Source organism: Anarhichas minor, unplaced genomic scaffold, assembly GCF_050575085.1.
Source record: "Anarhichas minor isolate MPS153535 unplaced genomic scaffold, ASM5057508v1 ptg000045l, whole genome shotgun sequence".
In the NCBI taxonomy this organism is placed as follows: domain Eukaryota; kingdom Metazoa; phylum Chordata; class Actinopteri; order Perciformes; family Anarhichadidae; genus Anarhichas; species Anarhichas minor.
Genome location: NW_027466491.1, coordinates 6,853,980 through 6,914,927, shown reverse-complemented (window position 1 = coordinate 6,914,927; position 60,948 = coordinate 6,853,980). Strand labels below are relative to the sequence as shown.

The window sequence follows — 60,948 nt, the reverse complement described above, 5'->3', positions numbered from 1 at the left end:
CTTACAGGTGTGTGTTACCTGTCTATGTTTGCACTCTATGTCTAATGTGATGTCTTACATGCACATCCTTGTGTACATACAGTATATGTACGTAGGTCACTACAATGGGATGGGTTCCCGTTATGGACAGTGCTGAGGATCCAGAGTGACAGAGCCGGAACTTCATGGCTTCAGTTCCCCGGGGACGAGGCCTCGGTCCTGGGAAGCAGCGGCCGAGGATCCTCTTGACCATCGCAGCTTCAGGCCGCTGCAGCACTGTGAACCTCCTTCTTTCCCAGCGTGGGCTCGGCTGACATCTGAGCAACTACTACAATAAGTCCCGTTCCTCCCAGACTTTCGGTGGGAAGAATCAATGAGTTTGTCTTCGTTGACTCAAGGCAAAGAGGAAAAAGTTTCCTCCTGGGCAGTAACTATTATTAACAGGCCCGATGGACTGCTAAACAAGGCAGTCCTTGTGGGAATGTTTAGTTGGATCAAATACCATGTTTCCAGGAGTGTGAAATGATTTTGTGTGCGCAGGATTTCGTATCATGATCGGTCTGATCCACCTCTCATAGCTTGGGGGTCTCTTAGCTCGGTAACAAAGCCCTGGTATCTGGTTCTGGAAGCTTGTTATTTAATTAAGACTAATCTCCAGGTTTTGATTTCAACTGGTTTCGTCTCGGGTGGAAGTACTTTTGGATTTCTGTGTCTAAACTAAAGCTCAGCCTGTTCAACTGGATTTTGAGCTCTCTGAGCTCAAAAGGGCTGCACCCAGAGTAAAGTGTAAAAGACATGGGAAAATGCTGACTGAACTCTTTAGATTTAAGGATGTCAAATAACAGGAGGAGAATGACATTTATTAAATAAATAGTTTGACATTTTGGGGAAAACACTTTTTCTGCGAGCTGAATAAGAATCAATACCACTCTCATGTTTGTACAGTAAAGATGTAGCCGGAGCAGCCAGTTAGCTTAGCTTAATTTAGCTTAGTTTATCTTAGCTTTTGTACAGATTAAAACAAAGGTGATATAATGTGTTACCTGGTGAGCTTTAGAGGAGCTGATGGGTAGAATTTTGCTGCCTCTGCAGAGAGCCGGACTAGATGTTCCCCCCTGTTTCCAGTCTTTATGCTAAGCTAAGCTAATCGTCTCCTGGCTGTACCTAGATATTCAATGGACAGACATGAGTGATTGGTATCCGTTTTCTCACCTAATTCTCAGCAAGAAAGTGAATATTTCCCAAAATATCAAACTATTCCTTTAATTCTGTCATTTGTAGAAAGGAGCTGGGGATTAATTTAATCTTTATATCAGAAGATGGAGCAATTAGCGAGTTGTTTCTCATATTCCTGCACTTGAGTGAGAGATGAGATTATGTCTGTAAAGTTGCCAAGTATGTGAAATCCCCTGGCACGGCCAGAGACTGGAATGCCCTGGTGGATACAGATTCAAGCTAATGGTCTGGGGGGGTTGGGCCCTCTGCTCCTCTGGACCTCCCCTGGACCCCCCCTCCCCCCCCCCCCACCCATAACAGGATCAAAGCCAGGCTGGGTGTCAGGGGACGGAGAAGAATGAATGGTCATCCATCCACTGACCACGGCATCACTATGCTAACTCATATCATGGCATTTCCTGCAGATACGCAGCCCCTGTTTGTCTTTTTTAAATTTATTCTGGGACTTTCTGGAATGCTAAATTACGCAATATATAAGGGAAACACTGAATTTCCCCATCGCATGAAGTGTTTGTTTGCGTCGTTACTGTGGTTGTGAGCTCACCGCCAGCCTGAGATGGACCAAACAATTGCTTTGTGGTTGAAGTAAAGTGGTCGTTTCAGGATCTTATCATGCTACATGGGCTCTGCTTGCTGTATTTCACACACACTGCCTTTGTCTTCTATGCCTAATTGGATAAATGTAGTCTGTTTTGCAATGCCATAGTCGGCCAAGAATGCTAGAATGGTTTCAATTTGAAGACAAAGTAATTACAGCAAGAGTTACCTCACAGAAACAATATTTCCCACCCCCACTTAGATCTATTAAAGTGACCATACTTATCGATGTGTTTGGTCTGGCTACAGTTCATGGCCTGTTTCTCTTTCTGCACTAGAGGACCATTGTTGTGGCAGGCTCCAACTCTCATACTGATAACAAGTTGATTTCCACCCTTCTGTTTGATTGCATGAGAAGTTTTGGGGTAAATAGGGGCCTTCTGAGTCCTACTGTTGAATTTAATCAAGCAATGAGACCAATGAGGTGAATTAAGGCTGGAGCTGACTCAGCCTTACAGAGGCCTCTTTATGCGGCTGCTGAAGTCGAGGGGGCCCAGGGTTAGCATGCATCACACACAGGAAAACACCAGGCAGCTCCCAGACAGTCCAGGCCCCAGCAGTCCGCCCCTGAATTCCCCCCTGCTCCACGTTTATAAGGACCATATCGCCTCACTAGAGCCACTTTCAAAGAGCTTTCGTTCACATTGCGAGGCCCCCCATTTCCTCCTCTCTCTCAGGAGGGAAATGTAAGTGTGCAGGAGTGGAAATGTTGCAGAGTCGAAGGGAAGTGAATGGACGAAGAAAGCAATGTTATTTGTGGAACAGTGAGGCCCGTTGGCTTAAAATAAACTCACGCAAAATGACTTACTGGAAACTACTCAGTCCTCTGCTGCTGATTAATGCCTCATTTGTCTATGGGCAGAGAGAGTGTTTGAGAGAAGGACAGAGGGAGAAAGACTAACTTTTGTTTAAACCAAGGTCATTGCGTGGCCAGCTGCAAGGCCCTCTATCTACCCCTGGGATCTGTCTTTCCTATTGGACATCCTGTCCCTGATGAATTGTCACTCTTCTCATTTAAGAGAAGACAGAGGAAGCAGGACACTGCCAGGACACACCCACTCGTCCTCGCCGGCCAATCGCCTCGCTCCAGTTGTCGAGCATCCTTCGCACTCAGAAAACCGCAGCTGCCACGGGAGCTCCGCCGGCGGATTTTTTGTTTGTGTCCTTCCTTCCCTAATCTCTGACCACACACACTTGTTCACTTGTGACAGCCAGCCCGATGCCTCTTGGCCCTGGCCGAGGCCACCAGACCCCCCCCCCCCCCCCTTCTCCACAGTGTCTTCTGCACCGCCCTGAGACATCTGTGTGATGTGAGGCAAATAAGCAGGAAAGCTGGGGGAACTTCTGAATCGACTGCTAGAACAGAACAAGGGGGCCCCCACAGCAGAGTTATATAACAGTCAGACATCTAGCTTTTTACGCTCACACGAAGAACATCACTCTCTTTTGCAGACGCGTGCCGAGATCTCATACCGTGAACATGGACATTATTTTATATGAATGCATGTTTTGTTTTTACAGTCTGGCATCCAGGGAGAGATAGGACAGATGCAAAACTCATCTTATCCAGATATTGTGATTCCTTCTAGACATGAGGTTTGTTCACTGTGAAATGGAAGAGGATGTGATCTCACCCAATTAAAATCCAACCTATGTCGCTCGCCGCTTATGACTTATTGCAGGCTTCGCCTTTGTGCCAAGTGACCCTACCCAGCAAACATGTGTAGAAAAATTTGTAGATAGAGATTTATAGATTTATATATACCTGATTTGAAAATACGAAAATGAATAGCAAAAAGCAAATTCAAGGTATTTGTCACATTGTTAAATGAAAACATTGACATTTTGAGGAATACGGTTATTTTCTTTTTGGCGACGAGTTAGATAAGAACATCGATATATATTACCACTGTTGATAAGTCCGTTAAATATGAAGCTACAGCCAGCTTAGCTTAGCTTAGCAAACAGACCAGAAACAGCTAGCCTGTCCGACCATAACAAAATCCTTCCAAAACAAAATTAACAGGTTATATCTCATTTGTTTAATCACAAACAAAAAAACTAAGTTTAGTTCTGTTGGACAGAGGCATGCTTCCTACGTTTAGTCTTTATAATAAGCTAAGCTAATCGGCTGCTAGCTGTAGCGTCATATTTAACGTACACACATGAGAGTGGTATAAATCTTCTCATCTAACTCTCTGATAGAAAATATGTTTCTCAAAATGTTGAACTATACTGTGATTTTTTTTTTAAGCAGCAACGTAGAGCATTTTGCATAACAAGCCTATAGAACCCCTTTTGTTTAAAGTGAACCCTCTTTCTCTCCCCTCTGTCTGCTGTTACTCCTGAGTGCATGAAGGAGAATAGGGCAATGTTCTCAGAGGCTCTGGTAGGAGTGAGGGATGCAAGCTGCCGGACGTCAGTCTTGTATACAGACTTAATGGAAGAGAGGGGGGGATTCAGCAGTGACCGCGGCCCAAACTGTAGAAAAGAAACCCTCTTGTGTTCACGACCCAGACGACTAAAGACCAGGCCCGGATGTTGCTATCTGTCCCATCATTGTCTCCTCAAATGTTGGCATTTCAGTCTGAATGATGGCTTTCAGTTTAGCCAAAACATTCCTAAAACACAGTGTGGAAAACACCCTCTTTTTCCTGTGCTGATTTGACGACACTCCATTTGTTTTCTAATCTCGCTGCGTAGTCGAGTGCAAATTAGCTGGTTGCGCCACAGGGCCTCCAATCACAGTTCAAGGATTGATGGCGGGGGTTTACTCAAGCATTAAGGAAGTGGGATTTACACATCAAATACAATATAATTATGAGATGGTGGGTAGAGACAACCACAGCCACTGTTGGGAGCAGCGTTGCTCCAAACAGTAATTTCACAGGTCCTGCACATGATTTGTCGAACTTCTCCTGGAAAGCACCTTCTTTTCCCCTCCGCCACTCTGCAGTGAGTGGCTGTGAAAGGCTGGCTTTGATGTGTGACGTTTGCGATAGAGGCCTGCTCCACGCTGCTGATAGCCCGACCAGAATAGCATGTGAAAGAGCCAGAAGAAGGAACTATGCATGAACATTTATGTCGCCTACTTTTCATGTTTGGGAACGGGTGTTTAATCGACTTCCAGCGGGGTGTAATCAGTTGATCTGAATGCATATAGTATGCAACCACGTGACAGACAGAAGCCACTTTATCGACTCTACTGGCTGAGCTACACCAGCCATCACTCAGCGCTGGGAGGAGTGTTCGCCGCTGTTCACACCACAGCATTCCAGCCATAGCATCCTCTTCTCTACCGTCGGTTAAGTCAAACAGCCGGCTTGACTCAAAGCACATGGGCAACCTGTAATCAAGCCCGGCTCTGAAACTGGCATGTAAAAGTAAATCCTGTGTTTATATCTGAGAGAGGCCTCTCTCATTGAGCGGCTTGCACAGGAAACACATAAGATGATGTTAAGCTTCGAAACAATCTCTGGGATTAAAGATCTTGACAATTACCCTCCACCTCTTCTCTCTTTCTCTGTTTTTGTCTCTTTCTCTTCATCTGTGGCGGTCTGCCCATCTCCGGGCCCCAGTGCTCTGGTGGGTTGAGTGGACTGGTATGCAGCAGGAATCTTTGGATCAAGGTGATTTCACGCTCCTCCACGTTTTCCCAGGGCTTCGAGCGCTCCTACCTCTGTGCAGCTCGGAGTGTGTGATAGCGGCTGACATGTGTTATCATAGGACACATGCACAAACAGCAGCAACAGGGTAAGGCTGCTTTATCCGGCTAACACCTCTGTTTCCCTCAAGTGTCGGGCTTTGAATGTCTGGTATGGGAGGCTTCTTTGGCCTCTTGCGGAGAGACCCCTTTTGGACAAAAACAAGGACCCAGGGATTTGTCAGCCCCTCCATGAACCAACTAAGGGATAACCCTCCGACGTGAAATCTCAATTTTAAGAGGAATCTTCTCAAATATACACCCCCTCCTAGTAGAACTAATCTTGCTAACCTTGACATTCCCTCCGAGACAGTTCCCACTCTCACTTCACAGTCCGCTCTCATAATAGCTCCACAGTGCTTTTTTTCTCTCAATGAAACCCCATATCTCATTCAGCTCTTCGGTGGCGACTGTGAAAGGGGGAAGTTTGTGAAGTCGTTCCAACGAGAAGTGGTTCAGCTCAGCTCCTGTCATTCTGCTGAACTGACAGTAAATATGCTCGCACGAGATCGGAAGCAGCAAATTTAGACGTGTAAAAAGTTTACTTGTGCATGTTTTGATGCCTTTGATTGTGAATTTAGCACTTACAGCTGCACAGAGAAAACACACGGAAGTGAAATGGCTGTCAGAGATCAAACTTGATAAGGAGTTAACTACCTCATGTCGTCCTCTTCTATTATAAGATTACCTTTTTCATATTAGATCCTGAAGGATAAAATAACAACTTTTAGGCATCCTGTTAACCACAAGCACTCTCTGCAGATTTACATGTCCTTCATCATACTTTCATCCTTTGGCATTTAACCATGCCAAAGGACTTCCTTTATGGAAAATGTTTCCCTGGAAAGGGATCAACATGCCGTCCACACCCTTCGCTGTACGGATTTGTGTGCAACGTCACAATGTGTCCCATGGATCCCAGCTCATGTGGCAGGACTATGATCTCATTAGAAGCACCAGTGGTTTCATAGAGGTTGTGTACTGAATTAAATCAAAAGTTGAGTTCACTTTGCAGGTGACCGCCTGTATTTGGACCACTACAGCTAACTAGAATGAAGCTTAGCTAGCTAGGAGACATCTGACTAGTAATCTAGTTAACTTTCCACTCACTTTAAATATGATTTGTCTTCTGACATAATGTTCCTACTTCAAGTGTTCAAAATGACAATACAATCAATGAGAAAAAAGCCTGTACAACTAATAAATATACAGCACATTTGTAGCTGTAAAGAAATGACTTGGAAACCCTGTGTGAGTTGAATGAGAGTTACAGTATTTCATGATCAAATTAGGAGATAACTTGAATGCAGAGGACCTGCAAGCTAGCAGTGGTTACTGGTGTCTGCATGTATGGACTTCTCTGCAGACATTAACAAGGGGTTCTGTAATTTGTTTGCAGTCAGTCCCTGATTCCTCACATACAGTAGCTATGTCGGGCCATCTGGGTTGGAGATATACAGGGCTGTTGGCAGACAGTGCAAAGTGCTGATTTGTACCATAAACTGTATATGATAATGTAAACAGTCTATGATTTCCATACAGCAATGCTCTTGTTGATATTCATTCTTATGCTGCCTTTTTACAATAACCTAAACACAAGTTTTGCCATTAATATTGCATGATCTATATAGTGATTTAACCCACTAAATCTGGTACAATAGGCTCTTCTTTTTTTGTACATTCCCTGACAAATAAATGTCATCAACTAAACTAAGTTTTAATTGTCATTGTTTTTTCCATTGTTGGCAAGATGACAACAAACTGGGTTTTTAAATTTTACCGGCACAATCCCTTTTTTGGGGGGATTTATGTGTTATTTTTCTGTCACTTAAATATAAACACAACAAAATAAATTCGAAAGTAAATTAAAGTAATTAATCTAATCTAACATTAGTTGTTGTCATTTTAATTAGATATTTCACTTTTCTATTATGATGATAATGCTGCACAAACTTGCTTTTGCCTTTGATTTATATAATAAGCAACTACCTAATACTCTCTAACATCTTGGCTGTATTTATTTACTCTGTAGTTATACTATATTTCATGCAGCACATAAAGGCACCAAATAAGTAGGTTGTAGGAAGTAGGGAAGCAGATGAGACCTACGTCACAGTCCGCGTGTCTGCCTCGTTCAAAGTATTCTTAAAACACTAGAGCAAGACCGGAAACCATGCGAGCAGTTCCAAGAAGAGCAGCAGTTAGAAAGGAAGGGTTGGTGCCGCAGCTGCTTTTATTTTGAAAGCCGTCACCAGATGTTGTCTTCCTCGTTGCGTCCGGTTTGACTCCGAGCAGGCAGCCGCAGAAGAAGAAGCAAAACTGAGAGGCAGCAGGACTGGAGCAAACCCAGCAGTCTCAGCCTCATGCTTCACTCTGGGCACTTCTCCTCCTCCTCCTCCTCCTGCTGCTCGCTATCGTCAACATTGTGACAATATTTATTTTGTATTTGTATTATTTAGCCACAAAAAAAGCAACAAAAAAAGTGGAGGGGGGGGGAGAAGGGTCGCCGAGTCATGGAGCTTTATTGCCTGGAGTCGGACATAGTCGTGAGAGCCCAGCCTGACCCAAACATCCTCTATGATGACAGAGTGTTGCAAAGTTTATTAACAATTGAGGACAGGTTTTTACCTCAATGCTCTTACTTCCAGCGGGTCCAGAAGGATATTCAGCCTTATATGAGACGAATGGTTGCAGGTTGGATGCACGAGGTTTGTGGGCATTTTATGCATTGATGTGCTAACCTAACTGCTTCCGCTAATGTGTGCTTTTTATTTGTTTTGCATGTTGACACACATATTCTTGGAGTTTTAGTCTGTAGAGAGTTGTCAGGGGATGGTAACCTATTTGACAATTGAATGAGAATGACTCACCAAAGGCGTGGGAGAGTCGGAAATTCCACCACGAAGAAAGTTCAGCTTCAAAGAAGTATTTTAGCTAGATATTTACTTTGTTTAACAGCTACAAATATGGTGCTTTTTGCAAACTAGCTAGCTCAGGCGTGGGAGGGGAAATTAATCTTAATTTACATAGTCGAAAAACCGACAGTTCCCCTTTTTGAATAATTATTATTAATTTTTTGAAATGGCTCATGCTCTTTGGCTTTGGTCTGGCAACGTGCATGCAGAACCACTTTCACGTTTGAAGGTGAAATAACGAAATGTCCGCAAAATATATACGTTTTTTAACCGTCGGAAACTATTTTAACATCATTTCTTAACATTGTGCGCACGTTTTAAAGTACCTAGATGGTACATTTTTATTTTAAAATATTTTTTAAAGAAGGCGAGCCTCAACAAGGAAGAGGAGTTTAATGGCGACATTTTGCTGAACGACTTCCGATTGAACTAATTTGTTTCTGCCTTGTCCTGACTTTGCTAAAGTGCTATGGACATTTGTGATTTAACCTTTAACCTTAAGACAAGACTGGCATGGAAAAATCACATTCTTCAGCAAAAACAAACACCCCACCATTAAGTGCTCCTCTGCTGCAAAGCAAAAATACTCCTCCTCTATAGGCTACTTTTCTTTTATATTCTTTATTACTTTACTAACAACCTATTTTTTCTGTTGCATTTCTGTCTCGTTTTAGGTGTGTGAAGAGGAGAAGAGTAATGAAGATGTCTTCCCTTTAGCCATTAATTATTTGGACCGGTTTTTAGCGGTGATGCTCACAAGAAAGAGTTATTTGCAGCTTCTGGGAGCTGTGTGCATATTCCTGGCCTCCAAGTTAAAGGACTGCAGCCCGCTGTCAGCGGAAAAACTCTGCATGTACACAGACAACTCCATCACGCCACGGGAACTGCTGGTAAGAACCGGACATTTCAAAGGCCCCATTCATTCACGAGAACATGAAAAATGTAGTGTCATATTTTTTGAGATGGTTCTGTAAAGCTAATGGCTCTATTGGTTTCACAGGAAGTATCCCATTTGCCTTATAAGTGGAGCTGTGCACAATACAGCCACATCCTTTCTTTAGATCCACTGTGGACTGAAGAGACGAGTGATGCCATCTAGTGCTAGTTATGCAGTATAGAATTAAAATATCTTGCAATTCATGGACTTGCTTTGTATTTTAGGTAGATACTGTATGAGGGTTTATACTAAAGAATCAGCCAAAGTGCTCTTTAGTCTTACCTCCACACATCGATGGGAGTGTTAAACAAGAAGAGTATATTTCTTTCTGTTTACAGGAATACTTTTCATTCTTTCTTACCAACTTCAGGCTGATTTAATGAACTTTAGAACCAGAGTGTTCAACACAAGCTTGCTGAGCTGTTTGTACAGTAAAGTAGCCAGCACATTAGTGCTGAAACTATCATTTTCATTATCAATAGTTTTATTGATTCATCAATTGTTCTATAAAATGTAAGAACATTGTGTAAAATAGCCATCAGCGTTTTCAAACGCCCAGGTTGACGTCTTCAAATTGCTTGTTTTGCCCGATCAGCAGTTTATAAACCAAAGATATTAAGTTGACTAAATAATCTGCACTCAAGGTCCACGTACAACCTTGTTCTGGAGCTTTCTACCGTAACACACGGTCCTCATCAGCAGGTTAAGCAGCTTTATCGCCATTAACTGCGTTAAAACAGTTGAGAAAGTGATCATTAGTTGCAGCCTTAAAAGAAAAGGCAGCATATCCTCTCATTTGAGAAGCTTTGATCAGGTGATGTTTGGCATTTTACAGTTGGCTTCTTTAATTTAAACCAAACAGCCCCACATGCTGTCGATACGTCCGCCTGTGTCGCCTGCGGCTGTTGAGGGAAATGACATTCGTCCCATTTCATGCTCCATATTGTCGTTAGGCTCCAGATTCCTGGATATCCTGACAGGATGCGCAGAGAAGGCCTTTAGAGTCGGTCAAAGACGTTACAGCTCTTCCTTGTAATGAACAGTCTGCTACTGGGGCTTCAGCTGGAGGAGACAAGTTCAAGGGGGTGGAAGGGTGGTTGTGTCGGGGGGGGGGGGGGGGTGGTGGTGAAGTGTCCAGGAAGTGCACGCTCCGACAGCAAACCTCCGCCTCGTTCATCTCACAGTCAACAATCTCCATAAGGGCTAAGGTTCCATGCAAGCGTGTGTGTGGCAGGTTATGTGCAGGAAACCCACCTAAATGTGAATGATGGCTGACATTTCAGATGACAAATACGCGCTTGGTGACGGGGGGGGGACTGTCCCTGTCGGCTTTGGGGTTTCAGTGTTTACTACGTTGGCTTTTTCGGAGAAACTTCTCCGAAGAGCAAGTGAGCAGTTGACTTCATGAGTGTGAAAATGTCCCATTAGTAAAGTTAACCAGTTTAGCTTCTTTTAATGCACAGTTGCACTCTTTATGGATGTAATCATAACTTTTTATACACTTAGATTAATGAAATACACTTCATAAAACTAATGTAAAGTAATGTGATGAGCTGTCATGTTCTTATGGGTAACAGATAATCTGAAATCATAATGAATGACTGATAAAGTCCTCTGCATATGGCCGACATCATTGTCTTCAAACTGTGAAGTGACAATACATGACATCATGGCGAACCAAAGGAGGAACTAAACCTTTACAGGCCGACTCCGATGCTTCACTGCAGCAGGACTTTAAATTTGGAAATTGAGTAGGTTTAAAGAGAGATAGAATCAGGACTTTACATTTTATTTTTTTTTGTGAATGCATTACTTCACAATGCTGAGCAAGATTTAAGAGTGTGTCTCTCCAAGTCTCTCGTCTTTACTTGTGGAGGTTTGAAGAAAAATCTCATGAATAAATTGGCATAGCAAGACTTATGGAAACCCTGGAGAGGCCATTTGATTGGCTGGTGTCCCTGGGTTTTTGTTGCTCGGGTGCAAATATGTTCCTCATGTAGAGTTTCACTCATTCTGATATGATAGCTCATTCTGTCTGCGCTTTTCTAACCAACTTTTGTGCTTAATTTTCTTCAGGCCTGTGTGGTTTTTACATTATTACATCATAAAACGCAAACTGCATGTGTGCAGTTACGCCTTTTATTATAAATACTTAAGTTGCGTCCTCCTTCTAAATACAATACTGGAACAGGGAAACATTAAGACATTAGTAAATGCGGAATTGTGTTCAACACACAGGACATTAAATCACGAAACACCTTTCTTGCTGCTGCAAAAGCCGACTGTATGAAGAGTCTGTGCTGCTGCCTGTGCAGAGCGAACTCATTGTAGCTGTTTGAGGCTTGTGACAGGAAGGAAGGGGCTAGCTGTCTCATTGGCAGGGCAAAGCTTGTCACATGCCGGCTTTATGAACACAAAGGATGTGAGGAATGAGAAAGGCACGCAGATAATAAGATACAGCGAGGAGAGATAAAGTGAAGAAATGTTACTATTCTTACAGAGCCATTTCCTCTGGGAAAAGGGACAGGCTCTGATCTTTCTTCACGGTCAATGGAAGCATGGCAGCATGCCATTTAACCCTCGGACTGAGAAGATTCTGCCAAGAGACTGAATCTGAACTAACTGACACTTTTTGTTTAATTATCTTCTCTGTCTTTTAGGACTGGGAGCTGGTCGTGCTGGGGAAGTTGAAGTGGAACGTGGCCTCGGTCATCCCCAATGATTTTATAGAGCACATCATGCGCAGGCTCCCCCTCCCCAAAGACAAGCTGGTGATGGTCCGCAAACACACGCAGACATTCATCGCCCTCTGTGCCACAGGTAACGCAGCTGCAGATCATCTCATGAGCCTTTTTCCGATTTGTTTGCTCACTCTCACGCTCACTTTGCTGCCTTGTGATTCCCACATCCAGCAGAGTATTCCCACACACACAAACATTCTCCCACCGTGAGTCATCCGTGACCTCTTTTTCTTTTCTCGGCGTACTCTACTTGCTGCCTTATCCACGTTCTAGTCTCCGCCTGCAGTGGGGCTTTTACCTCACAGCTGCTAAAAGCTGCTTAAAGTGGTCATTTCCACATTTCTCTGCCAAGAGTTGGAGTGGCAAAAATCATATCAATGCACTGCTTGGATAAACCATGTACGTGATTAACAATAGCGATTGTATCATACTGTACTCTAGCGCTGTGTGTCTCGGGTGCAGCTGAACTCGGTGTTGTTTGTTGACACGGAAGCTTCCAGGTTTAAAAAGTCGTGACAGTGATCCTTTCTTCCTCCTCCCACCCCGGCCTCATGTCCAAAATAAGCTCTGGAGAGAAACTCGGATGTCCCCTTAGGCCTCTCCCTAGGGGAATTTTCACAGTATTTCTTTGCCTATATGAGGAATCCCTCTAATATTTTCATATCCTGGACAAAACCACTATTGCAGTGTGACAGAGCAGCTCTGTCACAAAGCTGCCTTTCATTTGCTACCTCCTTTTCATCTCATGCAATGAAGGAAATAAAAAAAAAAAAAAGGGAGGTCACATCAGTGCGGTACTTTAAGTGTGGTCAGATCTGGACAATAAGCACTTGTTTACTAGAAACTAGTTATTGGAACCATAAGCTCTTTCAATGAGTTTTATGCCTCGTTTAGCACATTTTTAGTGTCACACTTTTTTATATTTGGGTGTGTTTCAGTGGTTGCCTCTGCTATTCATAAGCAGCTGGTTATATCCAAGCACAAAGCAGCCACAGTGGAAAAAAGGAGAGAGGCCTGCTGTGGTTATGCAGTAATGTAAATGTTTGGAGTTTTATATGGAGTTGAGATGTTATTCTTATGATGGAGGAGCTCCTCCTATGGACAGCTGGCCCCTGGAGGAGAAGATGGGTGTAGTGGAGCAGGCTGCTCTCCAGGGTTTAATCAAAGCTATCGGGCCACCACGACTGGCTTGCAACCGGGCTAGGTCTATGTGCTGGGCTGGACTCGTGCAGCTCTTAACGATTGTGTGAGCCAAGCCTCTGCCTTCTTTAAGATCGTCGTCATGTCCGTGTGCTGAGACCAGAGGAAAGCTGTGCGTTGTAATAGCTCCTAACTGGCCGAGGACGGAGAAACTCCTGACAATGAGGGGCGTGTTATTCCTTTACCGACTCCACAAGTAAATGGACTTTTAAAAGCATATTTTGATGGTGTGCAAGGTAGTAAGCTTACCAACGAATAGAAACGATCCAGTAAGAGTTTGGTTACGCCGTGATGTTTTGTCTGTCTTGGTCGGGGACTGCTGCTCCGGAGAGCCACTTTCAAAGGCGAATGTAAAATAAGGGCGCACATTTGACAGTAATAATTGTCACAAGAATTTAAAAAAGAGAGCTAGAGAAAGGCGTGGAGGGAGGAGGTTTCCGAGGCTATTTGACGATCGAACTAACCGAAGCCGGAGTTCATTGCAACTCGTATTGTATGAACTTTGACTTCCTCCGTTGAGTTATCCATCAAACCATAAATGTGCTCCACTTTGCTCATGAAGTGTATGTAAAATTCTCACCAGCAGCTATAAATCAATAGATAAATAGATTAGGCCGGTTTGTTAGGTTAGGTTAGCTAGAAAAGGAAAAAAAATCACACTCGCAGCCTCTGTTCTATCTGTTTCTCACATTCCCATGTGGTTGACAGCGATTGGTCAAACATCAATCACATAGTGAATAAGTTCATTCATGAAACATGTTAGCCATAGAAACGGGGTCAGCCCCGCCCCTTCCCTAAACTCAGGACTTCTCTCAGTTCCTCTGGAAAACGTTTCTCTCAGCAGCTTTGTGAAAGCGTTTTAAGAGGAGCTTTTAGACTCCTTATGGTCCGATAAGATACTTACAGGTTTTCCCATGAAATGAAAATAACTGTTGAGGTGTTCCAAAGCAGCTTCAGCTCAGTATTTGCGTAGGTGTACTCTCCATGGCTGCCTCCGCTTCCGCCTCCTCCATCCAGGCCTGTTGTCGCTTAAGCCTTTAGACTCGGATACGCACCGGAGGGAGTCGTTCCTGAAACTCATTGCGCAGCGAGTGGGAGGATTCCGTCTCTGCTTTTCTAATCAGACCTGAAGTTTCTATGAAGGAAACCACACAGGTTACAGCTACGTCTGTTGAAATTCACACTGTGGGAAAGTCGGGTTCAGCTGAGGAGCGTGCAGACTGGGGGATGATTCAGACGTTTGCACCTCTCTAGCATCGCTCATACTTCCTCTGGATTGAATCATTTGCTGCAGCTCTTTGCGTCACGGTTACAAATGTGATTTCCGTACGTCACTGTAGCCCGAAGCTGCTGCTTGACTAATTGCACATTAATCCTCTTTCCTCGCCAGATGACCGCCTTGCCATGAACCCTCCTTCCATGATCGCCACTGGCAGCATGGGAGCGGCGGTCTGTGGCCTGCAGCTGGACCACAGTGACCAGAGGCTGAGTCGAGACAACCTGACAGACCTGCTGGCCAAGATCACCAACACAGAGGTGGTGAGTGCAACGGGGAAGGAAATGTATACCTGCCAGAAGCAATAACATTGTTTTAGTGCTGCATAATAATCATTGCAACATCGCACGACAGCAGCATAAAAGGCCCTTTAGTAAACAGAGATGACTTTAGTAGTGGCAGATTGGAGCTATTTACTCTTCATGGAGAGAGAGAGGGAGAGCCAGAGCTCTTGGCTGCGGAGCCAGACTGCTGCTATAAAGAGCAGCGGCAGAGGGAATGTCTTCTTAAAACTCAGAGCCTGCATTCTTGTGGTAGGACACATGCAATTTCTCTGCATGCCTCCCCCTTGAGCTGCGTGCCCCTCCTGGTGGAGGAAGATGTTTGCAAGTGAAGTCGAGAGCAAAATCCGGATGAAGAAATGGAAAGTTATCCAAGTCGTCCTCACAACAACACTTTAGAACATTTTTAGATTACTTTATTTATGTAATATATTAAGTCATAAACTGTACTTGCCATCTTAATGACCTTGTTGTACAGTTGATCAGTGTGCACTAATAAACGTAATGAAATTAGTGTGTACGCTGGCTGAGATTTAACCAATTTAAAGCATAATAAATATAAATCTAAGTATAAAATAATGCCCGATTTGACATATCGATCATTTTTGCTGCCGTACAACAATCGCTCGTTCTTACACCATAATACTTATACCATATGTATCCAAGTGTGTGCTTTCATTGTCACAGTGGGCCATTGTTACAGCAGAGGACCAGTTCAGAACCATAGAAATCCAGAAGGACCACAGCCAACGGGCCTCAGGAACAACACGGTTTGCCTCTTAGCTTGTGGTTACGTTGCCTCAGCGACGCGGGCCCCGCAAAAACCCAGCCGTCACAACAGGCGCCCCGACTGCAGCCCATCGGGTTCCAATTATCCGTACATTTCAAAGGAATGTTGGCCTCTTTGCGAGCCTCGGTTCATTCTTTTAAGAGTCCTGCAGCCGGCTCAGTGAGCCAGACCTCCCACATCTTCCACACAGACCTGCAGACGGACAGACCGAGGATCCCCTTTCACTTGAGAAGTTGTCCAAAAACATCCGGTCTCACTGTCCTATATTCTGTTTTACACCAAACTCAGAGGTTCAGGGTGCAGTAGGTCAAAGCCATTTCCTCTAGACCTCCACATGGGACTGACCGTGCTGTCAACCCAAAGGGGGGGGGGGGGGGGGGGGGTTGGAGGAAGGGAGTCCAGATCACAGAGGTCATTTAGAAACCGTGCCCCCACACATTCCCCTTGTATTCACACCTCAGACATGCACAGGTCTCGTGTCCGAGAGGATTCCTGTGCCCACCGTGTAGCTCGCTGCCCTGTGTTGTTGGTATTGGAGCCTGCTGGTACCTATTGTTCTGGTCATGATGCAGACAGGACCACCAACCTCAACGCACATAATTCCCCGCTGGTATGCCGTGCATGTGACCAAAGCTGTTTAACAACTTGCACATCAAACGTCATAAAATACCAGGTTTTTGCACGCTAATGTCTGCGTACAGGTGCACAGATTAAACACTCTATACAGCGAGCATGTTGCATTTTTAGTAACAACTTTATTTGTGAATAATGTAGAGAAAAATTGAGAAATTAAGTTGAAAGTGTTAAGTTTCTCATTTGTCTGGAGATCATAACAATGTTTTTGAGTTGGGCTAAAATTCTCTTAATTTCACATGTAAAAACGCTGGATTATAGTTTTATTTCTCATATTTGTTTGATTTATTTTTGTGTATAAATAGTAAAACTATATTTTTTACAGCCTTTTCACAATTTAGTTTTTATAGGAGCCTGTTTAAGCTTCATACTTTATAAAAATGTCAGACGTAAAGCTGTGTTTAGGCTGACAAATGCATGTAGATTAAGAACAGTTAAAAAAGACAAAAATGTATACAAAATAAGCCTGAACTCTAGGATTGTTCGGTTGGTGTGCAAAAGACTACCCGGTCCTAAAAGCATTTAAACAATAGCATGGGTGTAATGTGTGTGTGTGTGTAACAACGTCTGCCCCGCTTTGTTCCAGGATTGTTTGAGGGCGTGCCAGGAGCAGATCGAGCGCGTGCTGGCCACCAGCCTGCAGCAGGGCCAGCAGTACCGGCAGGAGACCGGCATCAGAGCTGGCAACAAGGCGAGGGAGCAGCAAGACCAGTCCAGCACCCCCACAGATGTACGCGACGTCAACTTATGAACTCGCACACATCACTCACGCCTGTTTACCAATGAACTTACTGGAGCGAGGGAGGCATGAGCTGCCAGTATCTGCGCCACATCGGCGAAGGTGTGACAATCTATGAACTTTTAGAAAATAAGAAATTTCTAGTTTTTTCTCCTTTTTGCCCCATTCATACCCGGTTGGGTGTACGGTCACCTTTTGTACGGGCCACATGTAATCAAACAACTATTTAAAAAAAACAAAAAAAACATCTTGAGAACTTGATAGTGCCTTAGGTTTCCCAGGATGTAAACCTGAATATATTTTCATACTTGAAAAACAAAATACATACAGCATAATTCTATGAAATATACATATTTCTTTTGATAAAACATAGTAAAAATAAATATGATAAATAATGTATATTTAGCTAGCATTTAGTTATGTTACTCTTTTATCATCTTTAGTGAGCAGTTATCAATTCACCTGTGCAGGAAAACTCCTATAGTAATAATGCTGATTGAATAGATGGCATCCAAACCAAGCTGATATCCAGTCAGAGCTAGCGAGCTAGCTGCTCTCTAGCGCTATCTATCAAACTGTGCACCTGTAGCACTGCTTACTATTTATGCTATCAAGTGCTGGCCAGGAGTGGGCTGGGCCTGCTCACAGAGGAAGGACATGAGGGGCTTTGAGTGGTTTGGAGCAGTGGCTTCTGTTAAAAGTCAACAGAGGACAAGGTCAGTTATTACGGTCTTGATTTCACTGCCAAATCCAGTACAGTATGCTAACTGAACGACATGTACATGTATTATAATTCAGCGAGGCGACATTATTATTCTGTTCTTGTTCTAGCTCCTACATGTTAGCGAGTGTTTGGGAGATGGTTTGCAGAAGATTTTATGCCTCAGCTAGGTAGATGTCATGTTACTAGAGGAAAAGGATATTTGGCAAGTTCGTGAGAGGAAATGGAAGCAGGTTGAAGGTTTTCTTGTGAGGTTTTTTTTTTTTTTTTTGTTGGAAAAGAAACGCATGTGGAAAGTGTGGGGGGGGGGTGCTAGAAGTGTAGATTGATGAATGACAGCGAATTGGCGAGGAAGTTAACTTAAGCTATGTAATGTTTCTGCAGTTGCACGTTACTTGAGTGACACACAGGAGGAGGAGGAATCCCTGGTGATGTCCGGAGGGGATCAGATTAGTTGTGCTGCAGTTTCTCCGGTTATCAATTTCCATTTCTCCGAACAATATTGATGCACTTTTAAAAACACACTCCTTAAGAATGGTAAGGGGATGGTGGTTGAGGAGAGTTCAGCGGGTTGTTGGGACCTTTTTTTTTTTTTCTGTAAGTTATTCGATTTTTTTATTTTTTTTTCTGGGCTGGATTCCCATGGGGTAACGAACATTGTCTTGAAAGCTAAGCCCCGACAGGTGAGAAGACATAGAATAATCGGTGTTATGGTATAATAGAATATAAACTAATGCTGTGTTCACGCCAAACGCAAAAGTTTGATTGCGGGATCGCAACTGCAGCTTCATTGGCTGGTTTACTACGGCTGTAGGAACAAAAAAAAAAAACAGCAGATTGAGCCGTAATTCAATGGCAGAAAGCATGCCGAGTTAACTACGTAATAATGCCCACATACGGCTTTTTACCACCATATCGGATCCAACAAAGTCTGAACGTCGGTGACCGCAGGAGGAGAATCTCGACTCTGACAGGTTCTCGTGAATTTCTCTATTCGTGTCTTTGCATTGACTTTACACGTTTGTGGCGTGAACACAGCAAATAGAAAACCAAGTCACTTGTAGACTTTTTTTTTTTTTTGAATTCAGTGCGTTTATTTAACCTTACTTGAATTTTTGTGAATCCATAACCAAAACCTTCCAACAGTTCTTTCAAAGAGTTACACACATACGTGTCCATGTTTTTGCTCTTTTTATGTAAACTGCTCTCTGAACTGAAGTTTTAAAATGAGTTTTCTCCATTGTAGACGTGGGTGAGTAGGGGTTTACATTGTGTCAACGTTTTTGACTGTATATAACCAAATTCCCTACGAGCACAAATGCTAAAACAAATATCGTAACTACATTTTAGAACAGAAATGTAGTTTCTAAATTGTATTCTTGCATGATCTGTTGTGCAAAAAGCCAAATGTTTTTTGTTTTTTTTTTCAAAAAAAGTGCTTCAAACAGAAAAAATGTTTAAGCTTTTAAAGGTTTTGTGTATAATTTGAAAGAGATAATTCCAAAGTGAGACAATTCGATCATACACATTCTTTTGCTGCTATGAAGCTTTTGTTTTTCCAGTCTTACACAAAGATGCCTTATATTGATTCACTTGTGTGCTGCTATATTATGAAATGTTGTATATGTAACAAGTCTTCTTTGCTTTTCTGTTTTGTGTGTACTGGAGGGAACGTAACAGTTTGGTGCGGGACTGGAAGTACTTTGTTTTTGCCGATCTTTTTGATTAGCATGTTTTATTGTTTCATTTGTATCTTTTATATTCTACCATATTCTTGCTGCTTCTTTGTAATGTTTGTGTACCTCAGGTTAATTTGGATGGATAGAGCGAGAGCTCATCTCGCATTACCTCATCAAACTTCACATCACTCGCACATTGTTTTCACTCTGAATTTGTTGGACGGGTTTCACTTTCTTTTTTTTTTTTTTTTTTTCCAGTCTGGATGAGAGGAAGAACAATGCTTCTTCTCTTTAAATCAAGAAATGTCTGCCGCCAAATTCCACTGAGCAGTTATAAGTGCCTATACATTAAAATAGGTTGTTTCATATATCTAGGTAAAAAAAAAAACAGCCCATACTGTATGTTACACATGTATTTGAAAGACAAAAAAAAATATTTGTAATTTCATTGGCATGTTTAGATCGGTTCATTGGAATAAAGTGGAATATTGTTGATTTTTGAGGTACCCATTTAGTCAAAGTTTAAACCACGAGGATGTTTTATCATTGTTCAGTGTGTTTGGTTTTCTAAACTCCTCTCCCACTATCCCCATGTGCAACCACACAGTGTACCTCAACAATTTCTCCTCAATAAATTGGCTAAAATCATGTGACTGGTTTGTTTGTCTTCCTGTGTACAGACTGAGGTCTGCCCACCTGGATTAATGTTATTTCTGTTGGATTGTGTTTATAGGGAGATCTTACCTTTATGATGCCACTAGAGGATGACTAAACAACCATAAACATAGACAAGTGGATGAAAGAGCAAGTGGTAATGCCCTCAAAATTATATATGAATCAGTGCACAGGCCGGCATCTGAAAAACTGCGAACACAAATTTAACACACGGTATTTGATTTTACGAATATTTCTGTTTACTAGAGTTTTTCCAAGCTTTAGATACCATTGAATATGAAGGGCTGTTGACAGTGAAACACTTTCACTCTAAATAATCTAAAACTAGCACAATTATTAACATTGGACGGACTAATTTGCACACGTGAACACAATGCCAACAAAGTTTAGGATTGCAGACTTTCTTTTGCAAATATTAATTTTACTTGCCCAATGAATAACGAAGAATTTTGTCTTTGTAATATGTACGATTTACTAAAAAGTTCAAATGTATACCAATTTTACTACATAGCTTTGTTTGTAATGTTACGTTTGATCTTTGCGCCGCTCTGCAATGCGATATGATTTGCGTCATGACGCAGGAGGCCACGTCACTTTATTGCGGCTGAACCAACCCGGAAGTACATGGCACAGGAGCAGCCGTGGACAATGTTTACATTCAGTTTAACGCTTGTCCGACAGTAAGTGATGATTTTTAAGGTGTCATTTCCCTTTTTATAATCCCAGATTACACGGACATGAATGAACAGATAATGTGACTGTATTCTACAGTAGTAGCGTTATGTCCTGACATGTTGGTATTAAAGCAATGGCGGCTGAAGTGTGCAGCTAGTTAACAGTAAAACGAGTTCAATAACTTAGCTAACGTGTGCGTTGTGTTTCAGTAGTTTAAACTAACCTCGCTTTATATTTAAACACATGATTACTATCTTGTCACCGTTTAATTAATACTCTAATTCAATGACATTGCTGTGTTTTCACACAGTGGGGAAACGCAGTACAACAGGGACAAGCTGCTGCAAGGTACGTCATCTAGGTCTGACTACACAGATCTGATCCCACGTGGGTGTTGGAGCATCAGCTGTTAGATGCATTCATACATGCAACAGAAAACTAACACGTTAATAGGCTTTATTAACACTAACTGAGGTGGTGTCTGTCTTCCAGGTCAAGGTGTGGACACACCCTTGTCAGAGACGGGTCTTGTGCAGGGTGACGCGGTAGGAAGATACCTCAGAGACATCGCATTCAACAATGTGTTTGCCAGTAACCTGCAACGAGCCGTACAGGTAAGTCAGACTTCACGCACAGATTAGGTGAGAGTGAGAGACAAATCACTGCTCCCCGCTGTCACCTGCATCGCGGCTAAATAGAGGCTATAATACACTGAGATGGGATCAGATCATTCCCACAACTATGTAGTGTTGTCGGCACGTTAAAAGGAGTGGTCTGGTGATATTGTATCGTCCTGTTAAACCACAAAAATGTCACTATTGTTTTCTCCTGATTGTGAAGGGAAAGGGAAAAACAGGATGCCTGTTAAGAACTTTGTAAAATAGTTGTGTGAACGCTCACGTCTCTGTGGTCTTTGACTCACGGATGCTGACGGTGTATTGATGAACATTCTGGTTTTTTTTGGCACTTATAAATGTGTTGAGTCAGTCATTTCCAGATTATGTTTCCCCCATCAGACAGCTGAAATAATGTTGAAGAACAACACTCACTGTTCTGGCACGGAGATGGTTTTGGAGCCGTTACTCAGAGAGAGGGTACGACCAGTTGTCTTTATACTCCGTCCAAATATTCAAGTTTTAAGTGTATGACTACAGCAGTTTCTTTACAGAGCTCTAAGTTGTGGTTTTGTTTTTAATGCAGGGTTTTGGCGTTGCCGAGGGACGTCACAAAGATGATCTGAAGAACATGGCCAACGCTGCTGGCCAGTCATGCCGTGACTACACCCCTCCAGGAGGAGAGACTTTAGACCAGGTGAGTCAGACACAGTCAGGAGTTATCATTTGGAAACTGATTGTTAAGAAGTTGAAAACAGCCACAGTTGAAACTCAAAGTCAAGAGAGTATTACTTGTGCAACAGTGCCATGTAGTGCCCATTTTGAATATTGCATTTACAACTCAGTCTGTGGACAGATAAGTGAAATAAAAGTTAATGTAGTTTACTTTTTAAAATATTGTGTTTAATATGTGGAAAACCCGAAGGCTAATTGATGCGAATGAGATGATCTGGGTAGCGTTGTGTGAGTAATGATATTTAGCTCTTCTTAAATACATGGACATTTAAAAAAATATCTTGTTTTTTCAAGCCAAACCCGAAAGATATTTAATTTTTAATGATAGAGAACATAAAAAAGGTAAATCCTCACACCGAGGAGCTGCAACCAGAAGATTTTGAGCACTTGTGCTCGAAAACCTTCTTAAAGCAATTATCAAAATAGGTTGCAGATTTTTCTTTTGTCGACGAAGTGACTGACTTCAGCTCTATTTATTTACAGTATATGCTGTATGTACAAGGACAAAATGATTTAAAGAAAACCGTAGCTGGCAAAAAGAGACTCTGTCGTTGGCTGACACGCTCTCAAACCTGCTCTGGCTCACTGTCACCTTGCTTGTAGGTGAAGCTGCGATTCAAAAAATTCCTCAAACTCCTTTTCAAGCAAATGTTGGACGAACACTGCTCGTCAGGACCGGATGCCTCTGCGGGAGCATCAGATGCCGGAGACGCGGCAAACGGGACTGAAGCTGCTGCCTCGGGCGTCGCCCCCGTTGGCTCGGCTGACGATGGTCTCCGGGGAGTGTCGGTCCACGCTCTGGTCGTGACCCACGGCGCTTACATCCGTGTAGCCGTCAAGCACCTTGTAGAGGACTTGAAGAGCTCCCTGCCTGCGGGGGTGAAGATGTCCCAGTTGTTTTCACCCTCTCCGAACACGGGCGTCAGTCGCTTCGTTTTCACCCTGAGCCAGTCCGAGTGCGGCCCGGTCCTCTCTGCTTGTCGCTGCGTCTTTACCAACAGGAAGGACCACCTGGCAAACCTCTCAGTGGCCGTATAGTGTGAAGGGAAGGAAAAAGGTTTTATGTACTGTTTGTGTGCACATGTACACAGTCTCTAATGGATATAATCATAAGGACTAAAGGGGAAATAAGAGGCAAAGACCTCAAAGTTGTCACAGGTAACTGAACAACCTGGTAAATTATGTTTGCTCAATAATCAAGTGTTTTACTGTGGACTAAGTCTAAATAAGTGCAGTACTGTATATTCAAACTGTTTCATCATCCTCCCAACTGTAGGCCAGTGAGGACTTGTGTTATTACCTCTTCTATCGTGTCATACCAAAGTCAGAACTATTTAATGTGTTGTTGAACGCGTCAATACGTCCGTGCGTGTGGCATTTCCTAGTTGATGCGTCTCCTGAGATGCTGCTCATTTTACTTGTGCAATACAACGTGTTTACACTGAATCTTTGAGTTTTATACACGGATATATATAACGGAAGATACTACAGGATGCTATTTACACAAGTGCTGTAAAACCGTCCCAACTCCTTGTTGTTCAATGTGTTTTTCTTCTTCCTATTTTTAGAGTCACTTTTTAATCTCCACTGAATGCCTGAGCCGCTCAGCCCGTCATGGCCTCAATATCTCAAGCACCATGTGATCTACTCAGTGGTGGAAATTAACCAAGTCAATTTACTCAATTCGTGTAGTCTAGTAAAAAAATGTAAGGTACTTGAGTATCTCAATTATTGTCTGCTACTCTACTGCAATTCAGAAACCATGTTGTACTCCACTACATTTGACAGCTTTAGTTACTTGTTACTTTATGGATTCTGAGTAATAATACAATAAACAAATAAATGATAACAAATGTGTTCAGATAAAGATAAGACTTTGCAGTATTGCTACTTTTACTTAAGTCAAAAATGTGAGTACTTTTTCCACCACTAGGGAGACAAAAAGAGGCTTAGTTTCTCCCGTCACATGTCTTCAACAACTGATAGAGATCAGTTTTCTCTCATCATGAATGAATGGAGAAAAAGGTTTGAGCACACTAGGGCTCTATAATGCAGCCACTACTGAACTGTGAAGGGAAGTAACAGCTATTCTAGATGTGTAATCACTTTCAAAGAGCTTCAATATCCTGCAGCTATAGCTAGTACAGCATCTCAAAACCTTCATAGCGTTTAACAGCTGACCGTGAAGGAAAAGGTCAACATTTTGGGATGTATTAGCGTAGCGTAGCACAAAGACTTTAATTAAACAAGGCTCTGCCTGAGGGCAACTAAATCCGGTTACCAGCTCTTCTAAAGCAAACTGATGAACACGTTGTATATTGTTGGTTTAATATGTAACAAAACCAAGTGTAAAAACGTCAATTTTACATTTTTACGGTGGGACTATTTCTTGGCTGGTAGCAGTAACTTCCTGGAGTTTCCTATGCCACAAAACGTCGAACACTTCCGTTAGCGGGTCAAAGGTTAATGGGTGACAAATTTAACAGTTTGTTTGGGTAGAAATGTCACCAAGTGTATTTTTAGAGTGAAGTGACTCATGTACCTGTTTCCTAATTAAGAGGAGGTGTGAAAGTGCAGGATATTCAGCTAATGAGTGGAACTGCTGAGTAACTGTGTCAAAGTTAAACCTGCTTACTCATTCATGACTTCCTTTCGGACGGCTTGTCTTTACCAAATTAGAACACCAAAGCTAAAAAAATAAAAGAAATCACAGCTGTATGAATTTGCATAAATAACATACACCACTACACAGGTTTCCTTTATAGTTTATTTGGTCCCAAACACTCTCCAACTCATACATTCAAAGACAAACCATGTTTTTTTTTAATATATACATTTTAACTGTAAAGCGTCCTTATAAATACCATAAATAACAATAAAGGAATGGAATTAAATAAATAAATACTCTTTGGGACTGGTTTTAGTGTTTGCTGGTGGTGCCCAGCACCTGTAAATATCACATAGCGAGAGTTCCGATTTGATATCAAGATTGCTGTAAAAGGTTTGTTTACCCTGTAGTTATATTCATTCAAGTCATGAATTAAGCTAGATTGTACAAATACAGATGCATTACCACAGACAATGCTGTGCTTTTAGTGATCTGTAGTTTTGGAAGGTTTTTGGAATTGCTGTTATAGGTTCAGAACAATTAAACAAATGTAAAATCTTCTATATCCAACTCGGAAAACTTGGGGCTTTAAAATATAGGCTAACCTTAACTCTACTAAATGCAACTCTTAAGTATATTCATGTATATATTTGTGTGTAAAGTCATGCCTGCCTAGTTTCACATCAGTAGACAGGGCCTTCAGCCGTCCAAAGGTAGGCTTCTGTCTTGAGATAACATCAATGTCACTTTGAAATGTGGGTTTCTCAGACCAGCTGTTAAAACCTCAATGAGAAGAGAAAAAAACAAAATGGAAACGTGCTGACTTCTCCTGAGTGTTGGGATTATTACTTTCTAAAGCTTTGTTTGCATTTGCTAAGCGATTGAATCCTCACTGACATGAATCACGTAGTTCTTCGGGGAAACTAAAGCGTGTTTATGAATAATTCAATAATATTTCACTGCCATTTTGTCATCTAAGCAATAGCTCAGTGTGAGCAGGTGCCAACTAACTGTAATGGATGGGAAATGGATTTGGATCACTCAGCTTGGCACAAAACCAAGATTTTCTTTTTCTGTTATCTGTTTCTGAGGAGAAAATAGTCAGGTGGGACATGAAACTACATTTTTAAATTCCTATACGCTCTATTTGTCACCAAACCTGCTTAGGAACGTTCCAAATAGTCGTTATTGATGAGATGAATTCAGGTAAAACTCGCATCCCTTGTTGATTTATCTTATATCTGCAGTGATCTCAAATAATTGCGTTTTAACACTAATTGTGCAAAAAGGTCAAGTCTCCTTTTTTTGTGAATGAGTGATGACTAAAAATATATTTAACTCAGCCACTTGAAAATTCTCATATCAGTTTTTTTTCTGATATCATGACAAACTACAATGCTAAACTCACTTTAAGAAAAGTAAATATATCCTAACCAGTGAAAATCAGCCCATAGTCCCGGTGCTCCGGGGGCTGGCCGGGTTGGACGAGTGCACGTTCCACGGGTCGTGGGTGGACGGAGCCAGCGGCGTCTCCCGGGACACGTTGCGCACGTCATCCCCGGTCTCTACCTCCACCTCCACCTCTACCTCCACCTCCACCTCTAGATCAGCGTCGAGCTCTGGAACGGCCCGAGAGTCCGAGCCCTCCTCGGTCTGACCAAAGTAGACGTTGTGCGGGTCGGAGGGATCCACCACCTGGTTCCTCTTCTCCCTGTGCAGCAGGAGGCGCTCCAGCGGCACCGTGTTCTTCTTGGGCAGGAAGAGGGAGGTCTGCGGGAGGTTCTGGCCCGCTGAGAACACCTGCCGGGAGCCCTCCAGGTTGAACAGGATGCCGGTCCGGCTGGAGAAGTACACGTCCCGGTTGTTCTCCAGAAGTCTGTGGTTGAACAGACAGTCGTCTCTGAGGCAGATGGGCTGAAAGACAAGGAGAGAGGGAGGCAATTAAACTACAGTGAAGGAATATCCTATTTTCTTTACAGGAGGCAAGATAATACGTTGTTGTCATTTCCTCAGCTTTTATTTGAAATAATCTCCAAATAGGCTAATGCACTTAATGCTCGAAGTAACTAGATAATACAGCCATCTGATCCAATGCTATTATTTAGCAAAAACACCAGAATGTTAGAAAAAATCACGAGGATTGAGATAATGTCCTTTTAGTTCTAGTTTAGTTGTAATTCCCTACATATGTGTGTAGCCTTATTCTATCTTTTTTTCGGTATTAACTTTAAATATAACTTCGCCACCATTTGCAGTTTGTTCCCTTAATATCAGTGCATGCATTAAACCAAATCCAATGAATATATTCACGTGTAGACAACAGTCAACTTTGTGCGTAAAATGATAGAAAGCGGTGTTAAAAACTATGAGTAAAACCCCACAGTGGTTCCGAATATGAAACGTGTATTGGATCTATTTAGTTCAAAGTAGAAATTAGTCAAACGTGTTTTAAAATAATACAATTAATTGACGTTAAGACATTCCATATTTGCGGTACGTTTGTGCGTAAAAGGATGGCTCTTTAAATGTTATAACCGATGCGTAAAACCTCACAAGGGGTTCCAAGATAGATAAACTCAAAAGTAAAAGTTCAGTGTGATGGATCGGTGGAATTAATAGTAACACACATTAAAACTGAAAGCAAGTATTGGCTTACCGAGCTGAATGGGTTGCCCTCCAAATCCATACACAAGTAACGGCTACTTTTGACGCCGAGGATGGCGATGCGCTCCCTTGTTTCAGCTTTCAGTAAAATCACACCTGTCAGGAAGAAAAGGTAATGAGCATTGGAGTGTTAAAGACACCACTTCATATTGCAACAAATAAATGTAACGACTAAAAGACGTCTTACTATATGAACTCCTGACTGTCGTTCTGCGCACAGTGCCATCTAATCTGATCTCCAAGTAGAAGTTGTTGAGCTCTGTGGATGTCTGCAGGTGGACATATCTCCTCGGGTTCCCCCAGTTGGATCCAACCAGCGGCGACGGGTTCGGGGCCGTTTCCCCGAGAGGAAATCCCTGGAGGACGGCGAGTAAGAGCGCCAGCACAGTATCCCTCATCCTCAGTCTCCTGTTGACGTCCATCCTGGAGTAAACCGGTGCTTTCCACTGAGAGAGCTGCTGTGAGTTTTCAGATGCTCTGTTGTCCCAAAGTTTGGAGACAGTTCCTATTTAAAGCCCCCTGAATGCCACTCCTGCTCACATCCTTTGCTTTAAAAAAAAATAGAAACTCGCCCCCAAAGCAGATGTGCGGGTTTGCTGCAGCGGAAGGGACACTTCCACCTCTGTCTGTTTATCCCGATGCTCTTGGTCAGACTGGACTCTTATTTTTGGTGACACGTCTTGAGTCATCCACCTTGGACATTATTCTAAGACTATTTCCTGATGGTCCAACGTTTTGGTTCGGACTGGAAACATGGTGCAATGGGCAATGTGAAAAAAATAAAAGAATAAAGACAACAAAAAGAAAGGACATAATGCAGAATCGTTCAAATGTATGTCATTTAAATCAGGAATAAAATATACTGTTAGTTAGTTGTGTAATAGTTAAATCCGTCCTAACTCCAGAATTCTTGATGAAGGAATTGATCAGTGATTAATTGAGCGTCATGTAAAATGTTTAACAGATTTAGTTCAATGGACTGGACGTTAAGTCATGGTTTGAAGTTACTTAGGTTTGCTGTTTTTACGCACCTGCCCAATTTAACATTTTCACCATTTCACCAGCAGAGGGAGCCACTGCCTTATTTAGTATAGTTTTACTGGGAAGTCGCATTTAGCTGGCTAAACTATTTTTGGATGCTGGAGTTTCAGCATGAAACACTTTAAACTATGTTTCGGTAAAGAACTATCCTCCTTGCTGTACACAACAACTTTTAAACAGCTTCTCTTAAAAAGAAAACGATTTTTGTAATCCAGGAAATTAAACCCACTTCCAAATGTCGACAATTATGATAATCTTCAAGTTTAATTTGCACACAAACAAACATAAACCAAAGTGATTTTACATGATTTCAAGTACTACACGTAAGTACAATTATTTTTCATTTTACGCTACTTTATACTTCTATTCTACGACAATTCAGAGACAAATATTGCATGTTTAACTCCATTACATTTATTTGATAACCGGTTACTAATCAGATTAATAATACAAAATATAATCGATAAATGAAATATGATGTGTTAGTATGGATACAAATAAGACTTTTTCGATCCCTTGAAATTCACACGATACCTTGCAGTATATATAGTAAAAAATATGCCTTAAGCATTAAAGTAATTTACACATTAATGCATCAATAATTATAATTCAATGATATAATACATTATTCTGAAATGGGCCATTCTGGAGTATGAGTACTGTTTGTATATTTTGATGCTAATGCTTTTTGAATGCAGGACTTTTACTTGTATTTCTACACTGTGGTATTGCTACTTTTACCGATAAAACACACATTCACATCAGAGATCAGCTGATCCGACAGAGAGAACAACAACACTTTACCAGCAACCAGTTAAAAAAAAACTTTTATTGTTATCTCAGGAATACAGTGGACTGCTGTGCACAGCACATACGTACAAAAATAAAAGAAAAAACTTTAATATCCTTACTTAGCATTGTCTGTTTTCAGAAACAAATGACTGAAATTTGTTTCGTCGTAATTTACAGTCATCAGCAAACCAAAACTAAGGCAGAGGGTGAGGTATATGAGAACAGAGATGAGAGGAATAAAGCAGGAGTTTAAAAAAACAAACACGTGAAGCACACACCCCTAATTAAGCTTCGGGGCTCAGGCATGCTAGTACATTAAACAAGATTTAAAAAAGATATTCCTCCCCTTGAATTAATTCAAATTTGATCTATGATAAGCTGTGGACAGAAAAAAAAAAAAAAAGACGACGAGAAATCTGGATAACATTTTTTGGTCAAAGCTGAAGGGTGAGCTTTTTGTTTCAGACACAGACCTTCACTCTTTTAGGGATCCAGCTCTATTTCTTGACAGACAAATGTGTGAGAACGTTTTTTATGCTAGTTTATGATCAAGTAAGGTGCCGCCTGCTACAGATGTCAGACATCTTTTGATTGTGAGGTTGGCAAGAGAAGTGCTCATTGCTGTGCATGCACAAAGTTCACTTCCACAGCTTCCTCAGCTGAAAATGCTGAAACAAGTACTGTTTTTTTTTTTTTTTTGTCGACTACTTCAGCCAAAAAACAAAAGATGAATATTTACTCCCGACAATAAATGTACATCAGTGTGTTTCATGCAGCCTCATCTACAGCAAGTTTATTTTGAAGCTCCCGATAAAATTTGAATCAAAACAAAAAAGAGAGCAAGAGATTTATCTGTTAGAAAAATACTGTTATGAATCGATCTGTGCTTCATAGACAGTTGAGCAGCAGGTGATACTGGTGATGAGAGGTGTTTGGGGGTCGGGCAGCGTCCAGCAGCAGCAGCAGCAGCAGAGGGCAGGTCCTGCAGCAGGAGAGGTGAGGCCCTGCGTGACTGTGCTTTCTGCCAGCTCCTCACACACTGCATTAACTCTGCAGATGTCCCCTCCCCAGAAATTTACCAACACAAGTACTTGGAAAGGGGAGGGGACAGCATGTTGTGGAGCTGCATTTTAAAAGAGGCGGGGCTCTATACATTCAGAAGATTGTGACGCAGAGAACTATAAGAGCTATCTATGGTTTTAAGGTGGAGAGCTACTCTTGTGCCATCCGTTCACCAAATTATATTCCGTTTAAGCATAAAATAAAGTGTTTCCTGCGGGGGAAAAGCTATTTCAAATTCCTATTTCATGGCAACAGTACGACCCATATAGCCGACCACCCTGGCCACTGGGGTTGGGGCCAAGGCTGGTCCGTGACTCTGACCTTGAACTAAAAAAGGCTGAAAGGAGAGGAGGAAGCTCCTGGGTTACAGCTGGAATCCCAAGGTCCCTGCCTGCAGCGGGTGAGGGGGGTAAGGGACGAGCAGAGGTGGGTGGCGATGGGGTGACAGAGCTCAATGGGGGGGGGGCGCTCAGGTATGTGGAAGGCATGTGTATCAGGTATGTGTCATCCTGGCAGATCCACATTCCTGCAGGGGGTCTGACGAACAACAAAGACAGCAGGGCGGCTTCCTCGCATTCGTCTTTCCTGGATTTAAATAGTCCGGCTACCTCTCCAAACACAAGACCGGATGGAGGCAGCGAGATTCAGGTTCTTCTAGTTAACAGCTGCAGAAACGAGGCGGGTAGATGCACGCTATCAGACTCTCCAACTGAGTGAAGCAAGAAAAACATACTTTGAATATGTAACAAGATATTAACTATATACTGATCCACGTGATAGCATTTAGGGTATGAAGCATGGTACATCTTCAGCTTTGTAAACAATCTGCCACTATGCATACCAATTCTTAAATGAATACGGCCTTCTATGCCAACGTTTTACCCCTTGAATTGGTGAAATCATCCTAAAAATCAACAGAAATTACAACATTTTCTATAGCGTGCATCCAGTCCATCAACTGTCTTTTAGTCCTTCGGGGTGGAACACGATTGGCTCATCCATAATTGCATTTAAAACTCTCTGCCTCCAGCTGCCACTGCAGTGCTGCTGCAGAGCACAGACAAGCGGGGGGGGAAACGGCCCAGGGCACGCACCTACTCCACCAAACACACAAAGATCAATTAAAAGGAACAAACGTGGGAACGATTCTTACCAAAACATTCAGGCACCATCATCGATGGCTAACTGTGCAACCTGAAGTCTTTTTGCCTCGTTCAGGCAACTGCGACAAAAGCAGCGTAAAAAGCTCCTGAATTCTTCTTTTACATTTGCAACTATTTACATTGTTTTTCATTGGTTTCATGGACACCAGACATCGTTTTCAGCAGCAGCTAAAGCTTTGCGATTCAAAAACAGCAACCTGCTTCGCTGTAGGAGCTCTGTCCAAGACAACGTGTATATTTCTACTGTGCGCTCAGTCGTTCCTTTTGCAAACCGGGTTCCAAAACAAAAAGTCCTCCATGCTCAGATAGATCAGTATTCCACCCTGTTTATTAGCTGGCAATGCCACACAGTCAAACTTATGGCCTCGTTCCACCGTCTATGGCTGACCGCGCTCTGGTCTCAACCACAGATTGTACATTACTTAATCGATCTAATTATGGAAAAGAAAATAAACCACAGATAGTCAACCCCCCCCCACCCCCCACCCCTCTGAGGCCCTCTCCGGAGTGTCAGCCCCTATTTCTGACTCCAGCAGGTGTCTCTTACATGCAAGTTTAAGGGGGCCACAAGTGGGAACACCAAGGCACCTTTCATTTCGTGCAGCAAAGGTAGTGCATTTAAGTTTCCCCCACTGCAGGACATTGATAATCAAGCAGGGAGCCATCAAGTGCTCAAACGGTTTGAAATGAATCATAAACTTAGCAGATATTTGAGCAGAAGTCCATGCATCCCTTAATCTAGTAGAGTGGTTCTTTGAGGTAATAAAAAGTATTCATTTCACTCTTTAAAAGCACAGGATATAGCTCATCCTCCATCTCAAAAAAGGAAGTGACACAGTTACAGCAAGCACCAAGGTAAAGTGAGACAGGCAAAGGCTTCAACTCTCCCCATCCATAAAAACAACAAGCAGCACAGTACATATACAAAGATAGCTATCCAAATATACATATGTATATATATATATATATATATAAACAGAATAAATATTTGTGTTTTCTTTCGCAGTCCATCGGTGTGTTTATCATGACGATGCATTTCTATATTACCTGGAAGAACATCCACATGTGCAAATTACTGAGTTATTGCCAGTTTCTCTCATAGTCGCGGGAGGAAATGTGTGACGGTCATGGCGGTGGTGGCCCTGTTGCCTCTCTTTGCGCGGCCATGCTTGCTGAGGGCGATGTAGAAGCCCTTGTAAACAAAAGACTCATAGGCGTTGTAGTTGTTGGGCAGCATAGTCTCCTTGAACTTGCACTCATCCACGAAGACTCTCTAAAAATGCCAAAGAGAGAGAGAGAGAGAGGGTCAAAACGTCTCACGGCAGACACAGGAGGAACATCACAACGTATGCACGGGTTCAACATGACCTTTTGTTTGGAAAACATTCTGCCTAGAACGCAGGAAACCGGAGCAGGTGGCATGTTGTCGCAAAAGATCCCAAGCCTCCTGCTTTTACTCTCATATCTCAGTAAATAATCCCAAGTGGGCTCACTAGAGAACTATCTGAAAAATTCTAATTCAAAGGACAAATGCAACTAAATAAGCGACGATCGAATGCTGAACAATGTACAGCATTACGAAACAGGGACACATTATAGAATAGAAGTTAACACGTAGTCCATAAAATGCATATTTCTAACCACATTTGGACCAAATAAATATAGTTTTATATCATTTATTACAATCATAAGGCTAGGAGAGGCTATAGTTTGATTGAAGTTTCAATACCAACTTCAAAACAATAATGTATATACCTCAAAGTAAGACATTGAGTTTCTACAAAATCCCTTTTTCAAATTTAACGAAAGAAGCTCAACTTATCAAATGTTAAATATTGATTAAACACAAGCAAACACAACAACTTAAACACACACAAACAACCGAAATAAAAAGCCTAAAACTGGCAAAAAATCGTATTTAAATCAGACGCTGTCTTATCAAAGAGTAAGAAGAAATGGCGAGATTTCAATACTCAACGCCAAACAGGTATTGAGGTTTGATGACCAGACCTACATAACGTTCTTGTGTCGTTCATTGTGAAATTAAAATCCAATATTTACAAGAATATCATGATTTATTTTACTTGCCACTCGAAGAGCAACACATTGTTCTCCTTCAATAAAAGATTAATAAAAACCGGCTCATTACAAATCACTAAATACGATATCAAGTACCGTACACTGTGTTTCCTAAAACTAGAAGACTCTAATTCGATGATCTGTTTGACTGATTAAGTTTAAGGTGTTTCACGTGTGTTTGAAAAGACCCACTGCATGATTTGATGTTGATTGCTCCTAAATACACAAGTACTGTGTATTTGTGAATATCACATACAAACCGTTGCCCTCTTTTGTAATCAAAGACATTAACTGGCCTACTTTTAAAGACAGGCCATCGCTAAGTTAATCGTTTTTCCTGCTGTTGGTTTAAATCATGAAATGTTGACTTATTGTTTGACTATTGTCAGATTAATGTTCACTGGAGGGTTACGTTTATTATCTGCTTTGATGAACTCGGTGAGGAATAAACTAAATATATATATATATTTTAAAAAGTACAGATTCCAGTACTCAAGTAAAGTACTTTACTTGATTATCTCCAGTTTGTGATACTTTATACTTCAGTTCCACTACGTCCCAAGAGGGAAATATGTAACCTTTTACTCCATTACATTTATCTGTTATTTTACATGAAAACATATTAAAATATGATGCATTCAAAATCAAACTACACATATGTGTGTCAATTAATTACATTTTGCATAAACATTCAAATAATATCTAATACTATACACTGGGGTCACTCCACTGCAGTACTTTTGATATTTAAATCACAATTTGTTGATAATACTTCTGTACTTTTACGGAAGCATTGAGTGCTGGACCTTTACTTGTAATTGAGTACTTTTATATTGTGGTATTGTTACTTTTACTCAATGGTGGAAAGTTACTAAGTACATGTACTCAAGTACTGTACTTAGGTAGGTCGTTATTTATTTGTGCTGTATACATCTACAACACTAGAAGTCAGAGGCAACTATTGTCTTACTCCTTTACATTCATTTTACAATTTCAGTTATGTTGCACATTGAGATTAATAATTAAAAAAGTAATCAAAAAATGCATTATGATGTATTATTGTAGGTAAATATAAGACTCAATTGCTCCTCCTTTTATGCTAATACGTTTGTACTTCGACTAAAGTAAAAATGCAGGACCTTTACTTGTAACAGAATATTTTCACACTGTAGTATTATTAAATAAAATATCTGAGTTCCTCTTCCCCCACTCACAGATTCCGACACAGAAACCCTCCTATCATCAGAGCATATTAATAACACAACAGTGCCCATAAACCCACGGCTGCAGCAGCTACATGAACTCATCTTACACTGAGCAGGATGTGTGTATGTGTGTGTACGTGTGTATGTGGAGTGAGTTGCGCACAAACGTACCGTTCCGTATAACCTTCCCCTGCTGTTCATTGCGACAAACAGCTCACTGCTCACCCCGAACATGCTGATCACTCCTCGGTCCACGGTGGAGATCTCTATTAGACCTAAAGGAAACACAACGTTAGGGGAAAGCAAAGACAGTGTCACACTGCGACTGGGGGACAAACTCGAGTAAACTGGCCTATGCAGCAGCGATGGGTGTAACCCTGCAGGTGCATTGCGACTGGATGATGCTCTCTCTCTGCTCAATTAGCCCTTTGGAGCAGTCACCCACTTGCAGTTTAAACATTATGAAGAGTGTGTAGTTTACAGTGTGCTGAGTGGGCTCCGTGTGCGTGTCCTGCTGCAGCGGGACGCGGGGTAAAAATAAGTTGGTGTCTAAACTGGGTCCAAGCATTCATGTCATGTTTTTGGCTTGGGAGGATATTTCGCACTGCACGGATGTAGGGCTCGGCGCACTGTTTTTGCCTTCGGAAACTTTCAACCATGCCGACACCTCTTATTAAATATCATGCAATCAAGACAAGTGACCCGCTTTAACTTTTTTTTTTTGCGCATAGGGTTACGCTCCAGTGCTTTGCCGGATGCAACTCACTGTATTGGTTCTCATTGTGTGCACCGCTTATCCTGCCATCCGGGAGCACCTGCAGGTGAAACCCAATGCCCACGTTGCAGTACAGTCGCCGCACTCTTTTGATGCCCTGCAAATAGTCACTCTCCCAGTTCAGCTCCGATTTCCCCCCAGTTATACCCAGATAGGAGCGGGAGAAGAGTGTCTCCCACTTCTTTTCCAATAAAGTCGCATTAGTCCTGCTCGGAATCGGATAAGATGAAACGATCCCCCAGATAGAAGTCCACAGTACAAGAACTGCTGGCAGCGTCCAGTGCGTCCTGGCCCCGCTGGACATGCTGTAGAGGCACCTTTGCGCAATGGCCATCCAGTTTACCTTTGGGGCACGTGGTCAAAGTTACCTGCCCTATAAATGCAACTCTTCTTATGTTTTGTCCTTTGGCATGGTGGTGGTAAAGGCTTGTTTTGGGATCAAGGCAGATCAGGGCCCCATAGCCCGAGATCTGAGCAGGAGGAGAGGGACGGAGTTCGTCGGAGCTTGAATTGGTGCCGTTGACGATGATCATCTTTCGCCGCTCCGCGCCTCTGTACAGGCAACGCGCTGGTCGTGGAGGGGACACCACTCACCGCAAAACCAGCTCACCTAGCCAACGACTCTAACATCCTAGAATGACATCACTGTGACTTCATGGCTGCACCCCCCCATCAAAAGTAGGAGATGGGAGGAGGAGGAGGAGGAGAGAGAGAGTTACAGGACCCCAGCAGCAGCAGCACTTCTGATAGCAATGATGGGGGGTGCTGCACCTTCACACCAGCGTCGAACAAGCCAGAGAGAATCAGAAGAAGCGTTTCCTGTGGTGATTTTCAAAATAAAACCCGTATCTTGCACAAGACTCTTGCACAAGTGCTCCAAAGAGTCCCTGCATCACCTCGTCTCCCAAAACTATCAACCCTAAATAAATAAACTACACATTTAAGGAGAAACCTAAATAAATGCTTACATACATAGCAGGATCAGTCATCGAATGGTTTAATGAGTATGACAATTATGTGAATTATAAGCTAAACAATTCAAAGTTTAAGTTACATCTTATTAAACTGTTTAATTTGTCATTGAACAGGACATTTAAAAGAAAAATGGAGTAATACAAATACAATAAGCTAAAAACAATAGTCATAAATAAATGACCTTAAATAGCATTTAAGCAAAGTTCAAGCTAAATACTAAATACTCGGGGGTAAAACAAAATTGTATCAAATGAGCTGAAAAAAAGCAAATGAAAACGCAATGGCTCTGACTAACTTAGATTTATCTTTTGATTCTTAGTCCGTTAAATGAGTAATTGTTTATTTTTTATGTCATAAAATGGTAAAAAATAACATCAGAGGCCGATGCGGCGTCTTAAGCTTGTTTTGTAGCCTACAACGAGCGATCCAAAGTAAAGCTGAAAAGTCAATTGAAAGAAAAAGCAAAAATGACAAACCGCTGCAGGTTTTAGCTTCTCACATGTCAGGATTTGCTGCTTTTTCGCTGTTTTATAAAATTGGAAAATGAATCTCTTCGAGGATTGGACTTTTGGGAGCAAAAAACAAGACATTTGAAGACTTTAGGAATGTGGACATTTTATTTAATTTTTTTGACTCTTTGTGGACAATTATTCAAAAAATTACAGATTGTTAATGAAAAAATAATTGCTAGTTAGTAGAATTAGCATCAAATGTCATCTCAATGGAATTCATGGTCTCTAATATTTTCCCAGAGTGCTTTTATTTTGGAGGTAATTTAACCTACTCTCAGTTTTCCTGTGGCTAATTCTGACTGACCTGACGCTGCTCTTCCTCACATGGGAGACCTGCAGGAGGGGAGGGTGTGTGTGTGTGTGTGTGTGTGTGTGTGTGTGACGTTCATTGGCGTTGAGCAATCATGGGATGGATGGATGGATACTGTGTCCAGAGACCAAATCGGGACGGCGGTCATATGTCCTGGCAGCCTGCTGCCTTATTTAGAAGGAAGGTGTAAAAACAGTTACAGCCAGTCACAGGAGAGCAAGCAAATGTCAATCCTGTCTGACACTTCCTTAGCTGTTTGTTCAGGAAGTTTACACTACCAGATATTTTTGCCTGGTCAGATTGTGCATTATTATTGTAAGTAACACACCGCAACAAACAAAATAGTATAACCTGCGTAAATCAAACGCATGGCGTTGTTTTGAGTTCAGTGGTCATAAAGTGGTCAAGAAAATGTGTAAAAGACCTGCAGTCCATGATAAAAAAAAAAGGCAAAAATCACCATTTTACATAAGAAAATTTTTTGTCAGTCTAAAATGTGGATAAATAAAAAATAAGTCGAAGCTGAGTGCACTGGGTTCACCCTCCTTTACATTTCTGCTTACATCCCGTCCTGCAGGGTGCTGGTAGCAGATGAAGTCTCGGGGGAATTCCCACCGCGTCACAGAGCACCAGGCTCTGGGGCCCCAGGGTGCTCTCGGCTGCCAGGGAGCCTAAAGCCCACCGTAGCAACCAGAGAGGCCATGTTGCTGATAAACAGCAGGGGCAAGACAACCGATAATGGAAAAACAACAAACAAACAAAACATTAATATGTCCTACAATGTGGAGATACGTAAATGGAAAAATGCTAAATTTATACATACATGTTGACGGTCATTAAACTACATTTGAAGCCGCGGGTACATGTTTTGATGTACTTTAAGATCCGCTGTATGTTGTCAACATTACTGCGTGTGAAAGTAGTTAATATATAAAGAATGTATGTGTGAAGTTAAAGAGACTAACAGGACTTCTTACTCCCACTGGAGTGGACGGACTGGACCAGCAAATTAATGATTTGCTGTGTCAGCACATGACTTTGCAGTCCAAGGCAACCTGAATAGACAAAACTACCAGGTTATTGACAGAGTGTAACTTCAATCAATGGAGAGTGGGCACCGCTAATGAGACGGTGCTGAGCTCTTGAGATTAATTCAGCTAATACTGTTATACTGGCTGAGGCTGCTTTTTCTTTTATAAAACCTGAAGCAAGATGCACAACAATATATCGCTTATCCATAAATATTAGTAAACATATTAAATCAATAAATGCTAATGTGATATGGTGACATAAGACGTAATCAACCACTGTCCACCTCAAACTCAATAAAGCTCTTGCTTTTCCACAAAGACTAGCGTACGGCTGCAACCAACTATTATTTTAATTAGTGATTTATTTTTATTATTATTATTTTCTTGATTGATTGTTTGGTCTATAAAAGTCATGAAAAAAAGTTTGACCAGCAGTTCAAACCCCAAATATATTCAATTTTCTATATTTGAAGATAAAAGAAAGCAACACGTTTTCACATTTTAGAAGCTGAAACCATCACATGCATGACATAAATAACTTTAAGGGGGACTAAAGCAATTTAGTCTCCCAAGAGACGGAACAAAACAATGCTAAAATTTAAGCAGTAGAGGTCAAAAACACTGGATCCTACATTCCCCATAATGCAATAGTGTCTTCTTTACGCCCCCCGGCCTCCTAAATGCTCGCTCCTTTTAAACTCCACACCTGCAGTTTGTATACCACAGTTATTATACAACAATACAAGTTTCTATTTAACCGACAATCCAAATAGTTGCAGATTTGGGTTTTTTCTTCTGTTGATCATATTATCGATTAATCAACTAATGGTTTCAGCTTTAGACCGGAGTGAAAGAGAGTCAAGCTATGAAGACTGTACAACCCCAACAACTGAGTCACAGTGGGGAAGCAAGAGGACAGAGGGAGTCAGATGGAAACTTGCCCGCATAACACAGCAAATTGATTTTGCCTATAGACTCGCCTCGACTGAATATATTAGAGCTAACGTAGAAGACCAGAAACTAGAGCCTAAAGCCAGAGAAAAGTCTCTGCAGTTAACTATCGTCAGGTCAGCTGTCTTTGTTGCAATTATAGGATCTATTTAGTGCACACACACATCAATCTGAACGTGGACCAGAGGGAGTAGCCATACAAACAGCTTTTGTGCATATTACTGAAGTGTAAGTAACTGGATACAGGAGGATGCAAAGCTCGTCCAATTACTGTTTTATTAACGTGGGGTTTAAAAGACGAGATTGAAACAACAGCTGGGGAGACCCGAAGATGGAGGGTGGGGGGTGGTGGGGGGATTTCCCTGGAATGGCATAGATGGCATAGACGGCATAGACGGGCAATAATACTCAGTCTACTGTGTGTGTATGTATGTACGACATACCCAAGGCTGCACATGCCTTCACATTAGGATTACTGGAGAACATTTAAATTATTCATAAACCATATTTATTAAAAGCTGGGACAAAACTTTACATAATCGAGCAGCTCGCAGCGATGTCGGAATCGATCATAAACAATTGGATTTCATCGGATCCAATGGAGCGGGGGATTGTAAAATTTGTAACGGTACCACCCTGAAAGGAGCTCAGATTTTTGCTGAACAAGCTGATGTATAATTCAGCAGCCAAAAACTGCACCGCTCTTCTCCTACGCTGCTTTGTAAATTCGGGACACAGTGGAAGAAGCAGCAAATCCACTGGGAACCCGATACTAACTGACATGCCTTGATACCAGAACGTATGCACAGGCTGAAATATATTAGGACATCTATTCTGCTTTCTTTCCTTATTATTGTGTCAAGCTTTGAGCTGCACAGAGGAGACAAAGAGAGCAGCCTGTCAGAAGTTCCCAGTAAAAATATCTTTTCAAGGGTACAGCTTGTGCAGAGAAAGATGTGCCTGCTGCTAAATTGGGCGTAGAGTGACTAAGGGGAAAAGAAGCAAGGCAGAGGTGACTTTTACGCAGGTTGCAAATCCCAACCAATGACACAGCAGTTTCTATGCTCATGTCGGTAAGATGTGCTGTATGTTCTAAAACAAAAAGACCCTTCTATTGGTTGGATGACTATTGGCAAAGCATTCAGCAAAACATCCAAGGTAGTTAGAGTGAGGACATATAGAAGCATACTACCTCTAAATGACAAAATCCCAACATTTAGCTCACAGAAGCCATGTAACACCAAGACTTTGAACAACGATTAGTGAATTAATCTTTAGTCAAATGACAGAAAATTAATCTGCATCTACTTTTTAATCATCAGTTTATCAGTTGAGCAAAAATGCTAAAATTGTATGTTAGGATTTGCTAAACTTCTTCGTCATATATGTTAGTAAATTAAATATCTGTTGGGGTTCTGGACTGTTTTGGACATCCTATTATATCTTCTTAAACTGTTGGCCATTTCCACTATATAGACCAAGTTATTGATTGATTAATTGAGGAAATCAATAATATCTTGATGATGAAACCAATCTTTAGTTGCAGCCCTACTTTGCTGGAACAAAAACGTAGGGAAGTTATAAAGTGTATAAATAATTTCCGAACTCTTTGTGAAGGGCTCGCAAATCAAAATTTTGTTTCTATTTAAAACTCTTTCGTCAGCAAATGAAGAATGACGGATACGTAAAAAACCTTGCAGCTAACAGCGTGAAAGCGATAGGGAGCCATGCAGGTCTGCATGATGGTGAATGCCTCACATCATGGCCATCGATCCCCATTAAACCTCAGTAATCACATTGCATCCCAAGAGAGCTGAAAGACGTGAAAACGTCTGTTTAGCAAGATATGATCAAACGGTTTTGTGAGCTGTGTTGCCCCGAAATGTGCGAGCTCAGCAGGGTTGTCGATTCACAAAACCCTGAGTCCTAAAAACGAATCGCAGTACGTTTTACAATGCAGATTTTAGGCCCGTTGATTCAGGCTCCATGAAGACCATTAGTGTAACAACACCTGCCAACAAACCAATTATTTCACATACATTTCTGTTGACATGTACAGCAAAAACTGAAGTATAAGACTCATAGATTTAAGGGAAAAGTCATCCTGAAAGCAATGAAGCAATTTCCCATCTAGATGCCTTGTTTCTTTTCCTCTCCACTGAACCAAATGTGAGATTCAGGAACATTGAGGCTGAGGTTTGGCCAGTGTCTCATCCTCGCCATAACCAACCGCTCCTTCAAGGCAAAGTCTGGCAGCCCTACTTGAGGCCACGGGGAAAGCTCTGTTTACGTGGCCACCATGCCGAAAAGTCGGACAGTTTGGTTTATGGCTGTAGGAAGAGACAGAGATCAGAGGAGGTGTCAGCTGCTGAGTCGGCAGCCGAGTCCCCCTCTGGCTCCTCTTCCCTCTCTCCCAGGAACCCAACACCGAGCCAGGCCACCAGGACCGAGCAGGAGAATGTGAGGAATTCTCTCAACACATTTGCTCACTGCTTTGCACGTTCTCACCCCTACGGGATGTAAAGGGTGCCGCCGGCCCCCGAGGATGCGACCACCTTGCTCCACAATGACGCCGGGCGAGAGGCGGCAATGAGCGGAGGATCAAGGCAATTTGGCTGGATGGGTTTGGAGAGCGTCAGGAATGGCACACTGCTGAGAGAGTGAGTCATCCTGGACTGAGCTGCTGTCATTCGGCCAGCACAACAAAGATCAGATCATTTATTTTTGTCACGGCCCCTGCTGGATGAAATCTAAACCCACAAGGAGTTGATCAAAGGTTCTGCCTCTCCTGGAGAGCAGCTAATACGCAATCGTGTTCAAGAATGATCCAGAAGAATCAGTGACAAGATGTGGTTTACCCAGAACAGTTTTCTTCTGCCTTACTAGATTGAGCTTCATATTAATAATGAATTTAACAGATTAATGATTTATTCTACAAAATGTGAGATAATACTTAAAAATGCACATAATTCCTTTCCAGGAGCCCAGGGACATGTCTTTGTACCAACAGTCCAAAATTGCCATCTACTATAACCGTTTTTGCATCGCTCACAAGCCACAGAAGTAGGTCACTGGAGGCCAAACAGGGGTGGTAATAACTCTCTATTACTGGGTCAAAAGGCAAGTAGGCAGTACTCAGAAGACGAGCAGGTACAGGCCATTTGTATGTCACACATTTGACCTGTCCTTGTAGGAAAAGAACAGGTGGAAATAGTACAAGTAATAATGGCTGAATTCCATTAAGCTGCTTCAGTTTCAGGGTCCTATTTATTTGTAATGGTCATGTTGATTTGTAAATAAGTCTAATTTGTCTAGCTTGTAAATAAGACTGATCAATGAACTGTGTATCAGGAAACAACACCAGACATCATATAATGATAGCAAGACAGCATTTCTTTGATAAAGCACGGTGTGTTGGAGAAGGGTTGTGCAACATGTTTACATTTTGAATGAACCAAAAAGAAAAGTCCAGGTTATACTACAATGCTCCTGCTGCACCTGAACCCATCGCTCTCACACGTGGACGTCGCCCTCTGGTGTCAAACAGATGTCATGACATCCAGTGCCTGTCTGACTGACGATAACTCACTGCATTGCAGCACTGGCATGTGGTTTGACTGGGATCAATGGTCCTTTGCTCTGAATAAAACTTATGAGAAGTACAGATTTTTGTAGTGTGTTTACAAAACCACATTAGCTTCATCTGATGCACAATGTGCTGGACAGATGGTCAGCTAAAACATAGTAAAGAAAACTGTGTCGTCCCCTGCATTGCAGATAGTTTGTCTCGGTGGAATATCAAAATAAAATAACCTCAGGGCCCTTTTGATTGCTAATGGACTGAGCCAGACCTGTAGACTATCATGGGTTTCTTCAGTTATGATTTGTCTCATTGACTGAGCACTTTCCTGATTTTACAGTGAAAAGTTGTGACAAAGATTACATGTTCATTGATCAGTATGAGCCCATGTTGGAAAACTATGAGTTGCCAAAAGAAAGTGCACTGAGAGCATGCTGCTTGTTGGTTATCAAAGATGGCCGTGTGTTATGTGCAGAGTACTTTGTGGAAAATGCACAACAGAGAATCTGATACAGCTGAGCCATGAGCAAATGTGGCAGCCAGTGCATCCCAGGCATGACGAGACAGAAGTCGCTGAGGTCTCATGTGCTTGTGTCCTTTTGCCAGTGATCTCCCCGTTAAAAGGTCATCCTAATGAGACTGCTCCTCGTGTGCCCTTCAAGTGCCACGCTGGAGCGCAGGAAACAATGCTGCGTTACAGATGCTATTTTAAATAGTGTCACAGTGTAAAACTGGCAGCGTTGAATTACTGCCGGCCCTTTGATGCTGTTTATATCCCTGCCATCCTGTCAACACATATAATCATACTACAGATTCCCGATTTCGGGCCTGATTTTGTCTTATTTTTTTGTTTTATCATGATGATTCAGCACACAGGCATTCATAAATGTCACAATGTTGTTACTCTTTTGCAGTAAAAGTCATTTTGTTTTACTCGAGCCCAGCAGTCTGCCACAGGGGTCCCAAGATAAATCAAAGAAGTCACAACCGACTCACAATGGAACGTTTTTGTGTTGATGTTGCAAAAGAGGAGATAGCGTCTTTTTTATTCCATGCATTCTTCTTGTCAAAAAATTACTTGTTATTCTCTTGTTTTCCCTCTTTTCCTGTGAAATACAGACAAAATTCCCTCCTGCAGACATCTAAAAACCATTCAAATGAAACAAATTCAGGAAGGATAGGCAATTAATAATATGAAAATGCCCGAAAACCAAACAATTATGACGTCTCACATCATGCTCGCATGTCGTTCACATGGAAATCTTTCCCATCTCTACCATCCATCCCTTATGACATGAACACAGCAGCACAAGGCACTAACATGTGATGAGGGATCACAAGTGGACTGCTTAGTTTTAAGAGGTCACAAGCCAAAAAGGTTGTGAACCACTGCTCTTGCATACTCTAAATAGGCCTATCAATCACTTGAGCTAAAGTCAGATTCATAACTTGAATCACATTTCGTATTACTGTGGGTTTTGCTGTGTCTTCCATAAATGCACTTGTCAACCTAAGTTTGTGCAGTCACAAGCCCACACTCTCCCGGTCTCTCATCTCCCTTGCAATTAGCTTCGTGGCTGCCGCATGTGTACTCCCAAAAAAAAAAAAAAAAAAAAAAGAAAGTCAGTGAAGCATGCACACATGGTCTTGAAAAACAAACTCCGGAAGCCACTGATAGACAGATCTGTCTGCCCACTCTGGTTCGCTGGCTAAAGCCGTGGCTGTGCTGTGGTGGCCACTGGTCCATGTCTGAAGACATCAGATGCAAGGCCATTTCTAGGTTACAATAAGAACACCACACTGACACTGCAACGTCGCCGGATATCCGACAAAACTCAGGAACCCATCAAGTCAGATTTAGATTGAGCCTTATAAATAACTGGTACAGAACACAAATGCATTTCCTTATTGACAGAGCATTCTGTCTTCCTGAAGAGCTAAAAATACTGCAGCATAATAACAGAGTTTATGAGTAGAAGAATGGAACAAACCACCTCTTTTGGAGTATTTTTTAAAAATGAATTACCTTTGCATTTTGTTCATGCAAAACATGGCAATCCTTTGCATCTTAACTAAAAGTTCTCACTACTAAAGAGCTATTTTTTTTCTTTGCTCTGCATGGAATGTAAATAACAACACTGCAGTCTCCACCTGCGGAACAACCATACAAGGACAGCGGCGCTGAACTGAGAGACCCACACAAACTGCCACTCTGAGATGCTATACAGCACATAATGATGGCATTCACATCAGTGGTTGAGGGGGAAAACTGCCTCCTGACCACTTCCAACTAACAAGCTCAAATTAAGACCACTGATGACCTCACGACTGCCAAATAAGCCAGCAAATCCAGCTGAATGTCCGATTCCAAAATAGTCTGGTAATACTGCCTGCTGGTGCCACGGATACAAATCACAGTTATGGGTTTGTTAAATATCTGGAAACACAACAGGTGCATATAATGTAATATTTGTATCTGACAATACAAATTAAATATGTGGCAGGCCAGTGAGTTATAAAAAGACTGGCTTGTATGACGTAATTGTTGTGTGCAAATATATATAATTTATGTACTGTATGACCAAATATGTATAAATCATATATGTACTGTAAATCACACCAATTGTCAACTCAACATTTGTTGATTGTCTACTGGATATGTTGTGGGTTATTGTATTTATGATATATAATCTTTTCATTGCAGTTGATGTTGTACATGTCCCATACATTATAACACTAATAATAACCGTTGTTTAAAGCACACCTTTCAAAACCCAGTGATTACAAAGTTCTTCCCACAATACAGCCAATTAAACTAAGAAATCTAAAATCAACTGAGGTGGCAGAAAACATTAACTGAAGCATTTCACCACATGTGAGATCTCTTATGTGCAGAGTTATGTTCCGGTAAATCAACATTGGCTGTAGAAACAAGGTGAGGTTTAGGATGTGTGTGTTTTATTGCTCATTATATGATTATTTACAGGATACTCACTCTTGAAAAATGTCTTTTATTTCTTATTAGCAACCCAGATAAGAATACAATTGGTAAACCCAACTCCTGTAATATAATATAAAAGAAATAAAGAGCTCATTCAATAAAAATGAAAAATAAAAAGTAAAAAAATCTCCCCAGTAAATGTATGGTTAATAAGAAAATATTTAAAAGAGGATGTTGCAAAAATGTCAGTCGCAACAGAAATAAAAGTACCTCATTGTTTTCCTAATATGGTCATTTCAGGCATCCAAAGGGAATAATCTGTGCACCACTGAGTACAAATGTATAAGAACTAAATGTACAATACCCACTTCACTTATTTTGAACATTTAACATCACATACCTAAATATTTTGAACTCAGGACAATTTTCAGTACCTATCTTTTACCAGAGTCATAAACTAGGAGGGTGTTTCTACTTTTAGTTTACTGAAACATATATTGTTATACAATCTGTTCTCCATGTGCCTTTGTTTGGGAACATATACTATAAGAGAGGAGGCGGTGCCATTTTAACTCCAGCAACATAAATCTAAATAATTTCCTGTACCAAGTTAAAAAGAGATGTATACACGGAGTAGTGCCAGATAAATGACATCTCGTGTGTACCGTTAGTTTATGATTGCTCAGGTGGTTACGACAGCAACATTGTCTGGAGCACAACATAAACATCTATATGTGTGAATGGAAGCGTGATGTTGTGTGTTTGAATGACTGGATCTGATATTTTGGTCATGGCTGTGGGCAGCGCTGGAGGAGTTTAGGAATGTGTGACCACAGGGCCCTTTGGCCCCACGGCTGCATGTCTTCCTCCCTTGACACGGACCATCACTGAACGTCTCAGTCCAGGTCCACTGCGTGACAAACCACAGCCGACAGCCACCCACTCTCAAACTGGAAAATGGCAACCCTTAGGGACGGCTGCTGCTCTCTTAGACGGGCAGTAAAAGCGGAGCGATTACTCTTTTCCTGCACTTCAGAGGGAGCCGGGATTGCTTCCGCCCTGAGAGTGGGCGGCTGGGTGGCTGTAGACATGTCATGTTCATGTCAATCAGCAGGTCAGAGTCTGTCCCTCTGTGATCTGAGACCCTGGAGCATCAGACTCCTACTGCCATCTGCTGGATTGCTGGCTGAACTCACTCACGGGCATAAATAACACAGCCATGGCCTGCAGATGGAGAGACAGACATGTCCTCACAAAGTCAACACTTTCATTATTTTACAAGTTTGGTACATTTAAAATATGCATGATAAGATGATGGGTAAAATGTGACATGCAATCCAATGAACAAAGCTGGTTTAAAGCCGTTGTGTTTATATATTTAAATATATTTTAAATATTTGATAGACAGTATCTGCAAGTACATCCATAACATATAGTTTATACTGTAGTTTGAATAATGAATATGAGTTCTTTCCTTTTTTTATTTTTCTATCTCCAAACATATTTTTAAGTAAGAGATGTTTGTTTTTTTCAGTCTGTGCCCCCACACACCTACATGTTCACTCATGTGAACTTAGGTTTGGCAGCCTGGTACTGCGGGTGTGGGATGAGTTACTACTTTAGACTCCTTTTGGCATGCACTGTCTCAAAATGTCCCTTTTTTTACTGGTAAAAATATTTACTCAGAAGAACTGGAAGCACAGAGACAGGTAGCATATGGCAGATACTGATATTTGATTAGGTTAAATAATGATAAGTCAGCTGATAGAAAATAAACTGTGCTCTCTGCTGGACAGACTGGGTAATGAAGACACTGCTAGTAAATTACCTCAAACATGCAGTATATCCGCCCTTTAATCACTGAAATGTATTGTTACTTATCAGCCAACATATATATACAATACAGATTGATCTGCAACAATTTGATAATCAAATAAAAGTCGGTTCCACTCAAATACAACAATATATGTATGATAGCCATTTTTTCAATATTCTCATAATAGTATTTTGATGTTTTGAGAAGATAATAAAAGTTCCTCTATATTTTATACATTTTAAGCTAGCGCTTTGCTGTTTACAGACACACAGCATAACAACAATCATGAGACCCAATATACCGAATGTTTACATATATTTATACTTCCTTGAAAACGTATCTAGTGGCCCAAAACACATATTACTGACAAGATAGAGCACAGCTCTTTAGGTTTAGTCCAGTCCATTCACCTAGCTAGCGAGAACTCCAAGGTATTTAACAGAAGCGGATTCGACACATTTTATTTTGCAGAAAAATATAAAACAAGTGTCATTTAAGTTATTTTTATGGTGATTATATATTTGTCAACAAAGACATCTACCAGTAACCATTTTATGCTTCAGTCTTATATTATTTTTGAAGAGCCACAAAGAGTTATTTTTTTGTTATTATTAAACGAATCTGCTGCCGGTGTACGCATAGGTTACACGTGAAACTCGTCCGCAAAACGTCACTTCCGCTCGTTTCCGCTCGGTTCAGGCGGGCTGGTTGAACGCGTAGAAGAAGCGCTCCAGCAGACTGTTGCAAAAAACAATATAACGAAACTAACATTAATTAATATAGAGATCACAGTTAAACATGTAGTAGGCACATCCCTCGGTGGCTGATCGGACGCAAGATAGCTTTTGAAACTATTACAGCTAGGCTAGCTTCTCCAGGTAACAAACATTAGCTTGTGATCTTTGTAGTGTTTAGCTTATTTACATAACAGCTAACCTGACGTTGCTGTGGTTAATGTTAGCTGATTAAAAGTTCTAGATCCTACAAGTAATGGACCGACCACCGAGGTTTGTAAACTACTTTTTAAACCTCTATTCGTGTTCTTTTTGCCTGATATTGTCAGTGTCGAATGCTAACACGTTGTTTATGTTGACACGCAGGAAGACTAAGGTCGTGAATTACTCTGAAGCAAAAGACTTTGACGATGGTGAGAAACTATTGCCTCTATCAATGTTACTTATACAGCAGTATTATATACATTATATATGTATTATCGGTGTGTAAATATTTATATATATATAAGCATAGTGTGTAATGTATGTATATATATATATATATAATGACATTCTATACTATGACTTTTTCGACATACTATATTATGGCTTTTTTTTAAACATTTTTTATATATCATGAAATAATATGAGACATTTTTTCCACATTTTTATGGCATCTCTCACTATGACTTTTTTTTTATGACCATATACTCTTTCATGTTGCCTACGCAACTACGTACTTCATTGCTTACTTTATATCGAAGTATTATGCTGGCACCATTAGTTACAACACATTTGCACGATTCTTGAGATTTCCATGAGAGTGTACACAAACGGTATACACTGACATACACTAACAGACTCCGTCTTCTAACAGCACCAACATATCTCCATGTTCTGTCTTTATGTCGTGACAGATGACGATTTTGTCTGCGTGAAGGCTCCGCCCAGCAAAAGGGCCAGGGAAGATGTGACGCAGGAGCACAGTAAATCATCGAGCATGTCCTCCAATCAGGAGTCCAACTCACAATCCGCAACGAGCCAGAAGAGCAGGTACATCAGTAGACGAGATAATACAACATAGTATGGACCAAGTAAAAGTACAGAAAATAAGTAATCAGAGTTGGTTGATTGTCAGCCAGCTACAACACAATTAAGTTTCAATCAAGATTGGTCATGCAACAGAAAACTTTGTTGCCAATAAAGGACAAAATACACAATATGTAAATTATTTTATGTTCAACAAGGCAATAGGTCACTTGAATGGGTGTTTGTTTGGATTAAAGTCTCAGTTTGGCCTCTCATCTCTCTCTAGTAAATAGACAGTAGTGCTTAGTTATAAGATCTTATTTTATTTCCAGTTGTTAGTTGTTTTTTTTTAAGTATTTGAGGAGTAAAGTAACGTTTCTAAATCTTTAAATGGCCAGACATTAATCATGGCTTGAAACTTGTATTTCACAGAAGACTATTACAAAGAGAACTAGAAGCAGCCATTACGCTATCCTTGCTCAATAATGGAGGTGGGATAAAGGACCAGTCTTCAACCCGTAACGGTATGATATATTGAAAATATCTTTTTTTTTCTATTTTTAAAGAGTTGTCAACTCAATGTGACATTTCTCTAGATGTCACGATTCAAGTTCCGGTAGATGAAAACACAGATCCAACTTCTGCGCACCGGTCCAACTGCAGTGTGGATTTGACAGTTTTGGGTAAATCCCTCTTATTTTTGCTCACTGTACATCTATTATTGCACATTTAATTTGTCTTCCATCTTGTTTGATAAGGATAGAAATGGTAATTTCCTTGTTTTCGTTAGGCCTGGATGAAATCACATCAGAAAAAGAGTCGCCTTCCCGTTCCAGACAAAGGAAAGCTGCCATCAGAGCCGCTGAGGAGCAGAAGAACAAGCCTACGGATGAAGATGAAGACTATGTGCCCAAACTGACACCAGGTTGCCCATTCTGTCATCACTCCCTAAATATCTGCTTTCTGTTTAATTACCTATTTTCTGCATCAGTGAGATAACAATGACATCTTTCCAGACTCAGAAAGTGATGAAGATTTCAGTGAACCAGCCGAGAGTGAAGATGAGGAATTCACAGTGAAGAAAGTCGGCAAATCAAAAAAGAAGGAAAAAGTTACCAAGAACGAGAAGACCAAACCGCCTCCTTCCTCTAAAGAAAAGCAAGCATCAAAACCATCAAAGTCTAAATCACAGGCAGCAGGTAGCTTCTTCAAGTTCCTCAAAGAAGGTTTTTTTTTTTTTTGGAGGCTGTGGCTCAGGAGTGTGAAATGTGTATTTATGTATTTGTGTATAAATATATTTTAAGTTTTTGGCCTAAGTGTAATTTAATTTCGTCATTTGTCTCACAGCAGCTTCCACACCGGTGAGAAGTCCTCCAGCGGCCAAACTTGCACCCAAAAAACCTGCTTCATCGTCCACAGTTTCTTCGCCGACACCTGTATTACCCCTGAGCCCAGCAGGGGGCAGAATACCCAAGTGGAACCCACCAGGTTGAACACCAGCAGTGATGTTAACCTTTAGAGACGTTAACGGTATATTTCAGTAAGTTGAATGCTAAATTTACTTTTTTTTTTTTCTTTTTTTTTCTCCTCAGCTCAAGTTGGTAGGAGTCCCACTTCATCCAGTCCAGCTGTGAAGTCTCCAGGTCAGGGTCTGCGCCTCGGGCTGTCCCGTCTCGTTCGAGTCAAACCTCTTCACCCCGGTGTTTCGAGTCACTGACCTGTCTGTTGATGCCCCTGCATGTGTCGGTTTGTGTTGTCCTTTTAGTTTTATTTAAGAAAAAATAAATAAAAAAGATATTTGTAAATATTCAATTCTGTTTTCACAGCTATACATATAAAGTGACTCCAAGGATGTATTTTTCCATGAGGCCACTTGCACCTCACACCATACATTGTTAACAGGCCGAAGAGCTGGTGGCTATCATTACTTATTAATGTTAATTGTAATAACAGTACAGCAGTTGTGTCCGTAGATTTCTTTGATGATTCCAATGGGAGTTCATTAAACTGTTGTTGGTATTACTTGAATGTGGAAAAGTAGAAATCATCCCTTTTTTTAAGTCTCATAATCTCCCTTTTTCCTATTCTGTGCAAACACTGTATATTGTGTACATATATATATATGAAATAAAATTTAAAACAAGTTTAATTTTGTATGCTGTGTCTCCATTACCATGATCTGCGGATGAGACAGTATTGGCAGCTATGCTGTATTTAATAAAGTGTTTGGCTTGCTTGACTTATTTGTCTGCTAAGATCTATTTCACACATTATTATTCATAGATGATTGTTAGGTTCAGGAAAGGCCATAATATAATGTAACAACATCTGCCTTTTTTTTTTTTGTACGGCCCAAACAAAAGAGATAAAGTTGTTTAGAGGAGCTGGTATGCAGATTTTATTTAGTTTAAGAGCAGCAGGAGTACATTTAAAGGACTTTAAGGTCTACTCAAATTATTTTTATAAATATAAGAAAAGATTATGTTCTTAGATTACAAAAATTCAGCCCAGATCCTCTATTGTTGGCGTTTGATGGGGTCATTTCAGTGCTGAGCCTGAGATCAAAGTTTGATTGATATTCTGGACACTGAAGTGCTTCCTGTAAGCAAATGAAGAGGTCGGAACCTTTCAATCTTACGTCATCAATCTGCAGATGAAATAAGAATGTCAAAGTAAGAATAAAGAGATATGGCGTACATGTTTCTCAACAGTGGGACAAACTCAACCACCTAATGCAGACATTCGTCTCCCCTGAAATAGGCAGACAGATGGTTGGTGATGTGTCCTGTTTGTGGTTCAACAGCTGGTAAATGGACGACATTAATATGGGTGGGAATTAATAAAAGGAAAAACCCAACATGACGAAATAAGACAACCACACGCTTTAATGAATAGCTTTAATGCTTGTGATTTTATTCTGTCACAGACAACACAAAAAAAAAAAAAAATACTTATTATGAAAGTAATTTTAAATTATAACACTGAAGAAATAGGAAAAATAAACGTATTCAATCCAACATGGAATCTGGACATGCAAAGACTATACATATGAAATGAAATTCATGTCATGTCCTTTTATGAGAAATGAAAAAGATGTAAATTCCACAAGTAATGAACACAATATTACGTGTGACTGAGTGTAAAATAGAGTTATGTAATGACATACTATACAATTAACTTTTTGCATGACATACTTTAATATGACGTGCTATATGTCATTGTTATGATATGCTATACTATGACTTTATAAATAAGATTATTTATGACATACTACAGTACAACATTTTTTATTGACCTACTATATTCTAACTTTTTTCGACATACAATATTATGACATTTTTTGTGACATGCTATATTATGTTTTTCAATGTACTATGGTATGTTTTTTTTTTTACAACTATGACATTTTTTATAACACTATAATATTACTTTTTCATGACTTTTTTCGACATGCTATACTATGACTTTATTATGACGTACTATAATATAATATTTTACTGTGAATTTTTACATTACATTTTATATGACATGCTATACTATGAAGTTCTTCATAAAAACATCTGTATAACTTTATTCATCCACTTTTTTGACATACTATACTATTTATATTTACATTCAATTTTCTATGGCATACCACACAATGTTTTTTTATGACCTTTTTTATGACATCCTATACTATGACTTCTTATATGACACCATCAAAACATAAATTGTTTTTTTGATTATGATGGCGGAGTTTAATTATATGTGTGAATGACTACAAAACAGAGCTATTACATTTCTTTAGGTGCACCAAGGTTGAGTAGGTCAAGGTTCAGTAGGAGAAAGCAGGCTAATATAATATAACCTTTTAAAAGAGAGTGGACGCTACCAACCAACAAGCCGGGAGATAAAACAGAAATAACACAAATTAACTTACTTACTAAATATTCAGCTTTTTTCTCAATTTGTTGTGTTGTGTTGATGTGTTCCCCACACCTTTTTTTTCTAGATGAGAGCGTCATAGGATACAAGGGAAACATGATATGGATTATATTTTTTAATACAAAAAAAACTGGTTCTTAGCATTATCAAACCTAAAAAAACAGTCAGCTTGTCAGCTTGATTATCTGCTGTTAGCGGAGTGGATGAACAAGGTTGTTGCTAGAGCAAAAGTAATGTTGTACCCGATTTGTCTGTCGGTCCTGTTCCTGTTACCTGCAGAGTACTGCTGGTTTTCTCTCCTTCCCAGTTAACAGCTGATTATATACACCTGGTGTAATGCAAGGAAGAGGCAGCAGAGTGAAAACCGGACTGAAAACGACACTTTCAACAAATCTTATGTGAACCTCAGGATATCAGATAACACAGCTGGTTCAATGTGCTTGACCTAATGTGTGTAAGAGTGTGAGTGTCTGTGTACAAAGGGTGGGGAGAAAGAGAGAGCACCTGAGATTAAAGGCAGGGAAGAACTCTCCTCCTTTTTCTTTTAATGCAAGAAGAAACAAAACACATAACATGCAGAGAAGCACCAGGATGAGGTCGGGCTGGGTTAAAGGATCACTCCTTGCCTTTACCGTGGCTGCTGCTCTGTTATACCTCGGCTCCATTAAGCGGGAGGTTCATACCCATTCGGAGAGACTCCAGAAGGCTCACCACAATGACTCCATCAGGGATAAGGGAATGCTCAAGAGGATGGTCAAGATGGAAACCGACATCAACAAGCTGCGTGAGTCTCAGGACAACAGCTGGTTCTGTCCTGCTTCTTTTTTTCAGTACAAAACTTGATTTCAACTAAATAAACGTTGTTGTTGTGTTTCAAATACTTAGGCATTGATGTGGTGATTTGCAAGTCTATAGATGTTGATGTCGAGATTAAATCAGTATTAAATTATTTTTTTTGAAAGTTAAGATTATCAAATCGTATCGTTTTTGAGAAAATATGAAGGACTTTCAGTGACATCATTGCACGGAAAATCGCCCTTCCACTCTCTGCATGCCAAAGACTAGATGCAGCCTCGCCTCGGGACCTATACACACCTGCTAAGATTAGCAGCCCAATGTAGGCACGCAGGTCAATCTCATCCATCCATTTCCAGTTGTCTGGGGGTACTGTCATCTGCAGCACCTCTATAGCCTCTGACTGCATTCCCCAAACAATGCTTTCAGGAAATGTTTATTCTCTCTGATCTTGTTTGTATTTTGTCTGTGAACTTCAGCCAGAGTTCAATCAGTAGCACACGTAATCTCAATTTCGTGTGTGTGTGTGTGTGTGTGTGTTGTTGTGGTGTGTTTTTTATGGTTTCTGTAGTATGAAAATGATTTTATAACTGCCGGGTCAAAAATGACCCCTAAGACAATATGTGTACCCTGTTGGTGTACAGCTTTTATGAAAATATGAACAAAGGCAATTTTTTAACTTTTTTTCATGTTGGAGTCATTCTAGGAAAAGTCATTGAATTTCAAGTTGAAAAAAGACCATTAAGAGTGTTTCCTATGCTGTTAAACATAGTGGCGGGTCATTTTTGACCCCTAAGACGACACAAGGGTAAACATGTAATTGGACTGCACATATTACCACACCAGTGCAAAGATCATTTATGTTAATGACAGAAGGCTCATCCTCTATTTATGTTTCAGGGAGGGACACCTGTTAAACACTTGGCAAGCAAAGCAGAATAATGATCAAATATTCCATTTTGTCAACAGTCGATCTGATGAATAAACTTGAAAAGAAGGAACCGGTGAAACAGAACAACGCAGAAGTGAAGAAGGAGAAGAAAGTGGTGAGGAAGTTGTACCCAAACTCGTATCTGTTCAGCAAGTGGGGCGATGAGCTGTCGGAGGAGGAGCAGAAGGAGGCCGAGACGTTGTTTCAGAGTTACGGCTACAACGCCTTCCTCAGTGACAGGCTGCCCCTCAACAGAGAGATCCCTGACACCAGGCCGCGCAGGTGAATGTAACTTCCTGTAATGAAATACTGATAAAACACACACACAGTGGGCTGCTTTATGATGCCTCATTATATGACACAAATTACATTACTTTCTCAATGGCCCAAATTAACTTGCTCTAAAAAAAAAATGTTTTCTGAGCAATATTAATTTCGTTTTACTATTAAAAAAAAAGAAAAGAAATTATTGTCATAAAAACATCTGACAGAAACTTTTAATGCAATTAGGTACAACATGTTTAGGCTGAATGAATGTGAGGTTAGCGGACACTCTTTTTCAGTTTGTATGTCTTGATCGATCAGTGGTTGGTTAAATGATCAAAAAATGAATTGGCAACAATTTGATTATTATTTAATTGGTTTATACGAACACAAAAACTACCACTGTTTCTCCTCTCACAGGTGTGCTGAGAAAAAGTACCCCGAGGATCTGCCTTCCATGAGCATCGTGTTAATTTACCTGGATGAAGCTCTTTCTATCATCAAAAGGGCCATCCGCAGCCTCATAGACAAAACACCAGCTCGGCTGCTGAAAGAAATCATACTGGTGGACGACCACAGCAGCAATGGTACGTCGACCTGCTACATCGTGTCTCTGGCTCTGTTTTCCATCCTACACTAGATTACTCAATGGGGTATTTGGGCTTTTAAAGGTTCAGTTCACTCAAATTACACAAGATATTTGGCATGGGCATTTAGACTGAATCTATAGCTTAGACTAATGTTAGATTACTCTTTACTTTTACTTTCTGCAGAGGATTTAAAGGAGAAACTGGATGATTACATTTCCTCTATCCACGAGGAGCGTCCAGGCCTGGTGAAGAAAGTCAGGCACTCGGAGCAGCTCGGCCTCACCCAGGCCAGACTGTCGGGATGGCGGGTTGCTAGGGGGGACGTCGTGGCCATCTTGGATGCTCACATAGAAGTCCATGTACAATGGTTGGTTTAAGGGATCCGAGTTTTCACACCTCAGTTTCATTTGCTGTGCTTTTTTCAGTATGAAGCTTAAGTCAAACTGTCATTGTCTATCCAGGGCAGAGCCGCTGTTGGCTCGGATTAAAGAGGACCGCACCGTGATATTGACACCAGTGTTCGACAAAGTCAATTTTGATGACTTGACACTGATTCCCTACATACCTTCAGCAGACGCCTTCGACTGGGCTCTGTGGTGCATGTACGTGTCCTTCAGACCCGAGTGGTACGCTTTAAAGGACAATTCCCTCCCTGGAAAGTAAGTTTAAGAATTCATTCTCCCAAATCACACACAAAAAGACTTTTAAAGGAATAGTTTGGCGTTTTGGGAAATGTGATTCTCTGAGAGTTGGATCACTACCACTCACATCTGTTCATTTAATGTAAACCCAGTCGCCAAAAAAAACATCTTGGCATTTTACATTCCTGCAAACCACGGGATTATTTAAATGTTGACATTTCTGAACCAAACATGTTTAAATACATTTCATATTAGCCTTGTTTCACACTTGCAGGAACACAGAGCGGTTGAGCAGACTTTCTCATGTAATGTAACAATTCATAACAATTATAAAGTCTGTTTACTTTGGGTTCAACACTGGAGACAAACGGCAGACCTGAGTACACACCACACCTTCTATTCCTAGGAAACCACACCGAGTGAGCATTTTTCCGTTGAAAAGACGTCAGCATTTTTCCGTTGAAAAGACGTCAGCATTTTTCCGTTGAAAAGACGTCAGCATTTTTCCGTTGAAAAGACGTTCAGAATTGGTTGAAAAGGGAAGGTTTTTTTTAGCCGACTATTTGTAGACGTTGATTAAACGTTCATGCTTAGACCAGATTTCAACATGATTTGCAATACTATAATTTTCCGTCCTCTAAATTGTGCTAATAATAATATATCATCATTTTAGAGGCTTACTAAGAAACCACATCCACATTTATCAGTTGAAAGCCAGTATTGGAAATCACGTTGAAATCTGGTCTAAACGTGAACGTTGAATCAACGTCTTCAAATAGTCGGCTTAAAAACTTTCACTTTTCAACGTGTTTTCAACGTCACCGTGTTTTCAACGTCACCGTGTTTTCAACGTGGAAATGCTCTCAGATCAATATGTAGCAACTAAATACTTAATGTTAGTAACACATCAACAGTTTTTGTGACACGTTGATATTGTAACCGTAAAGACGAAAAGACGGTGAAAATGCATCTAATGGTGCGTTCACACCAAACGCGTCGCAAATTATTCGCGTGAGTAGATTACATACAAAGTCTATGCACAGACGCGATGAGACTGGCGCAGCGCGAATTTGCGATGGCGCGATTGACGCGAATTCATGTCCAAACGTCAAACGCCAAATCGCCCGAGTTGAGATTTTTCAACTTCTGCGAAATATTAGCGTTACGCCCCGGCGCGATAGCCTATCAGCGTTGAGTTGCTCCCCCCCGGTCATCAGTGACGTCCTGCCGTTGTTGAATCAGGAAATAAATACTGTAGCCGTCTGTGTTCACCCAGAGCTCTACGATACCTCATATCAATAGAGACCAGACCAAACTATGTGTATAAATGTGTGTCTGTAAACCATATGGTACAAACAACGAATTCGCGACGCGTTTGGTGTGAACGCACGACATTCAGACCCCATTTCAATGCGTTTTCAACCAGAAATCAACGTTGAAATCCGGGTTAGTGCTCACTGGGCACTAATTACTCTCATATTTAAAATGCATTGACAATGCATGAAGTACGGTTGCTGTTTTCAACTCGGGCTCTTTCTGTGTATACTTCTGCCCTCAGAAGCCCCTCCATCATGGGGATTCTTGTAGCTGATCGGAAGTTTTTTGGAGAGATCGGAAGCCTTGATGGTGGAATGAAAATATACGGTGGCGAGAATGTGGAGCTCGGCATCCGGGTGAGGTTTACAGGGTGTTTCCAAAGTGACTTAAAACGCTATAATTAGAGTCTGAAAAACGCACTTCATCTTCCATCAAGCTTGCTGTAGAGGTGCAATGGTTGTTCAGAGGGTACCTGATTATACCAAATATTTATGGTCTCCAGATGATGTCTCTTTATACATCCATGCTCTAAATGACTTTGGTGATCTTCTGACTTTCCATTTAGCACCATCATTAGGTCAAAACATTCATTTGTCCAATACTTTGCTTTCTGATCAAATCCCTGCAAAACTAACGCCGTTCCCCTCAGCCTCAGGTGTGCTTTGTCTTAAGTGCTGACAGGTGAACAACCTGCTTTACATAATTATGTTAGCATTGCCCTTGGGCCATTGAGGTCATCTCTGTGTAGCGGTTTGTTCTCTTGGTGTTTGCATGGCTTTATTTCAACAATTCATATCATACATGGTAGTTGGAGGGTCTATGATGGACCTTTTTGTTAGTTATTTACCTTTGTCTAATGTATGCTGGGATAGGTTCAAATCAAATTGGCATAAGTATATTTGAGCATTAGAGCGTGGCATTTAGCTGTGAACTCTGTACAGTATGTTTACTTGTTCAGAAAATAGAAATAAGATAATTGCATACAGTATAATGCATAGTGTGTTGAATGCCCTGAAAAATCTTCATTTTAAATATTTGAGCTTTTGTTTTTTGGCAGGTGTGGCTGTGTGGAGGAAGCATAGAGGTTATACCTTGCTCTAAAATTGCCCACATTGAGCGGGCCAAAAAGCCTTACCTCCTAGACTTCGATGAAATGGTGAAGCGTAATGCACTGAGGGTGGCGGAGGTCTGGATGGACGAATATAAATACAATGTCAACATTGCTTGGAACCTTCCCCTAGAGGTGAGGCATGACACAGACTTGATCACATACATTCTGACTAATTACATGAATTTGGCTTCATAAAATAATGCTGTGGAGCATGTGACTCGTAGTAAAAACATTGCTGTTTCTCTTACTTATCAAAATGTTTTTGTGAACCTTTTTTTTGTCCCGTTTTTAATTCTTTCCCCCACAGAACCATGGCATAGACATCGGGGATGTGTCCGAGAGGAAAAAGCTGAGAGAGAGGCTGAATTGCAAGCCCTTTAAGTGGTATCTGGATAATATTTACCCCCAGCTGGACCCTCTGCATGACCTGCTAGGTTATGGAACGGTGAGTAGAAACGATAGACGTTACTGCATTTGAAGTCTGAATCTGCAGGTGTCGGTCATCCTCCGTAGGCTTTGTTTAGGTTTACTTGGAACACATTTGAGATATTTTCCACTACGGATTCTTGTTGAAGACTCAATTTTCCAAGACATTAGGATATTTAAAGCAAGTCAAATGTATTCGGCTTAGGATCGTCATACATGCTTCCAATTTATGGTTCCCACATCGGGATACATTTTACTTTAAAGTGTTACTTTCTTTTCTATCTGCTTCTGTTGGCAGCTGATCAATAATCTGAAGCCAGATATCTGCATTGACCAAGGCCCAATGCCTGGGAACACACCCATTATATATGGCTGCCACTCCTACTCCCATCAGGTATGTTCAGAGAGTCACTGCATGCACACAGACTGTTGTTTGTCTGTTTGCGGATAATCATTGTTCTTTGGTGTAGCACTGTTATTATCGCACCGATGGACAACTATACATTGGTGGAATCAAATCTCAGAAGTACAGCAGCAACCGCTGTCTGGTGGACCCCGGCACTGGAGTCTACCCGGGACTCTACGAGTGCAAAACAGCCAAGCAGAAGAAATTCCACATGTTGTGGGATTTTAAACAGGTTAATATTGTAGTTTTAAATATAAATCTACACCAAAGCGGTTGGTCTGTTTGGAGAAAAATAAATGTTTTATTGTTGTTATTCCCAGGATGGACCTATCCAGAACAGAGAAACAAAGAGATGCCTGGAACTTGTGATTGCTGATCACGGCTATTACACACTTGTTGTTCAGCAGTGCACTGGTCAGAGCTGGAAGATACAACATGTCATGAAAGACCAAAGCATGCTGGCCAGGGCAAAGACGGCAAGATAACAAACATGCCATTGTGGCACAAAACGGCATCTCAGAGAAAGATCTGGGATGAGTTTACATTTTGCATGAGTCAATATTTTCATTTAGTTCTTGTTTTTGCCTAAAATATGAGCTGCAATTGTATGGTTCCCTTTTCTTGGTTTTGAAAAAAAGTCAACATTTGCTATGACAGATTGTGTGTAAAATCCTTTTTTTATGATGAAAAAAGATTGCATGTGGACAGCTTTGAACTACGCAGAGCAGGACTGAATGTATGTGGATCGCATTTCTTACCAGCAAGCTACTTTAGCGTTACGTTTCTTTGTAGCGGTTTCAAGACAAGAAAAACAGTTCAGAGACTCATATGAGAGTTTTATCAATTACAAAGATACAGTAGTTCCAATGAAGCCTGTAGATGTTTGCTTTAGTTTAGCGTTATTACAATCATCATTCAAGTGGGAGAAGAATTCGGTTTGGTTGTCATGAATGATTAAAGATGAAGGCGTCCCATTTTTTCTGCCACATGACAAGACCTTTGTCCTTCAGAGGAGCTGGCAAGGAGCTGTACCTGTAGGCAGAAGACACCATCATTGAACTATGATATGACATCATTTGTTAATTGTTGGATAAAAATAAAAAGGATTTCCACCACACACACTAGAAATCACATCCTTTAATGCTATTAAAGTATACTGAAAGTTTTCTA

At 41.1% G+C, this 60,948-nt stretch overlaps 7 protein-coding genes across 7 annotated transcripts in view; 4 read left to right on the top strand and 3 right to left on the bottom strand.

Annotated features, from left to right (window-relative positions):
- Nucleotides 1–7,703: 7,703 nt before the first annotated feature.
- Nucleotides 7,704–20,075, top strand: LOC142970934 (G1/S-specific cyclin-D2-like). Its single transcript, XM_076111435.1, has 5 exons — nucleotides 7,704–8,223; nucleotides 9,105–9,320; nucleotides 12,028–12,187; nucleotides 14,699–14,847; nucleotides 16,875–20,075. The coding sequence occupies exons 1-5, from the start codon at nucleotides 8,029–8,031 to the stop codon at nucleotides 17,037–17,039; spliced, it is 885 nt and encodes a 294-aa protein (XP_075967550.1). The 5' UTR covers nucleotides 7,704–8,028; the 3' UTR covers nucleotides 17,040–20,075.
- Nucleotides 20,076–20,714: 639 nt separating this feature from the next.
- Nucleotides 20,715–23,656, top strand: tigarb (TP53 induced glycolysis regulatory phosphatase b). Its single transcript, XM_076111437.1, has 6 exons — nucleotides 20,715–20,782; nucleotides 21,088–21,125; nucleotides 21,270–21,391; nucleotides 21,794–21,871; nucleotides 21,978–22,088; nucleotides 22,730–23,656. Exons 1-6 carry the CDS (start codon nucleotides 20,727–20,729, stop codon nucleotides 23,162–23,164), a joined length of 840 nt encoding a protein of 279 aa, XP_075967552.1. The 5' UTR covers nucleotides 20,715–20,726; the 3' UTR covers nucleotides 23,165–23,656.
- A 2,492-nt stretch (nucleotides 23,657–26,148) lies between these two features.
- On the bottom strand, nucleotides 26,149–27,991 carry fgf23 (fibroblast growth factor 23). The gene is made up of 3 exons (XM_076111438.1): nucleotides 27,586–27,991; nucleotides 27,391–27,494; nucleotides 26,149–26,648 (listed from the first exon to the last, which is right to left on the bottom strand). Exons 1-3 carry the CDS (start codon nucleotides 27,818–27,820, stop codon nucleotides 26,178–26,180), a joined length of 810 nt encoding a protein of 269 aa, XP_075967553.1. The 5' UTR covers nucleotides 27,821–27,991; the 3' UTR covers nucleotides 26,149–26,177.
- Nucleotides 27,992–32,552: 4,561 nt separating this feature from the next.
- LOC142971209 (fibroblast growth factor 6-like) lies at nucleotides 32,553–35,849 on the bottom strand. The gene is made up of 3 exons (XM_076111861.1): nucleotides 35,507–35,849; nucleotides 34,912–35,015; nucleotides 32,553–32,729 (listed from the first exon to the last, which is right to left on the bottom strand). The coding sequence occupies exons 1-3, from the start codon at nucleotides 35,847–35,849 to the stop codon at nucleotides 32,553–32,555; spliced, it is 624 nt and encodes a 207-aa protein (XP_075967976.1).
- Nucleotides 35,850–47,730: 11,881 nt separating this feature from the next.
- Nucleotides 47,731–51,522, top strand: rad51ap1 (RAD51 associated protein 1). Its single transcript, XM_076111690.1, has 9 exons — nucleotides 47,731–48,638; nucleotides 48,732–48,778; nucleotides 49,262–49,397; nucleotides 49,806–49,897; nucleotides 49,970–50,056; nucleotides 50,164–50,298; nucleotides 50,390–50,572; nucleotides 50,721–50,861; nucleotides 50,966–51,522. The coding sequence occupies exons 1-9, from the start codon at nucleotides 48,622–48,624 to the stop codon at nucleotides 51,088–51,090; spliced, it is 963 nt and encodes a 320-aa protein (XP_075967805.1). The 5' UTR covers nucleotides 47,731–48,621; the 3' UTR covers nucleotides 51,091–51,522.
- Nucleotides 51,523–53,870: 2,348 nt separating this feature from the next.
- On the top strand, nucleotides 53,871–60,263 carry LOC142970865 (putative polypeptide N-acetylgalactosaminyltransferase 8). The gene is made up of 11 exons (XM_076111309.1): nucleotides 53,871–54,081; nucleotides 55,062–55,305; nucleotides 55,708–55,874; nucleotides 56,061–56,244; nucleotides 56,339–56,536; nucleotides 58,077–58,191; nucleotides 58,893–59,078; nucleotides 59,254–59,391; nucleotides 59,671–59,766; nucleotides 59,843–60,010; nucleotides 60,099–60,263. Exons 1-11 carry the CDS (start codon nucleotides 53,871–53,873, stop codon nucleotides 60,261–60,263), a joined length of 1,872 nt encoding a protein of 623 aa, XP_075967424.1.
- The window catches only part of ada2b (adenosine deaminase 2b), a 4,042-nt gene continuing 3,186 nt past the window's right edge, over nucleotides 60,093–60,948 (bottom strand). Inside the window, exon 9 of the mRNA XM_076111664.1 lies at nucleotides 60,093–60,810. Within this exon, the coding sequence (XP_075967779.1) occupies nucleotides 60,723–60,810 (88 nt within the window). The 3' untranslated portion in view covers nucleotides 60,093–60,722. The remainder of the gene's footprint in view (nucleotides 60,811–60,948) is intronic.

Coding starts and splice junctions, on each gene's coding strand:
- LOC142970934 (XM_076111435.1), top strand. CDS start 8,029: ATGGAGCTTTATTGCCTGGAGTCGGACATAGTCGTGAGAGCCCAGCCT. Junction 9,321..12,027: donor TCACGCCACGGGAACTGCTG/GTAAGAACCGGA, acceptor TCTGTCTTTTAG/GACTGGGAGCTGGTCGTGCT. Junction 12,188..14,698: donor CATCGCCCTCTGTGCCACAG/GTAACGCAGCTG, acceptor TTTCCTCGCCAG/ATGACCGCCTTGCCATGAAC.
- tigarb (XM_076111437.1), top strand. CDS start 20,727: ATGGCACAGGAGCAGCCGTGGACAATGTTTACATTCAGTTTAACGCTT. Junction 21,126..21,269: donor CAGGGACAAGCTGCTGCAAG/GTACGTCATCTA, acceptor TCTGTCTTCCAG/GTCAAGGTGTGGACACACCC. Junction 21,872..21,977: donor AGCCGTTACTCAGAGAGAGG/GTACGACCAGTT, acceptor TTTTTAATGCAG/GGTTTTGGCGTTGCCGAGGG.
- fgf23 (XM_076111438.1), bottom strand. CDS start 27,820: ATGGACGTCAACAGGAGACTGAGGATGAGGGATACTGTGCTGGCGCTC. Junction 27,495..27,585: donor GACAGTCAGGAGTTCATATA/GTAAGACGTCTT, acceptor TCTTCCTGACAG/GTGTGATTTTACTGAAAGCT. Junction 26,649..27,390: donor AGGGCAACCCATTCAGCTCG/GTAAGCCAATAC, acceptor CTTGTCTTTCAG/CCCATCTGCCTCAGAGACGA.
- LOC142971209 (XM_076111861.1), bottom strand. CDS start 35,849: ATGGCCATTGCGCAAAGGTGCCTCTACAGCATGTCCAGCGGGGCCAGG. Junction 35,016..35,506: donor ACACAATGAGAACCAATACA/GTGAGTTGCATC, acceptor TGTTTCCTTTAG/GTCTAATAGAGATCTCCACC. Junction 32,730..34,911: donor GGGGAAGGTTATACGGAACG/GTACGTTTGTGC, acceptor TGGCATTTTTAG/AGAGTCTTCGTGGATGAGTG.
- rad51ap1 (XM_076111690.1), top strand. Junction 50,573..50,720: donor GTCTAAATCACAGGCAGCAG/GTAGCTTCTTCA, acceptor TTTGTCTCACAG/CAGCTTCCACACCGGTGAGA. Junction 50,862..50,965: donor ACCCAAGTGGAACCCACCAG/GTTGAACACCAG, acceptor TTTTCTCCTCAG/CTCAAGTTGGTAGGAGTCCC.
- LOC142970865 (XM_076111309.1), top strand. CDS start 53,871: ATGCAGAGAAGCACCAGGATGAGGTCGGGCTGGGTTAAAGGATCACTC. Junction 54,082..55,061: donor AACCGACATCAACAAGCTGC/GTGAGTCTCAGG, acceptor TTTTGTCAACAG/TCGATCTGATGAATAAACTT. Junction 60,011..60,098: donor TGTTGTGGGATTTTAAACAG/GTTAATATTGTA, acceptor TGTTATTCCCAG/GATGGACCTATCCAGAACAG.